The sequence below is a fragment of the Dendropsophus ebraccatus genome, chromosome 1 (genome assembly GCF_027789765.1).
Source record: "Dendropsophus ebraccatus isolate aDenEbr1 chromosome 1, aDenEbr1.pat, whole genome shotgun sequence".
NCBI classification, from domain to species: Eukaryota; Metazoa; Chordata; class Amphibia; order Anura; family Hylidae; genus Dendropsophus; species Dendropsophus ebraccatus.
Window position 1 is genome coordinate 230060848 of NC_091454.1, and position 72089 is coordinate 230132936.

The window sequence follows — 72089 nt, forward strand, 5'->3', positions numbered from 1 at the left end:
AGACTTGATCTTGGTATACAATATCAGAGCACAGAGAAGGCAGCTGCCATGTTTGATTTATGACACCACCTCCGGCACATAATCCATCTTCACAGCTTCTTATTACAGTGCACTGAGCCTTGGACTTACTCATCATTATTAAGTGACTGTAAATGTCCCACAAGCTGATTAACATGACAGAAGGAAGGAGCCCGGATCAGCCTGACTAATAGAGACAACTATTACAGCAACTAATGCTTCTCCATAGTCTGACTACAGTGAGGCGTCCCACTAGGACACAGTCACTGCTACCAGTGACCACTTATATTATACTAGTTATAGGAGCAGTGTTATAGTAGTTATATCCCTGTATATAGGAGCAGTATTATAGTAGTTATATCCCTGTATATAGGAGCAGTATTATAGTAGTATATTCCTGTATATAGGAGCAGTATTATAGTAGTTATATCCCTGTATATAGGAGCAGTATTATAGTAGTTATATTACTGTATATAGGAGCAGTATTATAGTAGTATATTCCTGTATATAGGGAGCAGTGTTATAGTAGTTATATCCTTGTATATAGGAGCAGTGTTATAGTAGTTATATCCCTGTATATAGGAGCAGTATTATAGTAGTATATTCCTGTATATAGGAGCAGTATTATAGTAGTTATATTCCTGTATATAGGAGCAGTATTATAGTAGTATATTCCTGTATATAGGAGCAGTATTATAGTAGTATATACCTGTATATAGGAGCAGTATTATAGTAGTATATTCCTGTATATAGGAGCAGTATTATAGTAGTATATACCTGTATATAGGAGCAGTATTATAGTAGTATATACCTGTATATAGGAGCAGTATTATAGTAGTATATTCCTGTATATAGGAGCAGTATTATAGTAGTTATATTCTTGTATATAGGAGCAGTATTATAGTAGTTAAATTCCTGTATATAGGGGCAGTATTATAGTAGTTATATCCCTGTATATAGGGGGCAGTATTATAGTAGTTATATCCCTGTATATAGGGGGCAGTATTATAGTAGTTATATTCCTGTATATAGGAGCAGTATTATAGTAGTTATATTCCTGTATATAGGGGCAGTATTATAGTAGTTATATTCCTGTATATAGGAGCAGTATTATAGTAGTATATTCCTGTATATAGGAGCAGTATTATAGTAGTTATATTCCTGTATATAGGGGCAGTATTATAGTAGTTATATTCCTGTATATAGGAGCAGTATTATAGTAGTTATATTCCTGTATATAGGGGCAGTATTATAGTAGTTATATTCCTGTATATAGGAGCAGTATTATAGTAGTTATATTCCTGTATATAGGGGCAGTATTATAGTAGTTATACGAACTTGAGAGAATGGAACGGCTGCACATCCCATCTATGGCTGATACTAATGCCGCTAGGCCTATATTAAAAATCAACACTAGAGTGTCTGTATATGAATTGATCAAGCCATATTGCCCCGTGTACCACCGCGCAGGTCCTCTGGTCCACACGGGTCCCTACGCTAACTCCACACCGTGTCGGTCAGCGACCGCCAACCCCGCAAAGCGTGCACGTGCAGGGAAGGGAGGCCATGGAACGGCCCTGCAACCCCAATGTCACAGGACCAGACCCAAAAAGCCCCACCAAAACCCAGCCAGCACCACCGGCGGGGAAGGCTGACCCCACGAGGTACATGGGGCAGTATGGCTTGATCAATTCATACACAAAATTCTGATGTGTTTTTTATTTAGCCAAGCGGCACTAGTATCAGCCATAGGTGTGAGGTGCAGCACTCTGTTTCTTCCCTGAACCGCATTTTGTTTCTCTCTTTTCTCCGTGTTTTGCACTCCTCCTGGTGAGACCCACATGACCGCAATTAGCAGGAGACACCTGAGTGCACATGGTTTTAATCCCTCCTGTTTTTTCCCATTCTGTTTGCTGCAGCTATGGTGAGTGTAATATCTTATCCAGACTTGTGCTGCTTGGGGGCGACCTTCTCCGCCGGCGGTGCTGGCCGGGTTCTGGTGTGGTGTTTTTGGGTCTGGTCCTGTGGCATGGGGGTCGCAGGGCCGTCCCATGGCCTCCCTTCCCTGACTGTGCACGCCTGCGGGGTTGGTGGCCACTGACTGGCACGGTGTGGACTTAGTGTAGGGACCCATGTGTATCAGATACCGGCACCAGGTACATGGGGCAGTATGGCTTGATCAATTCATACACAAAATTCTGATGTGTTTTTTATTTAGCCTAGGGGCACTAGTATCAGCCATAGGTGTGAGGTGCAGCGCTCTGTTTCTTCCCTGAACCGCATTATAGTAGTTATATTCCTGTATATAGGGGCAGTATTATAGTATATTCCTGTATATAGGGGCAGTATTATAGTAGTTATATCCCTGTATATAGGAGCAGTGTTATTGTAGTTATATTCCTGTATATAGGGAGCAGTATTATAGTAGTATATTCCTGTATATAGAAGCAGTATTATAGTGAGTATATTCCTGTATATAGGAGCAGTATTATAGTAGTTGTATTCCTGTATATAGGAGCAGTATTATAAGTGTTATATTCTTGTATATAGGAGGCAGTATTATAGTAGTTATATCCCTGTATATAGGAGCAGTATTATAGTAGTTATATCCCTGTATAGGAGCAGTATTATAGTAGTTATATTCTTGTATATAGGAGCAGTATTATAGTAGTTATATCCCTGTATATAGGAGCAGTATTATAGTAGTATATTCCTGTATATAGGAGCAGTATTATAGTAGTTATACGGTTCAGGGAAGAAAAAGAGTGCTGCACCTCACACCTATGGCTGATACTTGTACCTCTCGGCTGCATTAACAACATCAGAATTCTGTATGTGAATTGATCAAGCCACACTGCCCCATGTACCGCGTGCAGGTATCTGATACACATGGGTCCCTACACTAAGTCCACACTGTGCCGGTCAGCGACCACCACCCCCGCAGGCGTGCACAGTCAGGGAAGGGAGGCCATGGAATGGCCCTGCAACCCCCATGCCACTTATAGTAGTTATATCCCTGTATATAGGAGCAGTATTATAGTAGTTATATCCCTGTATATAGGAGCAGTATTATAGTAGTTATATCCCTGTATATAGGAGCAGTATTATAGTATTTATATTCCTGTATATAGGGGCAGTAGTATAGTAGTATATTCCTGTATATAGGGAGTAGTATTATAGTAGTTATATTCTTGTATATAGGAGCAGTATTATAGTAGTTATATTCCTGTATATAGGAGCAGTATTATAGTAGTATATTCCTGTATCTAGGAGCAGTATTATAGTAGTATATCCCTGTATATAGGAGCAGTATTATAGTAGTTATGCGGTTCAGGGAAGAAACAGAGTGCTGCACCTCACACCTATGGCTGATACTAGTGCCGCTAGGCTAAATAAAAAACACATCAGAATTTAGTGTATGAATTGATCAAGCCATACTGCCCCATGTACCTCGTGCCGGTATCTGATACACATGGGTCCCTACACTAAGTCCACACCGTGCCAGTCAGTGGCCACCAACCCCGCAGGCGTGCACAGTCAGGGAACGGGGGCCATGGGACGGCCCTGCGACCCCCATGCCACAGGACCAGACCCAAAAACACCACACCAGAACCCGGCCAGCACCGCCGGCGGAGAAGGTCGCCCCCAAGCAGCACAAGTCTGGATAAGGAATTACACTCACCATAGCTGCAGCAAACAGAATGGGAAAAAACAGGAGGGATTAAAACCATGTGCACTCAGGTGTCTCCTGCTAATTGCGGTCATGTGGGTCTCACCAGGAGGAGTGCAAAACACGGAGAAAAGAGAGAAACAAAATGCGGTTCAGGGAAGAAACAGAGTGCTGCACCTCACACCTATGGCTGATACTAGTGCCGCTAGGCTAAATAAAAAACACATCAGAATTTTGTGTATGAATTGATCAAGCCATACTGCCCCATGTACCTCGTGCCGGTATCTGATACACATGGGAGTCCACACTGTGCCAGTCAGTGGCCACCAACCCCGCAGGCGTGCACAGTCAGGGAACGGGGGCTGGGTTTTGGTGGGGCTTTTTGGGTCTGGTCCTGTGACATTGGGGTTGCAGGGCCGTTCCATGGCCTCCCTTCCCTGCATGTGCACGCTTTGCGGGGTTGGGGGTCGCTGACCGACACGGTGTGGAGTTAGCGTAGGGACCCGTGTGGACCAGAGGACCTGCGCGGTGGTACATGGGGCAATATGGCTTGATCAATTCATATACAGACACTCTGGTGTTGATTTTTAATATAGGCCTAGCGGCATTAGTATCAGCCATAGATGGGATGTGCAGCCGTTCCATTCTCTCCAGTTCGTATTATAGTAGTTATATTTCTGTATATAGGAGCAGTATTATAGTAGTTATATTCCTGTATATAGGGGGCAGTATTACAGTATATTCCTGTATATAGGGGCAGTATTATAGTAGTTATATCCCTGTATATAGGGAGCAGTATTATAGTATATTCCTGTATATAGGAGCAGTATAATAGTAGTTATATTCCTGTATATAGGAGCAGTATTATAGTAGGTATGTAGTAGTAGGACCCATGTGTATCAGATACCGGCACGAGGTACATGGGGCAGTATGGCTTGATCAATTCATACACAAAATTCTGATGTGTTTTTTATTTAGCCAAGCGGCACTAGTATCAGCCATAGGTGTGAGGTGCAGCACTCTGTTTCTTCCCTGAACCGCATTTTGTTTCTCTCTTTTCTCCGTGTTTTGCACTCCTCCTGGTGAGACCCACATGACCGCAATTAGCAGGAGACACCTGAGTGCACATGGTTTTAATCCCTCCTGTTTTTTTCCCATTCTGTTTGCTGCAGCTATGGTGAGTGTAATATCTTATCCAGACTTGTGCTGTTTGGGGGCGACCTTCTCCGCCGGCGGTGCTGGCCGGGTTCTGGTGTGGTGTTTTTGGGTCTGGTCCTGTGGCATGGGGGTCGCAGGGCCGTCCCATGGCCCCCGTTCCCTGGCTGTGCGCGCCTGCGGGGTTGGTAGCCACTGACTGGCACGGTGTGGACTTAGTGTAGGGACCCATGTGTATCAGATACCGGCACGAGGTACATGGGGCAGTATGGCTTGATCAATTCATACACAAAATTCTGATGTGTTTTTTATTTAGCCTAGGGGCACTAGTATCAGCCATAGGTGTGAGGTGCAGCGCTCTGTTTCTTCCCTGAACCGCATTATAGTAGGTATATTCCTGTATATAGGAGCAGTATTATAGTAGTTATATTCCTGTGTATAGGGGCAGTATTATAGTAGTTACAGTATATTCCTGTATATAGGAGCAGTATTATAGTAGGTATACACAGTCCAATAAAAATGGGAGCGAACACCAATGTTCATATGTGGTTTCTAAGACTATACGGGTTAGGACTGTAGATAGAGGATGTATAGGCGAAGAATACCGCTAGGTGGTGCATCAAGCTAACAGCCACATATGCCAATTCCAGTCCAATAGAAAAAAGAGCTAGCACTCACCATCTGCTGAAAACATAGTCCAGTTTATTTGGGGTTCACTTCAGCATGTGTACGGGGGAGGGGGGTGAAGGCAGGTGCGTCAAGGCGACAGGCCTTATAGTAGTTATATTCCTTTATATAGGAGCAGTATTATAGTAGTTATATTCCTGTATATAGGGGGCAGTATTATAGTAGTTATATTCCTGTATATAGGAGCAGTATTATAGTAGTTATATCCCTGTATATAGGAGCAGTATTATAGTAGTTATATTCCTGTATATAGGAGCAGTATTATAGTAGTTATATTCCTGTATATAGGAGCAGTATTATAAGTGTTATATTCTTGTATATAGGGGGCAGCATTATAGTAGTTATATTCTTGTATATAGGAGCAGTACTATAGTAGTTATATTCTTGTATATAGGCAGGGGCGTATTAACTTTACTATAGGCCCCGGGCTGTGCACCAAGCCTGGGCCCCCCACCCCACTGTAACTATGGTAACACTAGCGGGGTGTTCATGCACTGGGCACTCCGCTGAGAGTAGCGGTAGATGGTAGTACCAGGTAGGATCCCGGGCAGCTGCCTGCCAGATGTTAGGCCATGGTTATGGCACGAGGGGATGCAGCTAACCAGCAGGACCCTGACCAAGCGGAGCCTGAGCAATTCTTCGTTGTCCTTAGTCAGGGCACCAATAATTACACCAATGCCAAGGTTCAGAAACAACGGTAGTATATTTATTATAACGGTGGTAACTAGTAGCAACAGTCTCTCCGGATGCAACCGGGTATAAGGCAGACTTGAATAAGGCAGAGTAATGGGTGATGCTGCAATAGGCTGTGATGATAGCGTACTGAATGATGGGAGTAGTAGTGATACTGAAGTTGATATGCTGGGCGGAATGAAACTGAGATAAATACTTGCTGTTGATGATTAGAGAAGATGATGAGAGGAATGACTGAAGAACGGCACCCAGATCTTGTGGTTAGGATGAGAATCTTGAGGACTTGAGAATAGAACACAGCTAGGAACACTTCTTGTGGAACTGGAGCAGCAGAGCACACGTATCTCTCTCCTGACAGGGGAGAGAGGACACACACACAACCTGTCCCCCCTGAAGGTGGAAGACAGGACTGAGGCAGACAGGAAGTCACATGATATTCCCAGCCAAAGCTCGATGGCCATTGGGGTTACCATGGAAGCAGGGGCAGTCACGTGACACCAAGCCATTGCATCATCACACCATTAGGCATATAGGACTAAATATACATGAGAAGTACCATACTTGAACACTGGGGGGCAACATAATACCCTTAGGCACTGATAACTGAATATGCATACAAGAAATGAATGGAATAGCAGACCTGAACACAGAGAGGTGACACGATACACACAGTTTGCAGTGGACCATAGCTTTCCAGAACAGAACTGGCTACAATAAAGGTGCAGAGATAAAGTGACAAATAAATACTCTGTTCTGGGACACTGCATTCATAGTACAGGATAGTCAATGCCATGATTCCCCGATTTGTGCAAAATTGAGGTAAAAAAGCAGTGATTCTTTGCAAATCATGGCAGAACTGTAGCCAAGGACAACACACCACTGAAAGTATAAGTCTATTTGGGTGGCCATGGGCCGCCCAGGAGCTCAGGAAAGGACCTATTATAATCCGCCACTATATATAGGAGCAGTATTATAGTTTGGAGGGCAGACTGAGCACTTGTCAGTTCCCTATTCTTCTTTGCAGCCTATTTTACAAGTATTGCTGTGCACCGAGCGACATTACAGAGAGGAGTAGACTTCAGTAGTAAGGGTCATGAGTATCTCCCTTATTCCTTCTATCACAAAGCATACTGGATTTTGGATTTTAGTGTCCATCTCTGACATCAATCACTCTTTACATTTTCCAGTTTTTCCTGTTCCTCCTACTTCCCTATAAAATGACTGGAAAACAAACTATTAAAACCTGAGATGTCAGCGGAACATTGTACTACACGTAAGAGGTAAAGCTAAGAATGTGCCATGTACAGTAAATGCATCATGACTGGCATCACCCCACGGCTGACGTGTGCTTACCAACCTTATAAAGCTTTGCCATTTCTACCATCCAGGTGACCTATATTCTTTGTATCACTATAATATATTCATTCATTTATTTCATTTAGGTTTATACAATCCGGCTGAGAGGGATTCTTCACAGCCAGTAGAGAAAAGGTTCTTCATGGTAAGAGCAGTCACACACAGAAGAAACTCTCTCTGTACTTGATGTGTGTTATCTGATTGTAATCTGGTGCTGTGTAACCGCAGTCCTTTCGTCTTGTGAGTATGTGAGTATGCCTTGTGATATGATCAGTGATGGGCATGTCACTAAATAAAGGGACAGATTAGCATTCATAACCTACATAAGAAACCATCTTCTCGCTGGGCAGCTGGATGTTGGTAATGCGCCAGTCACTGAGTCACCGCTGAAATGTTGATCTCAACAAGTCTCTAAGTCAGAGATCTTAAAGGAGAATTAACAATGACTCATTACATTCTCTAGTTACCATGTAGAAGACATTTTAAAAATGTGAAAAAACATTGAGTGGGAGAAAAAAACAAACGGTTTCTGCCCCTTGCAATATTGCAACAATTTAAACAGACTATAACCAAGGAAAGTCTTCTGCCTCAGGTAGGTTAGTTCCATCCCTCTACTTATGACTGGTGAGTTGCATTGCTCTTCGTCTAGAAGAGTCTTCAGTCTCTGATTTGTGAGTTGCATTCCTCTTCACCTCAGCAAGTGAAAGAAAAAAAGTGTTGGATTCCTATTGGCGCCAAACCCTCATTCGAAAACCAGCCAGGTGTCTCCAACGTCCCAGAGATATGGCCCACGGCTTCTGAAGTCAAGTCACACTTTATTGATATGCTACCAATAAAGTGTGACTTGGCTTCAGAAGCCGTGAGCCATTTCTCTGGGACGTTGGAGACACCTGGCTGGTTTTCGAATGAGGGTTTAGTGCCAATAGGAATCCACCACTTTTTTCTTTCACTTGCTGAAGTTCCTTCCCTCCAATCCCCATCTGGGGATTGGAAGGTGGCCAGCAGCAACCCTGCTATATATAACTACATGCGCACATTAGAGTTGTGCCTATCTGTGTACGACCCATCCAGGTGAGCGTGCATGAGCACAGTTTTCATCTATATGTTGTTTTATTGACCTGCACAAGCAGCGCCATTGTATCCTTTTCTATTCACATTCCTCTGTCTCTGTCTCTCTGTCTCTTATCCTAGGAAAGTTCTTCTGCCTCTGATAGCCAAGTTCCAATTCCCTCAGCCTAGAAAAGCCTTCTGCCTCAGATCGGTGAGATTTACTAACCTCAGTGTAGGATAACTTCTGCCTCAGATAGGTACGTTTCATTCTCCTTAGTCTAGAACAGTCCTATTCTTCAAATGGGTTTCATTCCGCCTATCTTAAGAGAGTACTCTTGTTGCGTTCCATTCCATTAGCCTAGCAAAGTCTTCTGCCTCCATTGCCCTTAATCTAGGACAGTCCTCTTTTTCAGATAGTTGAGTTCCAATCCATAAGCCTAGGAGAGTCTTCTGTCTCAGGTGAGCTCCATTCCCCTTAGCCTAGGGGAGTCGTCTTCTTCAGATAGGTGAGCTTTATTCATTTTAGGGCTCTATAACACAAAGTGATAAACTGCTGAATCAGGCTGATTCGGCAGATTATCTTATCGCTCTTTGAGATAGCGATCAGCCGGAGAGTCGATCATTGACTGACCATTCACAGTTAAACTTGCTTAAAAATCATTGGCCGTGCATCGCTATGTTAGTAGTAAACGTCTGACGACAAAGTTTATACTTACCTATTCTGCTAGATCGACACTCACCAACTCCTGCACATGGCTCAATTACCGTGCAGCAAGGGCTATATATATATATATATGTTATTAGTAATGTCTGTTCAGCCTTTGCTTTTTACATGAAAAATAATAAAGTTTATACTTACCTATTCTCCCCCGTTGTTTCGCCTGTATTCCCCGCTGATGCTTCTGGCCCAGTCTCTTCAGTCACAGCGCACTCAGCCAATAACTGCTTGCGGCATTTTCCCATCTCGGCTACCAACTGGCTGAGTAGCCTGTCACTGAAGAGATGAGGCCAGAAACATCAACGGTGAGCGGGGAACACAGGTGAAAGGCTGCAGGACAAGTAAGGCCCTTAACCTAGGATAGTCCTCTGTCTTAAATGGATGAGTTCCATTCCCCTTAGCCTAGGAAAGTCTTCTGCCACAGATAGGTGAGCTCCATTCCCTTTAGCCTAAGAGAGTCTTCTGCCACCAATAGATGAGCTGTATTTCTCTTAGCCAAGGAAAGTCTTCAGTCTAAGGTAGGTGAGCTCCACTGTCCTATATATACAGTGCTAGACAAAAGTATTGGCACCTCTGCAATCCTGCCAGATAATACTCAATTTCTTCCAGAAAATGATTGCAATCTCAAATGCTTTGGTAATAATATCATTTATTTTGCTTGCAATGAAAAAAACACAAAAGAGAAAAAAAAAAGGGAATCATTGATCATTTTACACAAAACTCCAAAAATGGGCCAGACAAAAGTATTGATTATCTTAAGTATCTGCTGCCGTCGCTCCGTTGAATAGGAGCAGCGGCAGCAGACGCTGCTATATCCTATGGGCTGTCCGGACGATCAGCGATCACCCGGGCAGCCCCCCCAGCAGCTCCCCGCCGCCCCTCCCGTACTCACCAGCTCGCTGACGCCGCGTTGAATAGCGGCGGCAGCGAGCGGGGAACGAGGAGCAAACGAGCGCTAATAGCGCTCGTTTGCTCCTCCAAACGACTCGTGTAATAGGGGCATAATACTTGGTAGCAATGAGTTTCTTACAATGCTCTGTTGGAATTTTAGACCATTCTTCTTAGGCAAATTGCTTGTGGTCCCTGAGATTTGAAGGGCGCCTTCTCCAAACGGCCATTGTGAGATCTCTCCACAGGTGTTCTATGGGATTCAGGTCTGGACTCGTTGCTAGCCACTTTAGAACTTTAGAAGTCTCCAGTGCTTTCTCTCAAACCATTTTCTAGTGTTTTTTGAAGTGTGTTTTGGGTCATTGTCCTGCTGGAAGAGCCATGACCTCTGAGGGAGACCCAGCTTTCTCACACTGGGGCCTACATTATGCTGCAAAATTTGTTGGTAGTCTTCAGACTTCATAATGCCATGCACACAGTCATCAGTCCAGTGCCAGAGGCAGCAAAGCCACCCCAAACCATCAGGGATCCTCCGCCATGTCTGACTGTAGGGATCGTGTTCTTTTCTTTGAAGGCCTCTTTTTTTCCTGTAAAATCTATGTTGATAAGGGCGGGTTTGCGCTACCTGATTACAAAATTTATTTTCTCTCTATAATCCTCCATCAAATTTGTAAGAATAAAAACTCTCCTCTTGGAAGGTTTGGGATGGAATGTGATGGAAGTAAGTCACTAGATCTTTTAGAACTCAAGTAGACAGTGGGCCGAAATTAAAAATTTGGACAAACTCGCGGGACAACCTCGATATTCATTGAAAGCACAAGCAGCATATGTGTAACTTTCAGAGTGGCGTGCAGTGTATGATAAATCCCCACAATGGTGCCCCATATAGAACTCAGCCCCCCCAAATGTGTATATATATAATAGTGCCCCATGCTATAGTCAGCCTGTGCCCTGAATGCCGCTGATCTCCTAGGGACAGGGGCACTGGGCACTGTTGGTCTTCTTGCTGCTATGTCTCTGGCCATGTCTCCGGTGCAGCTGCTCGCACTTTATCTCCTGCACGGAGCTTTGCCTCACGTGCCAGGAGGAGAGGAGGAGGAGAAGCCGGATCTTCCTGCGGCCTGAACCTGTCACCCCTTGACGGCTCCCGAACTTGCGCTACCCCTGGATCCGGCCCCTGTACTTACGCCATCCTGGCAGTCCCGCTCCTGATGCAGATTCTGCTGAGGAGATACGACCGGCCGCTCATCTGCACGGACGGCAGTTTCTCCGCGGCGGGATCGACATCAGGAGCGGGACCGGCAGGATGGCATAAGTACAGGGGCCGGATCATCCAGGGGTAGAGCGAGTTCGGGAGCCATCTAGGGGTACAGGTTCCCCTAGAAGACCGCCCATATTATAATCTGTTACAGTGTCCTATCGGCGGGCCAGCTCTAGGGAATCAACTGATTCCCTAGGCGGGCCAAAAATAATGGCACCGTGGGCCAGAGTTTGACATATCTGTTTTAGAATATGTTGATGCATGTAGAATGTTGCGGGAAACACTCAGATATTGCCAAAGAGAGATTATGGGAAAGAGTTTGGGATTACACTAAGCGAATTCTTGATGTAAAAGGGTAGCACTACTATTACACCTATATGGTACAATCACGAACTACCTGAATTTAAAAAAAATTTAAAATAACACAGTTTGGATAAGAAGAGGTATAAATAAACTTAGTCCGATCTTCACGCAAGGTAAATTGAGACCCTATTTAGAGTTATAGAGGGAATTTTTGTGAAGTGAATCATAAAAGTTTTACTATGCACAAATGTCACATGCGACACAATGCACTGCAGATAAGGGGAGATTAATGGTCCACTCTCATAAACTATTTGACAATTTAAGTAAGGTTAAAGGTAAAAGACGGGGCGAATTAAGGGACATTTATAATTCCTTTAAGGGAACGCTTATGAGTTGCCAAGGGGAAAAAAGAGATTGTTATGGGAAAAAGAGATTGGAATTATATCACAGGAAAAGTGGGACAGTGTTCTGTCCAGTTGGGAGCTGGGATCAAACAAATGCCACCAACTAGTTCAGCTGAAAATAATTCATAGACTACATTACTCCCAAGAGATTATCAGTAGAATGGGTCGAAATACAGAAGTTGGATGCCCACTCTGCGGGTTGGTACGAGCGAACTATACGCATATGTTCTGGACCTATTCCCATATCCAGTCTTATTGGCAAGAAATTACAAGTTATATAACGAATAGACTGGGAACGGTAATATAACGCCTTTTATATCATTCTTGGTTGTACACTTCAACTGGAAGGAGGGAAGCAGATTATTGCTAAATTACTGTTTTTGGCTAGACTACTAATTTTGAAGGGTTGGCTGAGGAGAGTGCCACCCACCAAAGAGAGCTGGCTGAACTCCATAGCAAGGATTCGAATCTTGGAAAAGATGTATTGTGGAAACAATCAAAAACAGGGGGAAAAGGTTCGCAACTATATGGCGAAAATGGTGTGAAACGGAAACTGCGGGGCTTTAATGACAGCGCTGTCTGACTCCGGAGATATACCCTAGATGTTGGGGATTATCTGAATAAGTTTGGTCTAGCAACAGCTAATTATTCATTATAATATTATTATTGTTAATGATTTTTTTTTTTCTTTTTCCTCTCTCGCTCTTGGGGAAATGGGAGGGGGGGTGTGTGTGAAGGAGGTAGTGGGTGAGTCAAGGGATGTGACAATGTTATGATAAGAAGTTTTTTAATCTTTTGTAATATTGACATTGTTCCTATATACTGTCATATAGCCTTCCCTTCATGAATGTTCCAATGTGCGTCGTATTTTTTAATCATCTGAAAAATAAAAGACTTAAAATTAAAAAAAAAAATTTGGAAGGCTGGTAGACGCTGCATGGCTATGTTAGTGTATTGTCTGTCTGCCTCTACCTTCTTCTGTATTAAGGGTCTTCAGAAGTGCTTTGTAGTTGCATTGGGGTAATTTAGATAAGTCATGCCTTGTTTCAGAAGTAAGATTAGTTTATGTATGGGGAGACATGTTGGGATAGTGGTGGATCAAGGTAACAAGTCCTGGTTATTTCAAGTGTCACTTAAAAAAAACTTTTAATTGGAGGGTGGGGTGGAGGTGTCTGGGTGTTCAGATTTCTACTGTTCCTCGGACAGAGTAGGGTGAAGAAGGAGATGAACATTTGTATAATGCAGACCATGGGCCAACGCACGTGACCATGGATGCCAAAGGGTCCAGAGACTTTCTTTTTTTTGACATGCCAATTTTTTTTCTTTTCTTTAAAAGTTGTAACTCTTTAATACTAATGGCCCTATTTCACGGGCCGTCTAGAAGAGCAAATGAGCGCTCTCAGCGCTCGTTTGCTCCTCGTTCCCCGCTCGCTGCCGCCGCTATTCAACGCGGCTGCAGCGAGCGGGTGAGTGCGGGAGGGGCGGCGGGGACCTGCGGGGGGGGCTGCCCGGGTGATCACTGATCGTCCGGGCAGCCCATAGGATACAGCAGCATCTGCTGCCGATGCTCCTATTCAACGGAGCGACGGCAGCAGATCGTTGCTGTATCAGTCGCTTGTTTTTCAACATGTTGAAAAACAAGCGACTGCAACGATCAGCCGACATGAACGATGTCGGCTGATCAGTGCACTCTATTCCACGGGACGATTATCGTCCGTAGCGGCCGATATCGGCCGAATACGGACTATAATCGTTAATTGGAATAGGGCCTTGACGTTCCATTACATGGCTATTTTCACACACAGCAGCTTAAAAAGAGGCCTTTAACACTGCTCTTTAAAAAAAATTTTTAAAAAACCTCTATGTTGATGCATTTTTCCAAAAAGCTCTACTTTTGTCTTATCTGACCAGAGAACATTCTTCTAAAAAATTTTTGGCTTTCTCAGGTAAGTTTTGGCAAACTCCAGCCTGGCTTTTTTATGTCTCTGGGTCAGAAGTGGGGTTTTCCTGGGTATCCTACCATAAAATCCCTTTTCATTCAGACGGCGACGGATAGTACGGGGTGACACTGTTGTACCCTCGAACTGCAGGACAGCTAGAACTTTGGATGTCAGTCGAGATTCTTTAGCCGCCATCCGCACAATCTTTCGTTGAAATCTCTTGTCAATTTTTCTTTACAGTCCACATCTCGGGAGGTTAGCCACAGTGCCCATATCTCGGGAGGTTAGCCTCAGTGCCCACATCTCGGGAGGTTAGCCTCAGTGCCCACATCTAGGAAGGTTAGCCACAGTGCCCACATCTAGGGAGGTTAGCCACAGTGCCCACATCTAGGGAGGTTAGCCACAGTGCCCACATCTAGGAAGGTTAGCCACAGTGCCCACATCTAGGGAGGTTAGCCTCAGTGCCCACATCTAGGGAGGTTAGCCACAGTGCCCACATCTAGAGAGGTTAGCCTCAGTGCCCACATCTCGGGAGGTTAGCCTCAGTGCCCACATCTAGGAAGGTTAGCCACAGTGCCCACATCTAGGGAGGTTAGCCACAGTGCCCACATCTAGGAAGGTTAGCCACAGTGCCCACATCTAGGGAGGTTAGCCTCAGTGCCCACATCTAGGGAGGTTAGCCACAGTGCCCACATCTAGGGAGGTTAGCCACAGTGCCCACATCTAGGGAGGTTAGCCACAGTGCCCACATCTAGGGAGGTTAGCCACAGTGCCCACATCTAGGAAGGTTATCCACAGTGCCCACATCTAGGGAGGTTAGCCACAGTGCCCACATCTAGGAAGGTTATCCACAGTGCCCACATCTAGGAAGGTTAGCCACAGTGCCCACATCTCGGGAGGTTAGCCACAGTGCCCACATCTCGGGAGGTTAGCCACAGTGCCCACATCTCGGGAGGTTAGCCACAGTGCCCACATCTCGGGAGGTTAGCCACAGTGCCCACATCTAGGGAGGTTAGCCACAGTGCCCACATCTAGGAAGGTTAGCCACAGTGCCCACATCTAGGGAGGTTAGCCACAGTGCCCACATCTAGGGAGGTTAGCCACAGTGCCCACATCTAGGAAGGTTAGCCACAGTGCCCACATCTAGGGAGGTTAGCCACAGTGCCCACATCTAGGAAGGTTAGCCACAGTGCCCACATCTCGGGAGGTTAGCCACAGTGCCCACATCTAGGAAGGTTAGCCACAGTGCCCACATCTAGGGAGGTTAGCCACAGTGCCCACATCTAGGGAGGTTAGCCACAGTGCCATGGGCTTTTAACTTCTTAATGACACTGTGCACGGTAGACACAGGAACATTCAGCTCTTTGGAGATGGACTTGCAGCCTTGAGATTGCTCATGCTTCCTCACAATTTTGCTTCTCATTCCTCAGCCAGTTCTTTTGTCTTCTTTCTTTTCTCCATGCTCAATGTCCTACACACAAGGACACAGGACAAAGGTTGAATCCACTTTAAATCCATTTCAACTGGCTGCAAGTGTGATTAAGGGCCCTATTACACCAACAGATTTGACAGATTTTTTTTTAAGCCAAAGCCAGGAATGGATTTGAAAAGTGGAGAAATCTCAGTCTTTCCTTTATGACCTATTCTCTGTTTATAGTCTGTTCCTGGATTTGTCTCAAAGAAATCTGTCAGTGTAATAGGGCCCTTAGTATTGCCACCACCTGTTATGTGGCCCAGGTAAGCAACAGGTGCTGTTAATTACACAAATTAGAGAAGCATCACATGATTTTTCTCAGGGTGCCAATACTTTTGTCCACCCCCTTTGTTATGTTTGGTGTGGAATTATATCCAATTTGGCTTTTTGACAAATCTTTTTGTGTTTTTCCATTGAAGACAAATTAAATGAAGAGATTAATACCAAAGCATTTGTGATTGCAATAATTTTCTGTAAGAAAATGAATATTATCTGACAGAATTGCAGGGCTGCCCATACTTTTGGCCAGCACTGTAGTAGAGTCTACTGCATCAGATAGGTTCAATTTCTCTTGGCCTAAGAGAGTCTTCTGCCTCCGATAGGTAAGTTCCACTCCCCTTTGTCTAGGAGAGTCTTCTGCTTCAGATAGGCGAGTTCCATTCCCAATGATAACAGATGACAGAGGAAAGTATGAACAGGCTTCAAAGACAATCAACATTATATTGTCAAAAATCACAAATACTCTGACAACTACTGTGATCTCCATAAGGCAAAGCCCATAGTAATTGTCATATTGTAGCCCATCAATATTACATGAGTTGACTCAAGCAGCATGCAATGGATATTGCTGACATCAACCACTCATGGTGCAGGGTGTAAAGCGTGAGGAGCAAACCCTTGTGGAAGAGTTCTACAATGTCAACAATAGCTGAACGTGAGGAAGTAGGATGTGATGTCATACATTATCACGACTGGATGTCACATGCACTGTTGATGTGACAGATATAAGGCGTAACAAGAATGCAGCATTACAGGTTTCCTTTGTGAAACAATAAAAAAACTGGAGTAATTTAGTCTCATTATTTGACGGAGTGACTTACATTTCATCTAACTCTTTATTATTGTTATTTTCTGTAGGTTCCTTAGTCAGCTCCATATAATGGTAGTGATTAGGTGATCGTTTTGAGTCAGAGAACCAATAAACCAGAAAATGAACCTTGTCTGGTCTTTACTGGTGAATCCAATAGCAATGACATCCCGAACAGTGGCCTATCTCTATATGGAGGCCATTAAATCAAGTACAAAAAGGAACAAATGAGAGACCCCTTTCTTCTCTTGATCCTTCCATATACACATTTGACTTGACCAAGTTTTCATGTTTTGTGAATGGAGACAAGGTAGAAAGCCTCTGTCTCGGAAAGGTAGGTCCTCTTCCCTTTAGGAGAGTCTTTAGTCTCAGATGCGTTACAATTCCCTTAGCCCAGGAGTTTTCTGCCATGGATAGGCAGGCTCCATTTCCCTAACCCTAGGAGAGTTTTGTGCCTAAGATGAGCTCCATTCCCCTTAGCCCAGGAAAGTCTTTTGCCACAGATAGGTGAGATCCATTTCTTCTGCCTGTGATAGACCAGTTCAATTTCCTTAGCCTAGGAAAGCCTTCTGCCTCAGATAGTTGAGCTCCATTCTTCTAATAGTAGTTGATAGTATATTTGTCTAGTCATCTCTTCTCCACCATTATTGACCCTTTTGAATTAGCAAAGTGTCCTTGTGCTGTCTATGAATGGAATAAAGTGGGCGATTTACAATAGCTGAATGTTAAACCTGCCACACCATCTAACCATTTATGCGTATGGAGGCCTCACAAACACTCTGACAACCACTGTGATCTCCATAAGGCAAAGCCCATGGTGTTTGTCATATTCCAGCCCATCAATATTACCTGAGTTGACTCAAGCAGCATGCAATGGATATCGCTGACATCAACCACTCCATGGTGCAGGGAGTAAAGCGTCAGGAGCGAATCCTTGTGGAAGAGTTCTACAACGTCAACAATGGCTGAAAGTGAGGTAGTAGCACTTGATGTCATCCATTATCACGATCGGATGTCACATGCCCTGCTGATGTGACAGATATGAGGCGTAAAAAGAATGGTGCATTACAGGTTTCCTGGAGTAATTTGGTCTCATTATGTGATGGAGTGACTTCCCGTCCATTTTATCTACCACTTTATTATTATTTTCTGTAGGTTCCTTAACTCCATATGATGGGATAAAACCGATCAACCAGGAAAATAACCTTACCTAACCTTGTCTGGTCTGCCACAGACATGTACAACCATATTCGCCTTCACTGGTGAATCTTATAGCAAGGACATCCCGGACTGTGCCCATTTATATATGGAGACCATTAAACCAAGTACAAAAAGGAACAAATGAGGCTGAGGAACCCCATTCTTCTCTTAATCCTTCCATATACACATACATTTAACCAAGTTTTCATGTTTTGTGAATGGGGGGGGGGGGGGGGGGGGGGGCAGAAAAAGCCTAAGTAACCGAAAACAAAAGGATCAGCTATTGAAATTCAAGATGGTTGATCCTCTATTCTCCAGAAAAATGTAAAATATAAAACTTTTTGACTTTTTATCTTTGGGCCCTGACACAGATTATTCTCCTGTCTTCTCAGCGACCAGTTTACCTTTTCTGACTCCTGTCATACAGCTAGATGACTTGTTCAGCTTTAAAAGATTTATAGCAATGTTGCGAACACCCAGGAAACTGAGACTTTACTCATCCGCACCTCAGGCAAAATATTTGAAATAATTAAAATGTCTCAGCCGTTTCTGTCCATTAAAACAAGGAGGGGGCGTTGTAAAATTTACTAATTCTGCTTTAAAAATAGCAGTGGTTCCTATGGTTCCTCCTCAATTTAGCAAACAAGTGACAATTCTATTACTATAACAGAGTGGGGCAATATGGCCGGTTTGACCCCCATGGTGCCCATAACCCCCACCAACGTGGTATCAGGGAAGCTGTTCATATTTAAACAGATACATCGGGATGGGGGGGCTTTGGGGACTGGCCATACAAACTTTATTATTGATTTAATCTAGTTATATGTGGCAAAATAAATAGGGGGAGATTTATCAAAGGGTGTAAAATTTAGACTAGTGCAAACTGCCCACAGCAACCAATCATAGCTCCTCTTTCCTTTCACCAGAGCTGGAAGCTGAGCTGTGATTGGCTGCTGTGGGCAGTTTGCACCAGTCTAAATTTTACACCCTTTGGTAAATCTCCCCCATAAAGTGCAAATAGTGGTGGTGAGTTTAGCTGTGGGTCAGGCGTCATCACAGTGCGATCTAGCCTTGCCGGACCGCACACCGCTACCTGGCCTTGCCTTCCGGTGCCTCATCCCTCCAGGGTCCCCTGGGACGACAACATCATCACCAGACCTGCACTTCCAGGCAGGTGCAGCCTTGCCAATATACCCATATCCATAGCTCCAGTTACCAGCCGCCACACAGACTCCTAGATAAAGGTGTCACCAACGAAACGTTGGATATTTTGTCTGTGATTGCCAATGTTCCTAATAAATTGTGCACAAGAGCACCTGCATTGAAAACTTTAGACCATTCTGTCATTATTCTCAAAAATAATCCAGTGGATTACTATTGACTCCAGAGTTATCCCCAGATATTTTTTCCAAAACACTATATTTTTCTCTACTGTACATTCTGAATGTGTAAACCATTTATATACTGTATGATACTGACATGAAGATGTCATTAGGAACCCTCTATTCTTTCCCCCTAAAGACTCCTCTGCCCCTCTAACGACATATCTTTCCTCTTCCAGTTTCATCTGTCCCTCTTCAGAACCCTCTATCTCCTTTGGACACCTCTGTTCTTCTCCTGATACCTTTGACCTTCTCCAGACACCATTGCATTCTGTAGACCTCTTTGTCCTCCACTAGACTCCTCTATCCCATTTCAGACTTCTCAGCCTTCCCCAAGTTTTTCCCCAGACACCTTTGTTATTGCCAGACCACTGTTCCCCTCTCTAGATCCTTCTCATCCAGAGGTTTCTGCCTCTTTTGGACATCTCTGTTAACTTAAGACTTTTCTGTCCTGTCAAGACATCACTCATCCTTCCAGACTCCTTTCCTCCTTTCCTTCCGACTCTTCTCCATCCAAAAACCTCTGTCCTCTTCTATAGACCCTCTGCCACTTCAGACTCTTATGTTCCTACCAAAACTTCCTTGTCCGCTTCAGATCCTGTTTCTCCTCCAAAGCTTTGTCCTACCTCCAAACTCCTCTATGTCTTCAAGACTTTTCAACACCTTCTGTTCTTCTCCATCCAGACAACTCTATACCCTTCTTCAGAACCCACTGTTTCGTCCAAATCCTCCTGTCCCCTGCACTGCTCTCTCCAGACTCCTCTGTACTCTGGACAATCCACTACTTTGCATCTACACTACTCCATACCCTTCTCCGAACTTGTTTTCAGACTTCTCTGTTATCCCCCCCCCCCCCCAATCATCCCTTGTGTCCTCCTTGGACTACTCTGTACTTCTCCAAATCCCATTGTTTCCATCTCCAGTCTCCTCTGTGCTTTCCAGACCATTCTGTTTTCCTCAACAAGTCCCACTGTTCCCTCCAGATCCTTCTGTTCCCTCTAAGATACATTTCCCCCCTTCAGATGCTTCCATACATTCTAAACTATTTTGTTCCTTTATGACTTCTCTCTCCAGACCTCTGTACCTTCTATTCTCTTCTGTCCTCTTTAGAACCTTGTGTCCCATTCAAACTTCTCAGACCCCATCGCCATGTTCTCTCCAGACTTGTTTTCAATCCATATCCATTTATTCCTTTCTTTAGACCCCTTTGTTCAATTTAAATTCCACTGTCCCCCCTAAATCCTGTGTCCATTCCTTGAGACTCTTCTGTCCTTTTCCAAGCCCTGTTGTACCCTTCAGACCCCTATATCCTCTCCAGACTTCTCTATCCCTCTCCAAACTCATCTGTCATCCTAGCAATGCTCCATACAATAACTGAAAACAATAATATTTAGTATTGGATAAACTAATAACGTTTACTAAAATATAGAGGTATTTATAGTTATTGTGATAACGTATAAATACAGTACAAAAAAAACAAGAATAATGAAAAAGCTGCTGGATCGGAGGAGGTGCTGGATCCGAGAAGATGTCATTAATTCTACCAGTCTCTCCCGGTGTAGCCAGGTATTCCCCCTTCGCTGGACGTTCCTCCCGTAGTTAGAGCAGAGAGGGGAGTATTCGTGGAACATCCGATGTGCAAATTCTGGTATGAGACGAGGACTATTGAAACATAAATGTAGCATAGTAAGTCTCTGTATTGTTTTGCCAATTAACGCAACTCCTAGAAGCGTTTCAGAATAATACTCTATTCTTTCCTCAGTAATGAGTTGCAAATAAAGAAAACAAAAAAAAAAACAACAACTCATTACTGAGGAAAGAATAGAGTATTATTCTGAAACGCTTCTAGGAGTTGCGTTAATTGGCAAAACAATACAGAGACTTACTATGCTACATTTATGTTTCAATAGTCCTCGTCTCATACCCGAATTTGCACATCGGATGTTCCACGAATACTCCCCTCTCTGCTCTAACTACGGGAGGAACGCCCAGCGAAGGGGGAATACCTGGCTACACCGGGAGAGACTGGTAGAATTAATGACATCTCCTCGGACCCAGCAGCTCCCGACACAAGAACCGTGCTGCATATCTCAAAGAGAGCTCCCGCTGAGACATCTACTAACAGGGGAAGCTGCAACTCCATCCATATGCTCCTCACCTTCTACGGCCGTAGATACTGTGAACAAATAGCTATGGGACTGGTGAGAGGTGGACGTCCACCAGCTTTATATCCTATTTATTTATACAAATTCTAGTGGTAACGGAGATAAACATCTTCAACCATTATAATACGTACCACAATATATATATATATATATATATATATATATATATATATATATATATATAGAGGACCAACATCTAAATCATCTAAATCATTATAAGCACGGTAGGCCCTACTATCGGCGACTTGCAAGGGCCCTGCAACGCCGCCAAAGGATAAAACTATGTACTTTGCATGAATATCTTAAAAACGACATTCGGGTATTTCCTATGATACCCATGTTTTTAAGACACGCTTGTTTTTAACCATATTTTTATTTTCTTTTTCATTATTCTCGTTTTTTTTTGTATTGTATTTATATTTTATCACAATAACTATAAATATTTATTTATTTTAGTAAACATTATTAGTTTATCCAATACTAAATATCATTATTGTTTTCAGTTATTGTATGGAGCATTGGTAGAGAGCCTACTATTAATACACACAATTACTGGTTATTTGGTGCCAACCAACTAGTGCACTCGCAATACACCTATACCACCATTTACACTATTAGGTAGAGTTCTTACTATCCCAGACAATTCATCTGTCATCCTACAGACTCCTCTGGTTGAGAACTTTTCATTCTAAAAGACTGGGCCCTCCTCATTACATCTTCCAGCTATACGGAGGTTTGAGGCTAGTAGGGCCTAGAATACATCATTGGAAGAGCTTTATGTCTTATAAGACACACAGACAAAAGTTTTAAAGGGCAAGCCTGGAATTGTTTTGTGTCTGTGTCATTCCAGAACAAGGGATGCAGCCAGTCTCACCCTGAGTCTCCGTCACACGCCCTGTGCACTCTGAGCATCTATTATCGTCTATTATCACTGCGTTATAAACCTCATTTCACAAAAGACGGATAATCCTGTTTTATGTGGTTTGAAGTTCTGTGTCCAGGATCGTCCCCACTGTCGCCGTCATCATCACCACTAATGAAACCTTGTCACCTCCTTGACGACTCATTCCAGGAGAAGAGATGGATCTGAGGAACCTGAGCGAATGCACAGTGCCTATACTGCTGTGGGGAGGACGGTGGTGCGTACATGTAAGTCATACCCAGGAGGTCTCCAGCTAATATATATGCTGGACAGAAGGGCTTAGAGGGGTCAGCAAAGTACCAGAGGGGCACACACCTCCAGAGGAGGCCAGGGCCAGGAGCTGATGGGGCTCACATATAGCTCCGGCCCCCCTGGACAGTCCCCTTAGGTAAAGATTCTTCTTTGTTACAGTGCAGAATCAGAAAACTCTAGACTTACTCTAATATTGTAAATATGGAAAGCATTATATAACTATATATAACTATGTGGAGTAGTGTAATAGAGAGGTATTGGCCAGCCTATAAATCCCCTAGATCCCTGTCCTGCCTATAGCTCCTTTCTATCCCTGTCCTGCTTATAGATTCCCTGTATCTCTGTCCTGCCTATAGATCTCTGTATCCCTGTCCGCCCTATAGACCTCTGTATCTCTGTCCTCCCTATAGATCTCTGTATCCCTGTCCGCCCTATAGACCTCTGTATCTCTGTCCTCCCTATAGATCTCTGTATCTCTGTCCTCCCTATAGATCTCTGTATCCCTCTCCTCCCTATAGATCTCTGTATCTCTGTCCTCCCTATAGATCTCTGTATCCCTCTCCTCCCTATAGACCTCTGTATCCCTGTCCTGCCTATACACCACTGTATCTCTGTCCTCCCTATAGACCTCTGTATCCCTCTCCTCCCTATAGATCTCTGTATCCCTGTCCTGCCTATATACCTCTGTATCCCTGCCCTCCCTATATACCTCTGTATCTCTCTCCTCCCTATATACCTCTGTATCCCTGTCCTCCCTATAGATCTCTGTATCCCTCTCCTCCCTATAGATCTCTGTATCCCTGTCCTCCCTATAGATCTCTGTATCCCTCTCCTCCCTATAGATCTCTGTATCTCTGTCCTCCCTATAGATCTCTGTATCTCTGTCCTCCCTATATACCTCTGTATCCCTGTCCTCCCTATAGATCTCTGTATCCCTCTCCTCCCTATAGATCTCTGTATCCCTGTCCTGCCTATATACCTCTGTATCCCTGTCCTCCCTATATACCTCTGTATCCCTCTCCTCCCTATATACCTCTGTATCCCTGTCCTCCCTATATACCTCTGTATCCCTGTCCTCCCTATAGATCTCTGTATCCCTCACCTCCCTATATACCTCTGTATCCCTGTCCTCCCTATATACCTCTGTATCCCTGTCCTCCCTATAGATCTCTGTATCCCTCTCCTCCCTATATACCTCTGTATCCCTCTCCTCCCTATATACCTCTGTATCCCTCTCCTCCCTATATACCTCTGTATCCCTCTCCTCCCTATAGATCTCTGTATCTCTGTCCTCCCTATAGATCTCTGTATCCCTCACCTCCCTATATACCTCTGTATCCCTGTCCTCCCTATATACCTCTGTATCCCTATCCCTCTCCTCCCTATAGATCTCTGTATCTCTGTCCTCCCTATAGATCTCTGTATCCATCTCCTCCCCATAGATCTCTGTATCCCTCTCCTCCCTATATACCTCTGTATCCCTCTCCTCCCTATATACCTCTGTATCCCTGTCCTCCCTATATACCTCTGTATCCCTCTCCTCCCTATAGATCTCTGTATCTCTGTCCTCCCTATAGATCTCTGTATCTCTCTCCTCCCTATAGATCTCTGTATCCCTCTCCCTCTCCTCCCTATATACCTCTGTATCCCTGTCCTCCCTATATACCTCTGTATCCCTGTCCTCCCTATAGATCTCTGTATCCCTGTCCTCCCTATATACCTCTGTATCCCTGTCCTCCCTATATACCTCTGTATCCCTGTCCTCCCTATAGATCTCTGTATCCCTGTCCTCCCTATATACCTCTGTATCCCTGTCCTCCCTATATACCTCTGTATCCCTCTCCTCCCTATATACCTCTGTATCCCTGTCCTCCCTATATACCTCTGTATCCCTCTCCTCCCTATATACCTCTGTATCCCTCTCCTCCCTATAGATCTCTGTATCCCTCTCCTCCCTATAGATCTCTGTATCCCTGTCCTCCCTATAGATCTCTGTATCCCTCTCCTCCCTATATACCTCTGTATCCCTGTCCTCCCTATAGATCTCTGTATCCCTGTCCTCCCTATATACCTCTGTATCCCTCTCCTCCCTATATACCTCTGTATCCCTGCCCTCCCTATATACCTCTGTATCCCTGTCCTCCCTATATACCTCTGTATCCCTGTCCTCCCTATATACCTCTGTATCTCTGTCCTCCCTATATACCTCTGTATCCCTCTCCTCCCTATATACCTCTGTATCCCTCTCCTCCCTATAGATCTCTGTATCCCTGTCCTCCCTATAGATCTCTGTATCCCTCTCCTCCCTATAGATCTCTGTATCTCTGTCCTCCCCATAGACCTCTGTATCCCTGTCCTCCCTATATACCTCTGTATCCCTCTCCTCCCTATATACCTCTGTATCCCTGTCCTCCCTATATATCTCTGTATCCCTGTCCTCCCTATAGATCTCTGTATCCCTCTCCCTCTCCTCCCTATATACCTCTGTATCCCTGTCCTGCCTATATACCTCTGTATCCCTGTCCTCCCTATAGATCTCTGTATCCCTGTCCTCCCTATATACCTCTGTATCCCTGTCCTCCCTATATACCTCTGTATCCCTGTCCTCCCTATATACCTCTGTATCCCTGCCCTCCCTATAGATCTCTGTATCCCTCTCCTCCCTATATACCTCTGTATCCCTCTCCTCCCTATATACCTCTGTATCCCTGCCCTCCCTATATACCTCTGTATCCCTCTCCTCCCTATATACCTCTGTATCCCTCTCCTCCCTATATACCTCTGTATCCCTCTCCTCCCTATAGATCTCTGTATCCCTGTCCTCCCTATAGATCTCTGTATCCCTCTCCTCCCTATAGATCTCTGTATCCCTCTCCTCCCTATAGACCTCTGTATCCCTCTCCTCCCTATAGACCTCTGTATCCCTGTCCTCCCTATATACCTCTGTATCCCTCTCCTCCCTATAGACCTCTGTATCCCTCTCCTCCCTATAGATCTCTGTATCCCTGTCCTCCCTATATACCTCTGTATCCCTGTCCTCCCTATAGATCTCTGTATCCCTGTCCTCCCTATAGACCTCTGTATCCCTCTCCTCCCTATATACCTCTGTATCCCTGTCCTCCCTATAGATCTCTGTATCCCTCTCCTCCCTATATACCTCTGTATCTCTCTCCTCCCTATAGATCTCTGTATCCCTGTCCTCCCTATATACCTCTGTATCCCTCTCCTCCCTATAGATCTCTGTATCCCTCTCCTCCCTATAGATCTCTGTATCCCTGTCCTCCCTATATACCTCTGTATCCCTGTCCTGCCTATATACCTCTGTATCCCTGTCCTCCCTATAGACCTCTGTATCCCTCTCCTCCCTATATACCTCTGTATCCCTCTCCTCCCTATAGATCTCTGTATCCCTCTCCTCCCTATAGATCTCTGTATCCCTGTCCTCCCTATATACCTCTGTATCCCTCTCCTCCCTATAGATCTCTGTATCCCTCTCCTCCCTATATACCTCTGTATCCCTGTCCTCCCTATAGATCTCTGTATCCCTCTCCTCCCTATATACCTCTGTATCCCTGTCCTCCCTATATACCTCTGTATCCCTGTCCTCCCTATAGATGTCTGTATCTCTGTCCTCCCTATATACCTCTGTATCCCTGTCCTCCCTATATACCTCTGTATCTCTGTCCTCCCTATATACCTCTGTATCCCTGCCCTCCCTATATACCTCTGTATCTCTCTCCTCCCTATATACCTCTGTATCCCTCTCCTCCCTATATACCTCTGTATCCCTCTCCTCCCTATATACCTCTGTATCCCTCTCCTCCCTATATACCTCTGTATCCCTCTCCTCCCTATATACCTCTGTATCCCTGTCCTCCCTATATACCTCTGTATCCCTGTCCTCCCTATATACCTCTGTATCCCTCTCCTCCCTATATACCTCTGTATCCCTGTCCTCCCTATATACCTCTGTATCCCTCTCCTCCCTATATACCTCTGTATCCCTGTCCTCCCTATATACCTCTGTATCCCTCTCCTCCCTATATACCTCTGTATCCCTGTCCTCCCTATATACCTCTGTATCCCTCTCCTCCCTATATACCTCTGTATCCCTGTCCTCCCTATAGATCTCTGTATCTCTGTCCTCCCTATATACCTCTGTATCCCTCTCCTCCCTATATACCTCTGTATCCCTGCCTATATGTCTGTGAGTTCTATCCTTCTGTATATGACTTTTTGCCATTCTGGCTGTGTATACCCTTTTCATCTCGTATACATTATCGCCATATACTGACCCCATCACATGTGTAATCGCTGCTGTAATATACATATTTCCTATGACTATATTCCACGGCTCTGTAGATTGACACTATAGAGCAGGGATAAGATATCTGATACATGTCGATGTCATGTATGTTAAGGCCGGTGATGTCATAGATGCACACCCAGTATCCAGCAGTGATGTCACCCTTATTATAGTATGAATATACATATGCACTACATTAGGTACACCATGCATCTCTATGCTTGAAGCATTGTCCAGTTACTTACAGACGGTCTAACTTTACTCTGCAGTGTATCGTAAGACGACGACGTCCTCTCATTGCCATCCTATCGCTCACCCTTTCCTGCACCCTCTCTCTTCTGGCATTGATTATAGTGGAAGAAGAGCCAATCTGGGAGCTTCCAGACTTACAGGACCCCTTTCCCGCCAACCTCAGCGCCCCCCCATCACTACGCCGCTCTGCAACTTTGTACGACACAAACTTTAGCTTTGTCCTGGACTTGTCTGAATATAATAAGACTTACCCGGCTCTTCAGAACTACAGATGCCGCGCTGTTATCGGGCTGCTAGGATACTGCCAAGTACACCACCCCCTCATCCTGATGGCCATCAAATCCCACGCATCAGCCAAGAAGCGCAGAGACGCCCTCAGAAAGACTTGGGCCAAAGAGCAAATGATTGGCGGCTACACCTTCAAGCCGGTTTTTTTAATGGCAAATTCCGGAAAGAAGAGACAGATGATAAGGCTGATAAAAGAAGCCTCGTTTTTCAAGGACATACTTCTGTGGGATTTCGGTGAGAGCCACCACAACTTATCCTTAAAAGAAAGGTGTTTCCTCGAGTGGTTGTATTATCGGTGTGCAGAGGTGAAATACATATTTAAAGGTAAGCTCCAGTAATATAAGCAAATGGGACTGGGACCTCCGGTGTTCAGCTCTGAGCTGTGGGAAAACCTGGCAGTAAGTGTTCAGCTTCCTTACAGCACCAGAAATTAAAGGACAAGTCTGGAAGGGGCAAAACTTTTCTAACAGCAGGTGCAGGGGGCAACATAAAAAAGGTACACCAACTGAGCTCTCCCCGTACCTCTCCAGCCATGGATGGCTGCTCCGGGATTTCCACCAGAGCCAATGTCCCAACCCGGCTGATGGACTGGCCGCTCTGCAAGTCAGTGACTGGGGCGGGATGCTGCTGCAGTGACTGATTGGCTGAGCGGACTGTCCTTTCAGCTGGGGTCACGCTGCTCATTGCGGGCACGGGGTTTACATGGGTTTATATTGCAACGTGTGCACTTCTACCATACCATACCAGTGGAAGCACACACTTCACGCTGGAAAAGTGATGGTCAGAAAAAGTAACCGTCCTTTAACAATCATCGGCTGATCATTGTCTTTTAACATGTTTAAAAATCATCATCCGCCGGCCATGCATCAATGAACGGCCAACAGCTGATGCTAGGGTAAAAAAATACTAAAGATTATACACACTTGTCCAGGCTCCCCAGGTGTCCTGCTGCATTTTTCCTGTGTTCTCCGCTCACCACAGCCACCTCTGGTACTTCCCAACCCGTCTCTGAAGTGACAGGCTGGTCAGCCAATCATCTGACGTGGAGTTGATTCGTCTTTGCCAGTGATTGAAGTGACAGGCCGATCAGCCAGAGACGGGATAAGAAGTCCCTGAGATGGCTGCAGTGGGCGGAGAATACAGGAACAAGGCTGGAGGACACTGGGGTAGCCTGGACAAGTAAGTATATCTCTTTATTACTGCACGGACATTACTAATGATATACAGCTCTGCCAGATATAGGTTCATTGCATGGTTAGAGTGTGGGGTCAGACTGTCTAATACGGCCCTAAGCCCTGTCAAACACTGTTAATGTTACAAGAAACTGATAATAATAGTTTTACATATTATAGTTCTACATATACCACTGGCAAGTGTTTATGTGCACAGTGCAAGTGGTGTTTATGTGCACAGCAATAATGCAGAAACAGATTGTTTGCTGTTGTGGTACCACAACGGTGATCCCAAACCTCCCCACAAGATGTGCAAAAAAGTATACAAGATTGAACCTGGCGCCGCAATCAGCTATGTGAACACTTATGTCTTACAATATAATGATCCCCAGCGATGCCTATTGCATCGCTAAAGCGCGTTGGCCTCTCCTGAGATTCTGTAGTGCTAGTGACGTCAAGAAACACACGGGACAACGCTGATACTGGTGGAAGCATTGGCGCTGGCCGGGGCAGGCCTGGCTCACAGTAAGGATTCCACTGGAAACACCTCTAACTACATATGTTGGAATTGCTCCTATGGTTGGAGAAGCTATTCGGCATATATGCAGTTTCCCTAACCTTCTGTGAGCAAACCTTGGCATTTTATAGATCATTTGGCTATGTTCATACATAGTAAGAGTACCGGCCGGATTATCTTTAGTGCAGAGTTGCATTTTTCCACCTACAGACCCACATGAGCCCTTATTTTTTGCGTCACTAATTGTACTTTGCAATGACGGCTGAACTTTTGCATAAAGTACACTGCGAAACCAGAAAAAAATTCAAAGTGTGGTGAAATTGAACAAAAAAAATATAACACATTTCTTTTATTTGGGGGGACTGTGTTTTTAAGCCATTCGCCCTGGGGTAAAACTGACTTGTTATATATGTTCCTCAAGACGTTACGATTACAACGATATATAACATGTATAACTTATATTGTATCTGATGGCCTGTAAAAAATTCAAACCATTGTAAACAAATATATGTTCCTTAAAATCGCTCCATTCCCAGGCTTATAGCGCTTTTATCCTTTGGTCTATGGGGCTGTGTCAGGTCTCAGTTTTTGCGCCATGATGTGTCCTTTCTATCGGTACCTTGATTGCGCATATACGACTTTTTGATCGCTTTTTATTACATTTTTTCTGGATTTGATGCGACCAAAAATGCGCAATTTTGCACTTTGGGATTTTTTCGCGCTGACGCTGTTTACCGTGCGAGATCAGGAATGTGATTAATTAATAGTTCGGGCGATTACGCACGCGGCGATAGCAAACATGTTTATTTATTTATTTACTTTTATTTAAAACCAGGGAAAAGGGGGGTGATTCATACTTTTATTAGGGGAGGGGGCTTTTTACTAATAACAATACTTTTTTTTTTACACATATACTAGAAGCCCCCCTGGGGTTGGGGTTATTCCCCCTGGGGTTAGGGTTATTCCCCCCTGGGGTTAGGGTTATTCCCCCCTGGGGTTAAGGTTATTCCCCCCTGCGGTTAGGGTTATTCCCCCTGGGGTTAGGAATATTCCCCCCTGCGGTTAGGGTTATTCCCCCCTGGGGTTAGGGTTATTCCCCCTGGGGTTAGGGTTATTCCCCCCTGGGGTTAAGGTTATTCCCCCCTGGGGTTAGGGTTATTCCCCCTGGGGTTAGGAATATTCCCCCTTGCGGTTAGGGTTATTCCCCCCTGGGGGACTTCTAGTATATACACTCTGATCTCTCATTGAGATCTTTGCTGTATACTTATACAGCAAAGATCAATGAGATCGGCACTCGTTTACTTTCGGCTGCTGCAGCTGAAAACAAACGAGTGCCGAGCCGGGGCCGGCGCCATCTTGGAGAGGTTCCCGCCTGGCAGCAGGTACGGAGATCGCTCCTCCGGGACAACGTCCCGGAGGAGTGATCTCACCCACTAGACACCAGGGAAGTGCTGCGTCTGGTAATCGGATGCAGCTGTCATGTTTGACAGCTAGCTGCATCTGATTACTGTATTAGCAGGCACGGCGATCGGACCGTGCCCGCTAATACCTGCGGTCCCGGACTAAAAGGGGCACCCGGAACCGTGGCGGTTCATAGCGGGGTTGCCGCGCGGCCCCGCTCTGAACACCTCTTACGGGCTCATGACGTACGGGTACGTCATGCGTCCTTAAGAGGTTAAAAAAAAAACCAATAAGTAGCATTACAATAAGAATGAGGACAGTAATAAGGTCAAAAGTGTCTTTTCTTATAGAAAGCAGAGTAGTGTAGTCACCGGAGACAAAACCATCTGAAACATGAGATCCTTCCGCATGAGATGCAAAGTAACAGCTCATATCTTAAATCTGCTGGCTGAAATCCTCGGCATTCCGGTTCATTGATAAGAACTTTCTCAGGGTGTTTTAAGACTTATTTAACAACATGTTGCAAGGAATAAAATCACAAACTATAGTAATTTATTCCAGTAGCAACTATCAGATCAGAAACACACAAAAACATAATGAGTTACTATTTGCAAACAGCGTAACCACGATAAGGTGGACTCATATCGAGGAAGACCCTACACTGTAATGGCCTCTCCGTGGCGTGTAATACGACTATGCTCTGGGCATGCAAGATGCATCTAATACCTGCAAAAATAATTGCACCACCTGGGTGGGACCACATAGAGGCAGCCACTCCCCCAACTGGAACACAGAAAAAATTGGTCAGTTCTCCTAGAACACCGTTCACACTAGGCAGGAGCACGTTGCCTAGATCAGAAGCTGAATGAAGATCTATCTGCTCCCCGAGCCCATCCCTCTAGAAGACTATAGGGCTCAGGCTAAAACAGTGGGGATCTCTTATTCTACCAGCTATGGATGTATTCCAAGAAAAATCCTTCCTCTTGTGGGCAAAGATTTTGTAAAGATTAGTTTAAGGGTCCTATTGACTAAGTGATTTTTAACAATGAATGGTTAATGATTGCAAATGAGATAGTTTATCGTTAACCTGAAACCGTTCACCATATTACATTAAAGGATAGTCATTAGTTGTGATTATTACTACAAACGTTTAATCCATCTGATCCCAGCAAATGACGTGGAATAATGCTACGTTTAAACAGAGCGATAATTCGTCCAATCGATTTTTAAGCAACGATTTGGCTTTTATAACGATCAGCGTTTAGACGGACAGATAAATCGTTAGAAAAATCGTTATTGCAATTGTTTTTAAGATCGCTTAAGCCCCTCCCACACATAGGATGAATCTTTGAAAGACTGTTTACATGAAGTGATCTGCAAATTTTTAGCGAACGACCAACCATGATTTGAGAACATGTTGAAAGATCACAATGAACAATTTCTCACCCGTCGCTCGATCCGATTATCGCTCAAATGCGATCGTTATCACAACAAAAAAATCGAAGCATAATCGTTCCAGGTAAATGCACCATTACACTGAATGATAAGCTGAGGATTGTCGAATTAACGAACGATTAGCAAAAGGTTAACAATGATTTTGGTGTCAGCACCAAATGAACGATAAATGATTTTTCGTTGGTCATTTGATCATTGCTGCATTTACACAAAACGATTTCAATTCAAATGGTATATTGATAATTCGCACAATAATCGTCCCGAGTAATAGGGCCCTAAAGGGGTTGTCCTATAAAGGAGATTGCAATTGAACTGAGAACGCCTGACCACCTTAGTAAGTCACAACCAAGAAGAGCAGGTTATCAAAACACTGCAGACACAAGGGGGAGTAGTCAGTCTATATCTCTCATACAGAATATTTTCAGAAATGCTGATACATTCAAAATATCCCAAATGGCGGACCGCCATGGACTATAAAGTAATTTATTCCACAGACATGTTCGGATGAGTGCGCAATTTCTTTCATAGATGTGTGTACAAGGGCGCAATTTATTGCAGGACAAGTTCCATTTTTTAGTGGCGCCATGTAATAAAAATTTTTAAGAGGTATAGAATGTAAAAACTTTGGCATCATTGTTTATTGGGTTTCATTTTTATGGTGTTCACAGAGCCGTATAAATAGGAAGCTAATATTATCCTGCAGGACTATGGACAGAAATAGAGTTACTATAATAAGGCTTCCTACGGACAGGAATAGTACTATTGGTTAGTGCATCCTATGGACAGGAATAGGGTCACTATTATCGTCCCAGACGGCATGGTGGAAGGGACTAGCTTGAAGAAGGTTCATCGGTTAGCAGAGTTGCTATTGGCTTAGGTCCTCTTCCTCCTATAACAATGTAGAATGCAGAATGAAGACGTTACAGATCGTGTGAAGTCGTTTCGGTTTCCTTCCCGCAGTTCCAACAAAACAATATGAATTTACACTATAACTGACAAATATGTTAAACGTGAAAAACGTGTCTAAAACCATGTGCAAAAATAGCCGATGCAGATCAGGTTGTGTGACTGACTTCCTTAGAGGTCTCGTTCCTAGGAAACAGACGTGTGCAGGAAGTTAACCCATAGTGACTCGTGACGGGTAAAGTGATGGAAGCTCCCAGGGAGTTAGAGCTCCGAGGCTCCTAAAAAGCCACAACATATAATACTCTTCTCCATACATTCAAACAAAATAAGAAAGGTAAATTACAGTGGAAGGAAAACTTCTCTATTTTTGAAAGAGTCCGGCCCTCTGTTTGAGGTGGCAACTGGGACAGGAGGATCTTGCAGAAGGAAATAGAGTGGATTTATAGGTTCTGCTCAAGAACCCTTGATGGCTTGAATGAACATCTCACCTTCACATGCTTTATTGAAATGTAGTGGTCCTTGCATTTTTTACACTACCCACCATGTACCTTAGGGGAGTGGTATTTTAAAGCCCTCTATTGCTGCTTTAACTATACGTTTTTCATAGGTTTTTGTATTTTGTACTGGCTAGGATAGGTACGATATAGTATTGTCCCAAAATATTCTTTACATTGTTGGGCAATTACAGTACACATAGGTGCCCGTTTTCTTGATGTCCAATAAGACAGCCTGTGCCAACAGTGTTTGGTATAATATATATATATATATATATGTAGACTAGGGTATTCTAGGGACCTATAGGGAAAGGTTCCAGACGGGATTGCCCTTTTTAGGGCAAGTGCTCCGTATTTTGGTTAGGACAACTAGGGAATTCTAGGGTGTAATAGAAGCCCTGTATCAATATTGGACTTTTGTCTTAATTTTGGTCGGAGGACAATATCCATACAGAGGGACCATGTAGAGCCTTCTTAGCTCTATCATCTTTCCCTACATTTTTCTGCTCCCCCTCTTTGTCTATCCCATAACACTAATCTCCTAATATGCCACTTGTGTATGGGATGTGATTGTTCCTACTCCATACTTACCTATCCTGGTCCAGCCGTTCTGTGTACTTCTGTGATGTCCAACTGTTCCAATTGTCATCTGGGATTTTTATTATTTTTCAATATACAACTAAGGGTATTTTTCTAATCAGGTGCCAACCGGGCGATGTCACCCACTATCATCAAATATATAATGATGTGGGTGTCAAAGCGGTCTTGGTAATGTTGCATCTTGTGGATGTATCGTATTGGCAACTGAGAATCTTTTAGCAATTCATCTAACTACAACATACAGCTCTAGGCTGGGTTCACACTACGTATATTTCAGGCAGTATTTGGTCCTCTTGTCAGGTCCTCATAGCAACCAAAACCAGGAGTGGATTGAAAACACAGAAAGGCTCTGTTCACACAATGTTAAAACTGAGTGGATGGCCGTCATATAATGGTAAATAATGGCCATTATTTCAATATAACAGCCGTTGTTTTAAAATAACAGCAAATATTTGCCATTAAATGGCGGCCATCCACTCAGTTACAACATTATGTAAACAGATCCTTTCTGTGTTTTCAATCCACACCTGGTTTTGGTTGCTATACAGCCTCAAATATACGTAGTGTGAACCCAGCCTTACTGTGTTAGATGTAGTTGGACATGTGCACTGGGCCGCTGGCCGGCCATCTTTGTGTTATGCATTCCAACCTGGAAAGCCTGAGCTACGGCTCCCCCAACGGTGATCTATATAGACCAGGGATTGGGAACCTTTGGCCCTCCAGCTGTTGCAAAATTCCCATCATGCCTGGACAACCGAATCTAAAGCTCTGGCTGTCCAGGCATGATGGGAATTCTAGTTGTGCAATAGCTGAAGGGCCGAAGGCTGCCCATTCCTGATATAGACTGAGGGGTGAGAATTATGTTATGGAGGGCGTGTTAGGTTTTCCGATTACCAGTATCTACCTATACCACAGCCCTGGATATAGTAGGACCACAGCCTGTCGCCACTTGCGATATGCGTTTTACACTGGACTGCATGAGGTCGGCGCGCGTGCGTGGATAATACCCTAGCTTGGGGTACACTGCCAACGCAAGAGGGGTGGCCCGGGAGGCATTGGCGCGAACAGCTGATCCTTTAAAGACACAAGGTGAGAGTATCGGCGTTCTCTTTGTATCTTCTTTTATCTATTAGGACATGGGAATCCGTGAGTGGCTCGCGCGAGCCTGGGCATCTTTCTTTATACAACATGTTATCATTGCTGACATTGCTCAGAATAACCCAATTGTTTGTGCTGTTTTGGTACCAAGGTGCACAGCACTATAGTGTGTTTTTTTATCATTATTGTTCTTATGACCCCTTATGTACTTGTGAGAGCAAGGTCCCCCGCCCCGTTTGTTCATAGGGTATATTTCTCTTACAAGTATGTATTTAGGTGTATTATTTCCTCGACAAGTGGTTTCCTATATGCTATGGGTGAGGTGGTTCTCAGCTATCATGCTCTGGCTTGAATATTGTGGGTCTCCTGAAGAGCCCAAACTGGTAGGTGAAACGCGTTGAGACCCTGCTACCAGATGTGTGGATGTCACCACCTCACATAATCTCCTCTCCATACATCTCTACCCTAATCTCCTGATACCTCCTCACATACTGTCCTCTCCTCTCCTCTCCATACATCTCTACCCTAATCTCCTGATACCTCCTCACATACTGTCCTCTCCTCTCCATACATCTCTACCCTAATCTCCTGATACCTCCTCACATACTGTCCTCTCCTCTCCATACATCTCTACCCTAATCTCCTGATACCTCCTCACATACTGTCCTCTCCTCTCCATACATCTCTACCCTAATCTCCTGATACCTCCTCACATACTGTCCTCTCCATACATCTCTACCCTAATCTCCTGATACCTCCTCACATACTGTCCTGTCCTCTCCATACATCTCTACCCTAATCTCCTGATACCTCCTCACATACTGTCCTGTCCTCTCCATACATCTCTACCCTAATCTCCTGATACCTCCTCACATACTGTCCTCTCCTCTCCATACATCTCTACCCTAATCTCCTGATACCTCCTCACATACTGTCCTGTCCTCTCCATACATCTCTACCCTAATCTCCTGATACCTCCTCACATACTGTCCTGTCCTCTCCATACATCTCTACCCTAATCTCCTGATACCTCCTCACATACTGTCCTGTCCATACATCTCTACCCTAATCTCCTGATACCTCCTCACATACTGTCCTCTCCTCTCCATACATCTCTACCCTAATCTCCTGATACCTCCTCACATACTGTCCTCTCCTCTCCATACATCTCTACCCTAATCTCCTGATACCTCCTCACATACTGTCCTCTCCATACATCTCTACCCTAATCTCCTGATACCTCCTCACATACTGTCCTCTCCTCTCCATACATCTCTACCCTAATCTCCTGATATCTCCTCACATACTGTCCTGTCCATACATCTCTACCCTAATCTCCTGATACCTCCTCACATACTGTCCTCTCCTCTCCATACATCTCTACCCTAATCTCCTGATACCTCCTCACATACTGTCCTCTCCTCTCCATACATCTCTACCCTAATCTCTTGATACCTCCTCACATACTGTCCTCTCCTCTCCATACATCTCTACCCTAATCTCCTGATACCTCCTCACATACTGTCCTGTCCTCTCCATACATCTCTACCCTAATCTCCTGATACCTCCTCACATACTGTCCTCTCCTCTCCATACATCTCTACCCTAATCTCCTGATACCTCCTCACATACTGTCCTCTCCTCTCCATACATCTCTACCCTAATCTCCTGATACCTCCTCACATACTGTCCTCCCCATACATCTCTACCCTAATCTCCTGATACCTCCTCACGTACTGTCCTCTCCATACATCTCTACCCTAATCTCCTGATACCTCCTCACATACTGTCCTGTCCTCTCCATACATCTCTACCCTAATCTCCTGATACCTCCTCACATACTGTCCTCTCCATACATCTCTATCCTAATCTCCTGATACCTCCTCACATACTGTCCTGTCCATACATCTCTACCCTAATCTCCTGATACCTCCTCACATACTGTCCTCTCCATACATCTCTACCCTAATCTCCTGATACCTCCTCACATACTGTCCTCTCCATACATCTCTATCCTAATCTCCTGATACCTCCTCACATACTGTCCTGTCCATACATCTCTACCCTAATCTCCTGATACCTCCTCACATACTGTCCTGTCCTCTCCATACATCTCTACCCTAATCTCCTGATACCTCCTCACATACTGTCCTCCCCATACATCTCTACCCTAATCTCCTGATACCTCCTCACATACTGTCCTCTCCATGCATCTCTACCCTAATCTCCTGATACCTCCTCACATACTGTCCTGTCCTCTCCATACATCTCTACCCTAATCTCCTGATACCTCCTCACATACTGTCCTCTCCTCTCCATACATCTCTACCCTAATCTCCTGATACCTCCTCACATACTGTCCTCTCCTCTCCATACATTTCTACCCTAATCTCCTGATACCTCCTCACATACTGTCCTCTCTATACATCTCTACCCTAATCTCCTGATACCTCCTCACATACTGTCCTCTCCATACATCTCTACCGTAATCTCCTGATACCTCCTCACATACTGTCCTCTCCTCTCCATACATCTCTACCCTAATCTCCTGATACCTCCTCACATACTGTCCTGTCCTCTCCATACATCTCTACCCTAATCTCCTGATATCTCCTCACATACTGTCCTGTCCTCTCCATACATCTCTACCCTAATCTCCTGATACCTCCTCACATACTGTCCTGTCCATACATCTCTACCCTAATCTCCTGATACCTCCTCACATACTGTCCTCTCCATACATCCCTACCCTAATCTCCTGATACATCCTCACATACTGTCCTGTCCTCTCCATACATCTCTACCCTAATCTCCTGATACCTCCTCACATACTATCCTCTCCATACATCTCTACCCTAATCTCCTGATACCTCCTCACATACTGTCCTCTCCATACTTCTTTACCCTAATCTCCTGATACCTCCTCACATACTGTCCTCTCCTCTCCATACATCTCTACCCTGATCTCCTGATACCTCCTCTCATACTACATCCACATGGTAAGGGTGGGTTCACACTGAGGAATCCACGCATAAAAGTTCCAGCGGAATCCGTCGCACGATCCCCGCTTGCACGCATTTCCACCCTGCCATAAACTCCATTCTATGGTTGGACGAATTGCGCCGTCCGCCAAAAGAATTAACATGTCAATTCTTTCAGTGGACGGTGGAATCTGCCTGTGGATAGAATGGAGTCTATGGCACAGGCAGAGATGCAAGCGGGCATGAGCAACGGGAACTTCTGTGCGGATTCCTTAGTGTGAACCCATCATTGCAGTACTGTGAAAGTGACGGCATGTGTAGAAAGCAGGCAGACCACACAGTTAACTATAACAACAATTCTTCTTTAACTTCTTAACTTCCAAATCTTAGTAGAACAATGCCATGTCCGTCCTGACTGGTAACACACAAATTGTCTCGCTTGGGTAAAGCTATGCCCAAATGTTAGCTTAGCAGTCACTGAGTATTACTTCAAAAAATAATGCTCCATTGAAACCCTTGAATGGAATAAGACATCGAGCTTTGGTGAATTGACCATTTCTCCACAACCAAGGTAATCTTCATTCATAGCATTTATCAATTTTAGGATGTAAATAGACATGAGCGAACCTTGGGCATGCTCGAGTCCATCCGAACCTGAACGATCGGCATTTGATTAGCGGTGGCTGTTGATGTTGGATAAAGCTCTAAGGATGTCTGGAAAACATGGATACAGTCAATGACTATATCCATGATTTCCACATAGCCTTAGGGCTTTATCCAACTTCAGCAGCCGCCGCTAATCAAATGCCGATCATTCAGGTTCAGATGGACTCCAGCATGCTCGAGGTTTGCTCATCTCCAGATACAAAATTTCTCATATACTCGATCTGCTAGATCTCATTCGCACATTGTTTGATGGAGTTTTGTGGCGGGCGTCTAAACTTTTCCAACACCGTATTTAAGGAAGACTTGTTGCTTTGTGATGCCTCTAGGAGCTTTGCTTTTTCTACCTCATACATGGTGCCAAAAGTTGCAAACATATCACCAATGTGTGCGATTGTCAGAAGTGTTGGTGTTTCTGTTTAAAACTCATATAGCCATTGTTGTTTTCTTTCAAACATATTCTCGCACACATTTTCAGAAAGAGTCTAAAATGGTCTTGTGTTGCTCCAAAACTAAGCGTGCCTTCATCATTTTATTTGACTCTATCGACGTCCACACGTTGGCTTTAGCAATCATTTGACTTCTTTCATCTTTACAGACAATATAATGCCTCCATAATTCCATTTGGATTACCACTTATGTGTATACGTTTTTTGTGCCACTGTATAGAGTCCCTAAACTTCTCAGTCTCTTCCCTCAGCCACAAGTCGGCAGTTAAAGGAATATTCCACCCTGAATTGCTGTAACTTTTAATACGTTGCTGCCGAGGTGTAGAACATAACAAATAGCTTTTTATTACAGTTTGTGCTCCCCCGGTATCCTCCTATGTCATCTTCAGTCTCCCACTGAATGATCCTGCCTCCGCTTCCGATACTGACTCACCTGGCAGTGATAGTCCACTTGGCGCTGTCCCATCTCAGTTAGTGATTGGCTGAGCAGGCTGTTAGAAGTTAATACTAAGTGGAAGACCCCTTTAAAGTGACCCACAGTTGTAGTAGGCAATAATCCTCCTAGAGGAGCACAGGCTGCTTGATTGAATGGCTCTCAGTGGTTTACTAGTGTTACTTGATGTTCCACAGCTTTTATTCAGTTTCGAGCTACAGGGTGTAGGCTGAAAACTTTAGCGTCTCTTAATTGACCAGGCCGAGCCAAAAGCTTATCAGGTCCTGAATTCTTCTCAAGCGAAAGAAGGCTCTGCATTTTCCTCTAGTCTTTCTCTGCACTGACTTCTCAATACTGACTAGACCTCTCTAATCTAAACAGCACATCCTCATCCCAGCTAGGGAAGGGGTTGGTGGCCAAGCAGACCTTCTTCTTAGAACCTTCATTCTATATGGGCGTATAGTATAATACCCTTGGATATTTGCCATTTCACAGTTTAATCACGAACATAAAATAAGCCTTGCTTCTTTAATAGACATTTACAGGGAGAAAGTAGTGCAACACAACTATAAGAAGCAACAAGGTAATATATTTGGAATGTAACTAACTGCTGAGAACCCACATAGTAGGACACAAACACTTTGTAGATCACTGTGGTTTATCACTTAGTAGTCTGACAGCTTAACCATATACACTACGGTTCAAAAGTTTGGGGTCACAGTGAAATGTCCTTATTTTTGAAGGAAAAGCACTGTACTTTTCAATGAAGATAACTTTAAACTAGTCCTAACTTTAACCCCTTAAGGTCCAAGCCAATTTTCGTTTTTGCGCTTTTGCTTTTTTCATTTTATGTTTAAAAGTCCATAGCGCTTGCATTTTTTCACCTAGAGACTTATATGAGTGCTTATTTTTTGCGAAACCAATTGTACTTTGCAATTACAGGCATAATTTTTCCATAAAATATGTTGTGAAACCGGAAAAAAAAATCATTTGCGCTGTCAAATTGAAAAAAAAACGAATTTGTTTTGATTTCGGGGAGATTTGCATTTACGCCGTTTGCCCTATGGTAAAACTGACTTGTTATGCATGTTCCTCAAGTCGTTACGATTACTATGATATATAACATGTATAACTTATATTGTATCTGATGGCCTGTAAAAAATTCAAACCATTGTTAACAAATATATGTCACTTAAAATCGCTCCATTCCCAGGCTTATAGCGCTTTTATCCTTTGGTCTATGGGGCTGTGTCAGGTGTCAGTTTTTGCGCCATGATGTGTTCTTTCTATCGGTACCTTGATTGCGCATATACGACTTTTTGATCGCTTTTTATTACATTTTTTCTGGATTTGATGCGACCAAAAATGCGCAATTTTGCACTTTGGAATTTTTTTGCGCTGACGCCGTTTACCGTGCGAGATCAGGAATGTGATTAATTAATAGTTCGGGCGATTACGCGCGCGGCGATACTAAATATGTTTATTTATTTATTTATTTATTAATTTATATTTATAAAATGGGAAAAGGGGGGTGATTTGGACTTTTATTAGGGGAGGGGATTTTTTATTAATAAAAACACTTTTTTACTTTTTTTTTTACATGGACTAGAAGCCCCCCTGGGGGGCTTGTATATACACAGCAATGATCTCTCATAGAGATCAATGCTGTGTATATACACAGCAAAGATCGATTAGATCGGTCATAGATTACTATGGCCTGCTGCAGGCCATAGCAATCTATTGCCGAGCCGGGATCAGCGTCATTCCGACGCTGAAGCCCGGCACGGCCAGAAGAACGGATCTCCCCCCCACGATCGCATCGTGGGGGGGAGATCCGACCCACTAGACACCAGGGATGTGATGTCTAAAGCCCTTCAATGCAGCTGTCAGGTTTGACAGCTGCATTGAAGTGCTTAATTAGCCGGCGCGGCAACGGGACCCGCGCCGGCTAACAGAGGCACTGCCCGGCTGCACGTGTCAGCCGGGATCAGCGCCGTTCAGAGCGTGGTCCCGGCGGGACCCCGCTCTGAACACTCCCCGCGGCGCCATGACGTATTAGATACGTCATGGGTCGCTAAGGGGTTAAACAAATCCACTCTATCCATTGCTAATGTGGTAAATGACTACTCTAGCTGTAAATGTCTGGTTTTTGGTGCAATATCTACATAGGTGTATAGAGGCCCATTTCCAGCAACTATCACTCCAGTCTTCTAATGGTACAATGTGTTTGCTCATTGGCTCAGAAGGCTAATTGATGATTAGAAAACCATTGTGCAATCATGTTCACACATCTGAAAACAGTCTAGCTCGTTACAGAAGCTACAAAACTGACCTTCCTTTGAGCAGATTGTGTTTCTGGAGCATCACATTTGTGGGGTCAATTAAACGCTCAAAATGGCCATAAAAAGAGAACTTTCATCTAAAACTCGACAGTCTATTCTTGTTCTTAGAAATGAAGGCTATTCCATGCCAGAAATTGCTAAGAAATTGAAGATTTCCTACAACGGTGTGTACTACTCCCTTCAGAGGACAGCACAAACAGGCTCTAACCAGAGTAGAAAAAGAAGTGGGAGGCCGTGTTACACAACTAAGCAAGAAGATAAGCACATTAGAGTCTCTAGTTTGAGAAACAGACGCCTCACAGGTCCCCAACTGGCATCTTCATTAAATAGTACCCGCAAAACACCAGTGTCACCATCTACAGGGAAGAGGCGGCTGCCGGATTTTGGGCTTCAGGGCAGAGTGGCAAAGAAAAAGCCATATCTGAGACTGGCCAATAAAAGAAAAAGATTAAGATGGGCAAAAGAACACAGAGATTGGACAGAGGAAGACTGGAAAAAAGTGTTGTGGACGGATGAATCCAAGTTTGGATGACAAAGAAGAACGTTTGTGAGACGCAGAAGAAATGAGAAGATGCTGGAAGAATGCCCGACGCCATCTGTTATACATGGTGGAGGTCATGTGATGGTCTGGGGTTGGTGCTGGTAAGGTGGGAGATTTGTACAGGGTAAAAGGGATTGTGAATAAGGAAGGCCATCACTCTGCACCGCCATGCCATACCCAGTGGGCAGCGCTTGGTTGGAGCCAATTTCATCCTACAACAGGACAATGACCCTAAACACCTCCAAATTGTGCAAGAACTATTTCCAGCAGAAGCGGCAGCTGGTATTCTATCATAGGTAATGGAGTGGCCAGCGCAGTCACCAGATCACCACCCCATTGTGGGAGCAGCTGGAGCGTATTGGTACGCCAGAAGTGCCCATCCAACCAATTCAACTTGTGGGAGCTGCTTCTAGAAGCGTGGGGGGCAATTTCTCCAGCTTACCCCAACAGATTAATAGCTAGAATGCCAAAGGTGTGCAATGCTGGAATTGCTGCAAAAGGAGGATTCTGGGACGGAAGCAAAGTGTGATGGAAGAACAATGTTATTTCACATACAAATCAGTATTTCTAACCTTCTCAATGTCTTGTCTCTATTTTCTATTCATTTCATAACGTATGGTGGTAAAAAAGTGTGACTTTTCATGGAAAACACAAAATTATTTGGGTGACCCCAAACTTTTGAACGGTAGTATATATGTACAGGAATGTCACCATTTGATTAGCCCCCAAACGGCTGTTTCCACATTTTCAATCATACACCAATAGTAATAGGTATCACAATGCCTATACACCTTTAATAACAGACAGCTTAACCCCTTAACGACATCGGGCGTACCCATACGCCCCCGTTGCCTGGGCTTTAACGCAAACGGGCGTATGGGTACGCCCGATGTTTCCCCGATCGCTGCGTGTTCACACACAGCGGTCGGGGAAGATGGCCTGCTATAATGTATAGCAGGCCATCTTAGCTTCACGGCACGGGGGGTGGTTAACACCCCCCGTGCTTACGATCGCCGCTATAGGCTGATCAATTCAGATCAGCCAATAGCGGCGATCGGAACCTTTCCGGGTCATCGGTGACCCGATGACCCGGAAAAAAATGGCGGTCGGTGCTGTCCGAGGACGGCACCGACCGCCATTACTGTAAAAAGTAATGTTGATCGCCGTGCCACCGGCCCGATCGCCGTGAACGGCCGGCCGGCCGTTCACGGCGATCGGGCCGGTGGCACGGCGATCAGAGTCCCACAAAATAGTAAATACCTGCCCTGGACCCCTCAGCTAGAGAGCCGAGGGGTCCAGAGCAGGTATTTGTACATTACTCACCTGTCCCGGGCTCCTGATCGGCGTCTTCCGGGTTCGCGGCGTCCTCCGTCATTCCGTTCGGTCTTCGGGTCTTTCCGGCGGTCCTCGTCGTCTTCTTTCGGCTATTTTCGGCTCCAGCCTCGTCATTTTCCGGATTTTGCGCTCTGCTGCCCCCTAGCGGCTGATATGTGTAATACACTTATCAGCAGCTACAGGGATATTCAGAATATAAAAAAAAATTATTTTTTTTTCCCAAATTTTTTTTTTTCTATTTTCCGCACCCTATCGCCGCTGAGTGTTGATCAGCATCGCACGAAAGTGCGCTGCTAATCAGCAACTCCTCCTTTTTGGCGTAGGGTGTTTTTTTTCTATATTCTACTGCCACGGTCTGCTTATAAGTGCCGCACATAAGTGCGGCATTTATCAGCAACTCCTTTGTTGGCGTAGGTTTTTTTTTATACTTACTGTAAAAAAAACACGTAAAAAACACTACATTACACCACACTACATTGAATAAAGTTTGACACTACACCACTACATACCCCATATACCAATCCCCATATAAAGATGGCCCCCAGGGTGTTTTCGGCGTCAGAGGGATACGTTATTATTGCCTCCGACACCGAAACAGCCAGTGAGGATGAATGGGGGGGATCCTTCTTTCCTCCATTCATCCTCATCATCCAGTGACGTGTCTGGGGGTAGCGTAGCGTACGCTGCCCCCCAGACACGTCTTTTCCGCCAGTACCGTCCCAATAAGAGATGGCGGTATGGTGTGAAATTCTACAAACTCTGTGAGAGTACCTCAGGGTACACTTACAGATTTCGGGTACGTGCAAACTGCGGAATGGCGAAGGATAACCCTTTGTGCATTCCGCAGCTGGCACCCGCCGGCGGACTGATGCGGGCGCATGTCTCTATCCGTGTCATAGACTCCATTCTATGCACGGGCGGAATCCGTCGTCCATCCAAAGAATGAACACGTTGGACGGAGAGCGGAATCCGCCCGTGCATAGAATGGAGTCTATGACACGTGTGGAGACGTGCGCCCGCATCAGTCCGCCGGCGGGTGCCAGCTGTGGAATGCACGAAGGGTTATCTGTCGCGATTCCGCAGTGTGCATGTACCCTTAGAGTGTATGAAGGAAGGGACACCCGAATCCAGCCCCCAGATGCCCCCAGATGCCCCCTCCCCCCCCATCCTCGGAGTTAATGGGGAGATCGTCCGGGAACTGATCTTCCCACTGCTGGATAAAGGTCACCACCTGTACGGGGATAACTTTTATACCAGCACCCCCTCTTCCGGTCCCTCGCTGCCCTGTAGCTTGCGGCACGATCCGTAAATATCAGAAGTAGTAATAGCGCCCTAATATTTAGCAGCCATGGAGCGGACCCAGCGCTTCTGGATATGAAGGACCCCGTATCGCACCAGGACAACATTCTCCAGGTGACGTCCCCCACACTGGAGAACAGGAGACCCCAGAAGAAGTGCAGAGTGTGGGGTAACAGGGGGATCAGGAAGGACACCATTTTCCAGTGTGACACCTGTCCTGATCGCCCCGACCTCTGCATACTGGATCGCTCCAAGGCGCACCACACGTCACTGGGGTTCTACATTATCTAAATTCTGTCCCTTATTCCTATTTCAGGGGTCACGTTGATTCAGGGATTATTCTGATCGCCATTATGGATTCGGGAAGGAATTTTTCCCCTGTGATGAGGCTACTGTCGTCTGCATTACGAGGGTTTTTTGCCTTCCTCTGGATCAACACAGGTTGAATTTGATGGACACCTGTCATTTCCAACCTTATAAACTAATAATTGGCCTAATACTCCCAAATAAATTAGAATTGTCCCTTTTTCCCCAGCTAAATAGGTATGGCCGCCATTCCCATTAGAGGATGCCATGATGCAATTACAAAGCCTCTGTGCAGCCAGGACAGTAGAAACCCCCCACAAGTGACCCCATTCTGGAAACTACACCCCATAAGGAATCTAACAAGGGGGGCAGCGGGGATATGGCCCCCTGGTGACGGCCACATTTGGGACGTGAAAATGAAAAAAATTGTATTTTTTATTTTCTCGGCACATGTTCTACGTAAGTGCCCGTCACCAGTGGGGTCCATATGCTCACTGCACCCCTTGTTAGATTCCTTATGGGGTGTAGTTTCCAGAATGGGGTCACTTGTCGGGGGTTTCTACTGACCTGGCAGCACAGGAGCTTTGTAATTGCGACATGGCCTCCATCCTCCATTCCAGCCTCTAAATGGCGCTCTGTCCCTTTGGTGACTTGCCCTGTGCCCATATGGCACATTATGCCCACATGTGGGGTATTTTCGTACTCAGGGGACACTACCCTACACGTTTTGTGTTCATTTTCTTTTTTAACCCCTTGTGGAAATGGAAAAAAATCAAGGCTAGACCAACATTTAGTGTAATTTTTGTAAAATTTTTACTCTAAATTATTAATCTTGTCATGTTTTTTCATTTTCACAAGGGGTTAAAAGATAAAAAAAAACATTTAATGTGTAGAGCAATTTCCCCTGAGTACGGAAATACCCCACATGTGGACATAAAGCGCCATGCGGGTGCAGGGTAAGCCTCCGAAGGGAAGAAGCGCCATTTGGTTTTTGAAGGCTGGATTTGGATGGAATGGATTTCGAGGGGCCATGTTGCATTCAAAAGGCCCCTGTGTTGCCAAGACAGTTGAAACCCCCCACAAGTGACCCCATTATGGAAACTGCACCCCTCAAGGAATGTAACAAGGGGTGTAGTGAGCATATGGACCCCACTGGTGACGGACACAAATGTGGAACAATGTGGCGTGAAAATGAAATATTACATTTTTTACACTATAATGTTGGTCTAGCCTTGAATTTATTATTTTCACAAGGGGTTAAAAGAGGAGAAAAAAAACAAAATGTGTAGCGCAATTTCCCCCGAGTCCGTAAATACCCCACATGTGGACATAAAGCGCCATGCGGGTGCAGGGTAAGCCTCCGAAGGGAAGGAGCGCCATTTGGTTTTTGAAGGCTGGATTTGGATGGAATGGATTTCGAGGGGCCATGTTGCATTCAAAAGGCCCCTGTGTTGCCAAGACAGTTGAAACCCCCCACAAGTGACCCCATTATGGAAACTGCACCCCTCAAGGAATGTAACAAGGGGTGTAGTGAGCATATGGACCCCACTGGTGACGGGCACAAATGTGGAACAATGTGGCGTGAAAATGAAATATTACATTTTTTACACTATAATGTTGGTTTAGCCTTGAATTTATCATTTTCACAAGGGGTTAAAAGAGAAAAAAACACACAATATGTGTAGAGCAATTTCCCCCGAGTCCGTAAATACCCCACATGTGGACATAAAGCGCCATGTGGGTGCAGGGCAAGCCTCCGAAGGGAAGGAGCGCCATTTGGATTTTGGAGGTTGGATTTGGCTAGAATGGATGATGAACGCCATGTCGCATTTACAGAGCCCTCGTGCTGCCAAAACACTGGAAACCCCCCACAAGTGACCCCATTCTGGAAACTGCACCCCTCAGGGAATCTAACAAGGGGTGCAGTGAGGATATGGACCCCTTGATGACGGACACATTTGTGCCATGAAAGTGAAAAAATGAAATTTTTCCCTTTCACGTCACATTGTTCCACATTTGTGCCCGTCACCAGTGGGGTCCATATGCTCACTGCCCCCCTTGTTAGATTCCTTGAGGGGTGTAGTTTCCAGAATGGAATCACTTGTGGGGGGTTTCCAGTGTCTTGGCAGCACGAGGGCTCTGTAAATGCGACATGGCCCTTGAAATCCTTTTCAGTGAAATCCAGCTTCCAAAAGCCAATTGGCGCTCCTTCCCTTTGGAGGCTCGTCCTGCGCCCCCTTGGCACTTTATTGCCACATGTGGGGTATTTCTGTACTCGGGAGAAACTGCGCTACACATTTTTTGTCTTTTTTTGCCTCTTATCCCTTTAAGAAAATGAAAAATTGAAGGCTAGAACAACGTTTTAGTGTAAAAAATAATTTTTTCTTTTTTCACGCCATATTGTTCGGAAAATCTGTGAAGCACCTGTGGGGTCCAGATGCTCACCGCACCCCTTGTTACATTCCTTGAGGGGTGTAGTTTTCTAAATGGTGTCCCTTTAGGGGTGTTTTTTAGGTTTTGGCACCCCAGAGCCTCTGCCAACCTGAAGTGGTACAGTCAGAAATGACCAAATATAACGGAGGCATTGAAATTCACTAGGCGCTCCCTTATATCTGAGGCTTGTGGTTGCGTCAAATAGCGCAATAGGGTCACATATGGGGTATTTCTATAAACTGCAGAAACGGGGCAATAATTATTGGGGTGCATTTCTCTGGTAATAGGTTTATAATTATGAAAAATATTGGATTACAATAAAATCTCTGCACAGAAAATTAAAATTTTCAAATTCCTTACACACTTCGCTTTTATTTCTGTGACTCCCCTAAAGGGTTAAAACACTTTCTGGATGTGCTTTTGCAGAGTTTGGGGGGTGCAGTTTCTGAAATGGGGTGCTTTGTGGGGCTTTCTAACATACAGGCCCCTCAAATACACTTTAAACCTGAACAGGTCCCTAAAAATATCTGATTTTGAAATTTTACTGAAAATTTGGAAATTTGCTGCTAATGTTTTAAGCTTCCTATCGTCTAAAAAAAATGAAAGATAGTTTAATAAATGCCGCCAACATAAAGTAGACATGTTGCTAATGCTATTTAATATATAATTTATGTGGTATAACCACTTTCTGTATACGCAAAAAAGTTTCAAAGTTGGAAAAATGCATTTTTTCACATTTTTTCACATTATTTGGGTTTTTTTCATAAAGATTTGTTATGAGTATCGACTCCAATTTACCAGAAATGTAAAGTACAATATGTCACGAGAAAACAATCTCAGAATCAGCCGGATAGGTAAAAGCATCCCGAAGGTATTAATGACTAAAGTGACACTGGTCATATTCATAAAATTTGTCTCTGTCATTAAGGCCATTTCAGGCTCTGTCCTTAAGGGGTTAAAGGGGTAGTGCGGCGCTTAGAAATTATTCACAGAATAACACACATTACAAAGTTATACAACTTTCTAATGTATGTTATGTCTGTGAATCGCCCCCTTCCCTGTGTCCCCCCACCCCCGCATGTGTACCCGGAAGTGTGGTGCATTATACATACTGGTCACGTGCCAACCCCCTTCCCTGATCTTCTGTGCCATGACGTCATCTTCTGCCGGCCGAAGCTCTCCGATCGTCCCGAGTGCCGGACGCCTTCTGCCACGTCATCAGATGCTCAGCCCCGATTGGCTAAGCACAGTTATGCTCAGCCAATCGCGGCTGAGCATCTGATGACGCGGCAGAGGACGGCCGGCACTCGGGACGATCGGAGAGCTTCGGCCGGCTGAAGATGACGTTGTGGCACAAGATGGCGGACGGGCGCGACACGGATCAGGTAATGTATAATGCACCAACACTTCCGGGTACATGTGCGGGGGTGGGGGGACACAGGGAAGGGGGCGATTTACAGACATAACATATATTACAAAGTTGTATAACTTTGTAATGTGTGTTATTCTGTGAATAATTTCTTAGCGCCGCACTACCCCTTTAAGTTTTCTGTCCCACTTGAATGTTCCTGTGTCCTCTATGGTGAGGGGTAATCCGCACTCAGTCGTCTCTGGCGGTAGCTTAGCTCTCTGAGAACAATCGTGTTGGGCAGTGAAATGCTATCACAATCAACCCTCGGTGGTAGAGGGGACTCCCATACACTTTATACAGATAGCTAAACCCGCCTTCACACGAACGGGCTCGCAGCGAGATTCTCGCTGTGAGCCCGGCAGGTCCTGGCAGTTCCCATACACTACATACTTGGTGCGGTCTAAACGACCGCAGCGAGTATGTAATTCTGCCGCCCTTAACCCCTTCTGCTCCCTCCCGGCTCCCCCGCTGTAAGCATACTTTACCTGTCCTTGCTGCACGGGTCCGGCGTCCTGCTCTCCCGTCCGGCCAATCAGTGTGTTGCCCAGCCGCAGCCACTGATTGGCCGGACGGGAGAGCAGGACGCCGGACCCGTGCAGCGACGACAGGTAAAGTATGCTTACAGCGGGGGAGCCGGGCGGTAGCAGAAGGGGTTAAGGGCGGCAGAATTACATACTCGCTGCAGCAAGTATGTAGTGTATGGGAACTGCCAGGACCTGCCGGGCTCGCAGCGAGAATCTCGCTGTGAGCCCGTTCGTGTGAATATACCCTTAAGCATACCATGTTTGAGCTTGTGAGCTGTAAACCTTCCCAGACCCCTCATCTCTACTCCAGAGTGATGGCTCCAGCGAACAGTACACATACATTAATGGCTCTGGCCCTTAATTAAAACAAAGAAACAAAAAAAAAAACTGTAAATGTGTGAACACAGAGGTATGCTGTTGTATATTAGGATTATTCACTGTTGTTTTCTGATCTCTGCAGGTGACGATGATGAGTTTGTTAATCCCTATGCCCTGGCAGCCTACATTTCCTCCTCTCACCCAGCTCATCGACTTAAGATACATGGGCAGCTACAAGTTCATCCACCTCCTGATCGCTGGGGAAAGTATGCTGTGCCGCTATCTATCTACCCACACAAGTACTACCCTCCATTTGTGTCTGGTGGGGGCTTCCTTATTCCCGGTGAGTTAGTTCCCTCTCTGCACTGGTCTGCATCCATCATCCCTGTCTTCCCTCTGGATGACGTCTTCATTGGATTCCTGGCACTGGCTACCAAGGTCCAGTTTCACCATGATTCACGATTCTTCTCCTTTGGTTTAAAAAATGATGACGTCTGTAAATATCTGGATGTCCTGGTTGTCCATGGTCTCACACCTCAACGGATGCTGGAAGTATGGGAAGCCCTACCGTACCTCAAACCCTGCCCTCCAGAAGAGGGCAAAAAGGAATAGAGGGAAGAGCCAGAGACTGCAACTACCTCGTCCACTACCTCCAACCATCTCATCTGCACTCAGCCATGTCACCCTGAGGGAAGATGGGCTGTATCACCCAGCAGGGGGCGGGCTCATAGCTCCTATCTGCATCACCCTGCAGGGGCGGGCTCATAGCTCCTTATATCTGTATCACCCTGCAGGGGGCGGGCTCATAGCTCCTCCTATCTGTATCACCCTGCAGAGGGTGGGCTCCTAGCTCCTTCTATGGGTATCACCCTGCAGGGGGCGGGCTCCTAGCTGCTCCTATCGGTATCACCCTGCAGGGGGCGGGCTCATAGCTTCTCCAATCTGTATCACCCTTCAGGGGGCAGGCTCACAGCTCCATCTGTCTGTCTCACCCTGCAGGGGGCGGGGCAGGCACTTAGACCCTGCCAGGGCCAGCTTGTATGCTCCTCCTATCTGTATCACCCTGCAGGGGGCGGGCTCATAGCTACTATCTGTATCACCCTGCAGGGGGCGGGCTCATAGCTAATAATAATAATAATAATAATAATAATTGTTATTTATATAGCGCCAACAGATTCCGCAGCACTTTATAATTCTGGAGGTACATACATAGACAAAAATAGACATTACAGAGATACATATAATTATCAGCCATACATGAGGAGTGAGGGCCCTGCTCGCATGCATGAGCTTACATACTATTAGAAGGGGGTGCGAGACAAAATGGGAAAAAGGGCTTCATTTTTCTTCATTGTGCTCCTCCTATCTATATCTCCCTGCAGGGGGCGGGCTCATAGCTCCTATCTGTACCACCCTGCAGGGGGCGGGCTCATAGCTCCTCCTATCTGTATCACCCTGCAGGGGGTGGGCTCATAGCTCCTCCTATCTATATCTCCCTGCAGGGGGCGGGCTCATAGCTCCTATCTGTACCACCCTGCAGGGGGCGGGCTCATAGCTCCTATCTGTATCACCCTGCAGGGGGCGGACTCATAGCTCCTCCTATCTGTATCACCCTGCAGGGGGCGGGCTCATAGCTCCTCCTATCTGTATCACCTTGCAGGGGGTGGGCTCATTGCTCCTCCTATCTGTATCACCCTGCAGGGGGCGGGCTCATTGCTCCTATCTGTATCACCCTGCAGGGGGCGGGCTCATGGTTCATACAATTTGTATAACCCTGGTGATACTAAGCTCCCCTCAGTGTCATGGCCAGCAGACTTCTCAGTCATGAAGAATTTGCACTTTTATTACACATATATTTGGGGTGTATGTGTAACTTATTGATTTGTACAATGAATATATATATATATATTTTTATGCAGAGATGATTGATCATTGTTATTGATTTCTATTTATTGACATTGTAATAAACGTCTGTCACAGTGAATTCCTATGCATTGTATTACAGATCTATAAACATCTCTGCCTGTATTCCCTGATCTATACAAGTCTGTCAGTGGCGCCAATGTGGGCAGAGTCAGGATGCAGCAGCACAGAGTATTTCAGGAGAAGAGTGTGGACAGATCTTATTGAAACTCATGGGGGGCATCTATCAAAGTGTGCCCCAGGTGCACACCATGGAATAGGTGCAGATATTGGCCTTTTCCGTCGTGTACACCCCTTAAACCATGCTCGTTTGATGGGCAGGGGGGGGGGGACGACGACTCAAGGTGAGGAGGAGGCGTGACCTCCTAACGTGCCTGATTTATCTTAATTTAGGGTTTGTCGCCCATAGTGTGAGAGGACTGTGCAGATCTTATCTTGTTGGATGTCATAGTGTTACATAGAAATTAAAGCTGGGGCCTAGCAGCACAGAGTATTTCAGGAGAGGAGTGTGCAGGTCTTGTTCGAGGTCATTGTGCTACATAGGGAAGGGAGCTGGGTGCTTAGCAGCACAGAGTATTTCAGGAGTGGAGAGTGCAGATCTTGTAGGAGATCATAGTTTTATATAGTGAACGGAGCTGCGTGCACAGAGTATGTGACAGATTAGTGTGTTGGCACATCGGTCACACTAGTAGTAGTGGGGGTGACTGAGGAGGAACTGGGAGCGACTGAGGGGCAACTGGGGCAGCTCGGGGCAACTGGGCACATACCCCTCCTCCTTCACTCACCCTGGCCCATGTGTTCCCCTCCCGACTACACATGAAGGTCCTCGGTCTCTGGAGGAGGCCGCAGGGACTTCAGAATAGGGTGATCGCATCACTGCGGGTCCTTGAGCCGTACTGCAGGATCGGAGATCTGCAGTACGGCTCACGGACCCGCAGCTATGCGATCACCGTATTCTGAAGTCCCTACAGTCTCCTCCAGAGATCGGGACTTCCATGTACGGCCAGGACGCTATGTGTAAGGAGCGAGTCAGCGACGGCTCTGCTAGCTTAAGCGGCACAGCAGACCTCACAGCCCCTTTCCGGACCACCTGCCGCCACCGCACACCTCACAGCCCTTCTCTAGAACGCCAGCTGCAGCAGACCTCTTGGCCTTTCTCCGAACTGCCTGCCTCTGCCGCACACCTCACAGCCCCTCTCCGGACCGCCCGCTGCCACCGCACACCTCACGGCCCTTCTCTACACCGCCAGCTGCCGCACACCTCATGGCCTCTCTCTGGACTGCCTGCCGCCACCACACACCTCACGGGCCCTCTCCGGACCGCCCACCGCCACCACACACCTCACGGACCTTCTCCAGACCGCCAGCTCCGGACCGCATACCTCGCCGCTTACACAGCATTGCCCACAATGATTTTTTGTGAAAGTTGAATTTGCAAAAATCAAATCGATTCTAATATTCTGGGTGAATTAATTTAAATAATCTCCCATTCCTAACTGTGCATTACCAGAGAAGCCTCAGCCAGCAGGGGGAGCTCATCACCAAAAGAAGCTGAGAAAGATCATCAGATCCAATGCAGCTGTGAGAAGGAAGTGGCCGCGATGCACATAACTAAAGAAGTGGTACTGTGCCGTGTGCATACATACAAGACAAGAGAAATGGTACTGTGTTGGGTATGTACATACAGTGAAGTAACACTGTGCTGTGTATGTTCATACAGGGTAAGAGAAGTGGCACTGTGCTGTGTATGTACATACAGGGTAAGAGAAGTGGCACTGTGCTGTGTATGTACATAAAGGAGAAGAGAAGTGGCACTGTGCTGTGTATGTACATGCAGGGTAAGAGAAGTGGCACTGTGCTGTGTATGTACATACAGGGTAAGAGAAGTGGCACTGTGCTGTGTAAATACATACAGGGTAAGAGAAGTGGCACTGTGCTGTGTATGTACATACAGGGTAAGAGAAGTGGCACTGTGCTGTGTATGTACATACAGGGTAAGAGAAGTGGCACTGTGCTGTGTATGTACATACAGGGTAAGAGAAGTGGCACTGTGCTGTGTATGTACATACAGGGTAAGAGAAGTGGCACTGTGCTGTGTATGTACATACAGGGTAAGAGAAGTGGCATTGTGCTGTGTATGTACATACAGGGTAAGAGAAGTGGCACTGTGCTGTGTATGTACATACAGGGTAAGAGAAGTGGCACTGTGCTGTGTATGTACATACAGGGTAAGAAAAGTGGCACTGTGCTGTGTATGTACATAAAGCAGAAGAGAAGTGGTACTATGCTGTGTATGTACATACAGGGTAAGAAAAGTGGCACTGTGCTGTGTATGTACATACAGGGTAAGAGAAGTGGCACTGTGCTGTGTATGTACATACAGGGTAAGAGAAGTGGCACTGTGCTGTGTATGTACATACAGGGTAAGAGAAGTGGCACTGTGCTGTGTATGTACATACAGGGTAAGAGAAGTGGCACTGTGCTGTGTATGTACATAAAGCAGAAGAGAAGTGGTACTATGCTGTGTATGTACATACAGGGTAAGAAAAGTGGCACTGTGCTGTGTATGTACATAAAGCAGAAGAGAAGTGGCACTGTGCTGTGTATGTACATACAGGGTAAGAGAAGTGGCACTGTGCTGTGTATGTGCATACAGGGTAAGAGAAGTGACACTGTGCTGTGTAAGAGAAGTGGCACTGTGCTGTGTATGTACATACAGGGTAAGAGAAGTGGCACTGTGCTGTGTATGTACATACAGGGTAAGAGAAGTGGCACTGTGCTGTGTATGTACATACAGGGTAAGAGAAGTGGCACTGTGCTGTGTATGTACATAAAGCAGAAGAGAAGTGGTACTATGCTGTGTATGTACATACAGGGTAAGAAAAAGTGGCACTGTGCTGTGTATGTACATAAAGCAGAAGAGAAGTGGCACTGTGCTGTGTATGTACATACAGGGTAAGAGAAGTGGCACTGTGCTGTGTATGTACATAAAGGAGAAGAGAAGTGGCACTGTGCTGTGTATGTACATACAGGGTAAGAGAAGTGGCACTGTGCTGTGTATGTACATACAGGGTAAGAGAAGTGGCACTGTGCTGTGTATGTACATACAGGGTAAGAGAAGTGGCACTGTGCTGTGTATGTACATACAGGGTAAGAGAAGTGGCACTGTGCTGTGTATGTACATACAGGGTAAGAGAAGTGGCACTGTGCTGTGTATGTACATACAGGGTAAGAGAAGTGGCACTGTGCTGTGTATGTACATACAGGGTAAGAGAAGTGGCACTGTGCTGTGTATGTACATACAGGGTAAGAGAAGTGGCACTGTGCTGTGTATGTACATACAGGGTAAGAGAAGTGGCACTGTGCTGTGTATGTACATACAGGGTAAGAGAAGTGGCACTGTGCTGTGTATGTACATACAGGGTAAGAGAAGTGGCACTGTGCTGTGTATGTACATAAAGCAGAAGAGAAGTGGTACTATGCTGTGTATGTACATACAGGGTAAGAAAAGTGGCACTGTGCTGTGTATGTACATAAAGCAGAAGAGAAGTGGCACTGTGCTGTGTATGTACATACAGGGTAAGAGAAGTGGCACTGTGCTGTGTATGTGCATACAGGGTAAGAGAAGTGACACTGTGCTGTGTAAGAGAAGTGGCACTGTGCTGTGTATGTACATACAGGGTAAGAGAAGTGGCACTGTGCTGTGTATGTACATACAGGGTAAGAGAAGTGGCACTGTGCTGTGTATGTACATACAGGGTAAGAGAAGTGGCACTGTGCTGTGTATGTACATAAAGCAGAAGAGAAGTGGTACTATGCTGTGTATGTACATACAGGGTAAGAAAAGTGGCACTGTGCTGTGTATGTACATAAAGCAGAAGAGAAGTGGCACTGTGCTGTGTATGTACATACAGTGGCGGTCTTTGGCACCAAGCACCCCAAGCGATCACTTGGAGCCCCCAACATCCAGGGGGCCCCCACGCCCCGCTCTTGTGCTCAAGACCGCTGGACAGGGCCGCTGCCTCGCTCGCTGCTGCCATCTGAACTGTAACTATGAGCACTCAAAATGAGCGCTCATAGTTACATGCAGCAGCACTGACAGGGCGGGAGACATTGGCTCCCCTCCTGTCAGTCACTCTTGTGGCCGCAGGAAGGGTTTTCCCTGCGGTCACAAGTGGCCGCTTTGTCCTTGTGGTGCCGGCGCTCCAGTGACATCACTGGAGCATCGGCGCCAGGACAAGGGGAGAGCGGCCTCTTGTGATCGCACGGAAAACCCTTCCTAAGGCCACAAGAGTGAAGAGAAGAGGAGACGCCCGGACCCAGGTGAGTATAAGTGTTTGTTTTATTGTGTTATATACTATATGGGAGGGGGAGCACACAGGGGTCTGTTTAACTGGGGGAGCGCACATCGGGGGTCTATATAAATGGGGGGAGCACACGGGGGTATATAACAGCGGGAGCACACAGGGGGGCTATAGACTACTGGGGCTTCACAGAGGGGTCTATATACAACTTGGAGAGCACACAGGAGGTCTATATCCAAGTGGGAGAGCACACAGGGGGGCTATATACTACTGGGGGAACACACAGGGGTCTATTTACTACTGGGGGAAGCAAACAAGGGGTATATACTAATGGGGGCAGGACACAAGGGGTATATACTATTGGGGGCAGCACACAAGGAGTATATATTACTGGCGGTAGCGCACAAGGGGTATATACTACTGGGGCAACACACAGCGGTCTATTGTTTTGGAACGAATGTCGAGGGGGGGGGGGCCCAGACATAACTTCGCTTGGGGCCCCAGAAATGCCAAGACCGCCCCTGTGTACATAAAGCAGAAGAGAAGTGGTACTGTGCTATGTATGCACATAAAGGAGAAGAGAAGTGGCACTGTGCTGTGTATGTACATAAAGGAGAAGAGAAGTGGCACTGTGCTGTGTATGTACATAAAGGAGAAGAAAAGTGGCACTGTGCTGTGTATGTACATAAAGGAGAAGAAAAGTGGTACTGTGCTGTGTATGTACATAAAGGAGAAGAAAAGTGGCACTGTGCTGTGTATGTACATAAAGGAGAAGAAAAGTGGTACTGTGCTGTGTATGTACATAAAGGAGAAGAAAAGTGGCACTGTGCTGTGTATGTACATAAAGGAGAAGAAAAGTGGTACTGTGCTGTGTATGTACATAAAGGAGAAGAAAAGTGGTACTGTGCTGTGTATGTACATAAAGGAGAAGAAAAGTGGCACTGTGCTGTGTATGTACATAAAGGAGAAGAAAAGTGGTACTGTGCTGTGTATGTACATACAGGATAAGAAAGGTGGCACAGTGTTATGTTCCTGCATACAGGATAAGAAGTGGTACTGTGCCATGTGTATGCATACAGGATAAGAGAAGTGGTGCTGTGTATGTACATACTGGATAAGAAAAGTGGTACTGTGCTGAGGGCCGGGACAAGGTGTTTTGGAGTCCTAGGCAGAGAAGGCAAATAGCGCCCCCGGCATAAAAAAAAGACATATGTTCACATAGGGGGGGGGGGGGAGATTTATGAAACATGGTGTAAAGTGAACCTGGCTCAGGTGCCCCTAGCAACCAATCAGATTCCACCTTTCATTTTCCTAAGAGTCTGTGAGGAATGAAAAATGGAATCCGATTGGCTGATAGGGGAAACTGAGCCAGTTTCACTTTACACCATGTCTGATAAATCTCCCTCATAGTGTATAGCCCCCGCATATCACCACCCCATAGTGACTAAATATAACCACTTCACAATGGAAAATTTATATCTTGAACACACTGCTTAATGACTGAACAATACAAGTACCACTGTACAGAGTTCAGCATTACCCCCCACCCCCAAACACAAACACACTGACAGTTTAGTGATCAGGGTGCAGTTACATCCAGCGACTCACAGGCGACGTCTTCTCTCCATCCGGCTCCATCGTGAAGAATTCTGTTAGCCATGACTTGTCCCCGCAGCATCTATCGGACAGACATTCTAGGCTCCACAACCTACCAACACTCTCCTCACTTCTATACCATATCTCATCCATAGTGCCCCAGCTTCAACAGTTCCCCCCATCTGACACTTACACAGTAACTAGCCCCTTCTCTTCTCTATGCTGTAAATACTTCCATTTTACCCTGACACTTTATGAGATCCCTTCTACACCTCCACACTATTAAATGCCCCCCATGTCTCCTTATTGAGTCATAATCCCCCATCATGTGCCCCCATGTAGTCATAATCCCCATCCTGTCTCCTCATGTAGTTATAACCCCCCCCCATCCTGTGCCCAGTGGTTGTCATAATCCCTCCCGTAGTTCCCCTGCTGTGTCCCCATAATCCCCCTGTAGTTCCCCTGCTGTGTCCCCATAATCCCCCTGTAGTCCCCCTGCTGTGTCCCACTCCTCTATCCTCATAATCCCCCTGTAGTCCCCCTCCTCTTTCCTCAAAATCCCCCTATAATTCTCCTGCTGTGTCCCCATAATCCCCCTGCTGTGTCCCCCTCCTCTGTCCTCATAATCCCCCTGTAGTTCTCCTCCTCTGTCCTCATAATCCCCCTGTAGTTCCCCTGCTATGTCCCCCTTCTCTTTACTCATAATCCCCCTGTAGTCCCCCTGCTGTGTCCCCCTTCTCTGTCCTCATAATCCCTCTGTAGTTCCCCTGCTGTGTCCCCCTCCTGTCTTCATAATCCCCCTGTAGTCCCCCTCCTCTGTCCTCATAATCCCCCTGTAGTCCCCCCTGCTTTATCCCCCTTCTCTTTCCTCATAATCCCCCTGTAGTCCCCCTGCTGTGCCCCCCTCCTCTGTCTTCATAATCTCCCTGTAGTTCCCCTGCTGTGTCCCCCTTCTCTGTCCTCATAATCCCTCTGTAGTTCCCCTGATGTGTCCCTCCTCCTCTGTCTTCATAATCCCCCTGTAGTCCCCCCTGCTTTATCCCCCTCCTCTGTCCTCATAATCCCCCTGTTGTCCCCATCCTCTGTCCTCATAATCCCCCTGCAGTTCCCCTGCTGTGTCCCCCTCCTCTGTCCTCATAATCCCCCTGTAGTTCCCCTGCTGTGTCCCCCTGTAGTCCCTCTCCTCTGTCCTCATAATCCCCCTCCAATGTCCCCCTGTGTCCCCAATTTCCTGGATAAGTAAAAAACAAGCCAGCTACTCACCTCACCAATGGCTCCCACGCTGCTGTGGCTTCCTGGATGCTTTCTGGTCAGGCTGCTCACAGACCTCATGTAGCAGCCTGACCAGGAAGACATCACTGACTGCTCCAGATCACTTCTAGATCGCAGCACTAACACAGCCTGCAATCTAGAAGTGAAAGGACACAGACACAGCTGACAGCAGGGGCCTCCATACAGTGCAGGAGCAGGGAGTCCGGTGTCAGACTGGAGTCCCTGCTTCTGCACATATTCCTGGAATATGCATACAGGAGCAGAGACATCAGTCTCTGCTCCTGTGGTGAGTGGCCATGCATTTAATATAATGCAAGGCCACTCACTGTATGGACACTCACTGCGCCCCATATCATTCACCACCAGATGGCGTCCTAGGCCATCGCCTACCCCTGCCTATCCTTTGTCCCGGCCCTGACTTGCTGTCTACAAGTGCAGGGAGGGCATACAAAGGACTGTGCAGCTGTTACTGTATGACCACACAGTTCTCTCTATGATTAAAGAGCTGAGAGCAGGGAGGGGATAAAGAGGACTGTGCAGCTGTAACTACACGACTGCACAGTTCTCTCCATGATCATAGAGATGAATGCAGGGAGGTAATGGAGAGGACTGTGCAGCTGTCACTTTATGTCAACACCATGCTCTTGGTAGGTGCAGTAATACACACACGTAAACTAAAAGTAGTCCAATATACAGTTTGCAAACTAAAATGGGAATCAGCAATAAACATATTTACACAGCATAAATAGCATTTGGAGAGAAAGCGCATCTACAAATATCGCAATCTGTACAGCGGCAGAAGTGTCACTGATTGCTGCCGTCCTCTTCCGTGCAGAGCATTCCCTAAAATCCCGGGGATCAGGCAGACGTGTTCAGTATTACTCCAGGTCTTCCCACGCACAGGACCTTACGCCGTCCCTCTTTCACAGAGATACGGCAGTGATATTATTACTGATCTGTTTGCTTTGGCCGGCAGCCTGGCTTTTCAAAAGGACGGCAGGTCAGACCTTGGCGGGGTGAGAGGCCAGATCTTGGCACACACCTCTCACACTCTGCACGTCTCTGGAAACCCTGACAAGCCCAAAGTGCTTAGACCTCTGACTGCCGCGACCTCTGACTCCCTGAGCAAACAAGACTCCCAGGCTCCAGAGTGCTAGAACAAACATCCAGCTGGCCAGCTCCATCGGGACCCAGGGCACTGAGTCCAGGGAGCCAAAACCATCACAGAAATAACATTTGTAGAACTCTGGGTACTGGTGAGAAAATCTCCAGTGGTTAGAAAGAAAGGACAGACTGAATGAACAGTCACTACCAAAAATCACATATGGTAAAAGTTTGGGATGACTATTGACTACCGATAATCATGTATGATAACTCTCCAGGATGACTACCGATAATCACGTATGGTAACTCTCCAGGATGACTACCGATAATCATGTATGATAACTCTCCAGGATGACTACCGATAATCACGTATGGTAACTCTCCAGGATGACTACCGATAATCACGTATGGTAACTCTCCAGGATGACTACCGATAATCAGGTATGGTAACTCTCCAGGATGACTACCAATAATCAGGTATGGTAACTCTCCAGGATGACTACCGATAATCAGGTATGGTAACTCTCCAGGATGACTACCGATAATCAGGTATGGTAACTCTCCAGGATGACTACCGATAATCAGGTATGGTAACTCTCCAGGATGACTACCGATAATCAGGTATGGTAACTCTCCAGGATGACTACCGATAGTTACGTATGGTAACTCTCCAGGATGACTACCGATAACACTGGCCAACAGTGAAAAAGTTTCTGAAATGAAAATAGCTGGTTTGTAATAATTTTAGCAACCTAAAAATGAATATGTTACTTAAAAGTCATTTTTAGCTCTTGTTTCTGAGATACAGGTCATATATGATTATGCAGGAATTATCAGGGAAATTTTTAATTCGTGACCTACTTAGGGATGGAAACTTTGACGAGATCCTACAAGGCAATGAGAAGGTGGCATGGCAAGCCTTCAGAAATGTTGTACGTGGCTTCTTGGGAAACAGACGAGTTGATAACTATGTTGATATTGTGAATAACCTTCTTACGAAGTATCATAAATTAGGCTGCGTTCACACTACGTATATTTCAGTCAGTATTGCAACCAAAACCAGGAGTGGATTAAAAACACAGAAAGGATCTGTTCACACAATGGTGAAATTGAGTGGATGGCCGCCATATAACAGTAAATAACGGCCATTATTTCAATATAACGGCCGTTGTTCTAAAATAACAGCAAATATTTGCTATTAAATGGCGGCCATCCACTCAATTTCAACATTGTGTGAACAGATCCTTTCTGTGTTTTTAATCCACTCCTGGTTTTGGTTGCAATATGAGGACCACAATACTGACTGAAATATACTGACTGAAATATACATATACTGACTTAAATATACGTAGTGTGAACGCAGCCTCATGAGGCTGCAACAGGTCATTGAAAATACACTTTCTTGACTCTCATCTGGATTTCTTTCCGGACAATTGTGGTGCAGTAAGCGATGAGCATGGTGAGCGATTCCACCAAGATATTTTAAATATGGAACGAAGATATCAGGGCAAGTGGAATGCTTCCATGCTTGCAGACTACTGTTGGACATTAATCAGACATGTACCAGAAGTATACTTCAATAAACAAGCAAAAAGAAAGCGTTCTCATGAATAGGTCTTGTCTGAACTGTTGTGTTCAATTAATGTATTGTGTTCTTGCTATTTTGTGCTATTTTAAACATTCTCTGTGAAATATTTCAAGTTTGAACATGACATTTGTGTGCAATTTATACTCTTGTAATGAATGCTTCTCGCTACCTACAGCACATACTTCCATGGCATGTATCTAAAAAACGAGAGCTAATTAAACAATTCTGTGGGTATATTTGAGTTTCTCGACCCAAAATTAGTAATATTTGCATATTTTCATTAAAGAAACATAAAAAAAGTTGTTTTTTGTTGGCCTGTGCAATCAGGTATGGTAACTCTCCAGGATGACTACCGATAATCAGGTATGGTAACTCTCCAGGATGACTACCGATAATCAGGTATGGTAACTCTCCAGGATGACTACCAATAATCATGTATGATAACTCTCCAGGATGACTACCGATAATCAGGTATGGTAACTCTCCAGGATAACTACCAATAATTATGTACGATAACTCTCCAGGATGACTACCGATAATCAGGTATGGTAACTCTCCAGGATGACTACCAATAATTATGTATGATAACTCTCCAGGATGACTACCAATAATCAGGTATGGTAACTCTCCAGGATGACTACCGATAATCAGGTATGGTAACTCTCCAGGATGACTACCAATAATCAGGTATGGTAACTCTCCAGGATGACTACCGATAATCAGGTATGGTAACTCTCCAGGATGACTACCAATAATCAGGTATGGTAACTCTCCAGGATGACTACCGATAATCAGGTATGGTAACTCTCCAGGATGACTACCGATAATCAGGTATGGTAACTCTCCAGGATGACTACCGATAATCAGATATGATAACTCTTCAGGATGACTACCGATAATCAGGTATGGTAACTCTCCAGGATGACTACCGATAATCAGGTATGGTAACTCTCCAGGATTACTACCAATAATCAGATATGATAACTCTCCAGGATGACTACTGATAATCAGATATGATAACTCTCCAGGATGACTACCGATAATCATGTGGGGTAACTCTCTGGGATGAACATCAATAATTACATACAGTAATGCCGTGTTTACACAAAGCGATAATTCGCCCAATCATTTAATGATTTTAAAAAGATTTGGTTTTTATAAAAATCAGTGTTTAGGGGGGCGTGTCTAGCCATGCTGCTGTGAGGACGTGTCCTGCAGAGCTCCTCCGGACCCATCCTCAATCCACAGGCATCCTGCACCTTAATCATGGGGAAAACCTCCAGAAAACCCAGGGGAGGCTCCTCCACCCGTGCCTGCTCACCCCAGGGGGAAATTGGCCATTACTTCCTCCGGCCGGAGGCTTCATCCACACAGCAGATGACGGAGCTGCAGGGGAAGGAAGATGGGCGCCGCCATGAGGACCCTGTGCCCATCACTCCCTCACAAGCCCGCCTACGGTCAGTCACCCCATCGACCGCGGCCTGTGCTCCGGAGGATCCGGCTGCCCGCACCCGGCCGCAGCACTGTCACGGGGATCCGACGCAGGCCTCCTGCCCTTCCCCCTCACCTTCTTCTCCATGCTCCGGCGGCCATCTTGCCCGGACGCAGGGCGCGGGAGCTGCGACGCGGGAGCCGCCTGCACCGCCATCAGCCTTGGAGGAGCTGCACCCGGGGCCCCATCAGGTACCTACAAACTGTGCCCAGTGCCCGGCGCTCCCCTCCTCCTGTCCCTCTCCTCACAACAGCCCCCGGCAGGTTAAGGCCCAAGTCCAAGATGGCGCCCCCCTCACTGCCCCAGAAGCGGCTGTCACTCCACCACCTGCTGCAGCACTGAACCCATCGGCACCCTCATGGGTGCAATCAGCCCAGGACTTGGCATGGTTCTCTCCCCCCACCTCTTCCCCCCTCCAGCAGGGAGCCCCCGCACCCCCACTTGCCCTGGCTTCAGTGGGCACACAAGGCGGCCTATCCCCGGCATGGTCTTCAGGATCCTCTTGGGGGGGCTCTCCTGCACGCAGCCAGGCCGCACCTGGTCAAACTGTGGCCCTCGTACATGCCCCGGCATGCTCCTCTCCATCCATGGGACTGTTGCTGGACATTCATTCCTCCATTCCTCCTTCTCTGGCTGGCACACCACCGATATTCAGACAAGCCACAAAGCATCCTTCTCTCTGTACCCAGGAATTACCATTGCATTTGTCCTCCTCCTGCACTTCTGGCCTTGATGATAGTAGACCTGCATCCTTGGCGGATCTTAAGATCCTCACTCAATCTTTACCCACTAGGAGTGACATCTCCATTTTAGCTAAACAATTGGTGGATGAATGCAAGCAAGAGTTTGCGCAGTTTCGCACTGAACTAACGGCGGTCTCCACCAGAGTGGATAACTTGGAGGTATCTCAGGAGACCACATCCACCTCCCTGTCTGCCTTACAGTCCACTGTGAATTTGCATGCTGACCAACTGTTTGTCCTCCAGCAACACATGGACGATATAGAGAACCGCAACCGGAGGAACAACTTGCGTATCCGAGGGCTCCCTGAGTCGATTGCTTCATCAGACCTGTTTGCTGTTCTCTTCAATATTTTCAACGATCTCCTAGAGCAGCCACCTAACACACATATTTAACTGGATAGGGCGCACAGGGCGCTACACCCCCCCAGTCGAGATGATCAGAACCCCAGGGATGTCATCTGTCGGGTTCATTTCTACTCTACTAAGGAAGAAATTCTCCTGAGGGCCCGTAAACGACGTGCTGTGGTGTATAGGGGGGCTCATCTCCTTATTCTGCCTGATCTTTCCCGACACACACTTGCTCAGAGAGCAGCCCTGCGCCCCCTGCTGGATATCCTCAGAGACCGCAATATACCCTTCCGCTGGGGTTATCCTTTTGCACTGATTGTCCGCCTGAATGGCCGCACCCTTACCCTACGGGCCCCTGCTGATGTTCCGGATTTCCTCAGAGACCTCAACATTACTGGCCTCACTCTCCCGGACTGGCCCTCCCTCCTCTCCTCAGCCCGGGGTGCCAAGAGACCCCTCTCACCGAGGGCCCCAGCATCTTCTACTCAGGGACTCCCTCCGAGGCCGCCACGTCACCACGGACCCCGCGGATCTCCGCCTCCTGCACCTCGACCCTCAGAATCATCACGAAATCGAGACGGAACCACCTGAGTTGGAACGCTGCAGAGGCTTCCCTTGGGAGGGCTCTCCGGCGCTCTTATTTCTGACCTAGGGACTGCTGCTGATTGCCATTCTGTTCGTATTGCCCCCTATACATGTCTACATTGCATCCTTCCCCCCTTTTCCTTTTTGTTGTTTGGCCTTCCCTGGGCAGGTTCTGCTTCATGCCTGATACATTCCTCATAATTCTATTCATGTTTCATCATTAGCCATAGTTTTGCCTGTTTGCTTTGACATATTTTCCTCAAGGTCTGCGAGGAGCCTTCTGCACCGCGTATACGGTACTTGTCTGCCTCTCTCCCCCCATAGGCGGGACACTGGACCCGAGTTTCCTCTGGTCTGGTAGCCCTTTAGCTGTGTTTTTTGTTGAGAATACGCTGCAGTTTTACTCCTTACTGCTTGTATATTTGTACTTGTGTTTTGTTTCCCTACTCTCTCACCCCATCCCCTGTTTGTCCCTTTACTAATTGTCTCTATTTTTTTCCAGAGCTGGTTGCCCCTGACGGCCTTTTCTTTAGGGACCCCGCGGTCCTCTCAGTAACGCCCTTAGCCCGCGCGCCATGGCGGACCTTCATGTTGCCTCTTTTAACACGCAGGGACTGAGCACACCCGAGAAGCGGTCGCAGATCCTACATCACTTTCACCGTAGAAAGGTACATGTTCTCTGTTTACAGGAGACACATTTCAAGGTCAACCATGCCCCCACTATCCGTCATAGACATTACACTCAGTGGTTTTTCGCTAACAACCCCGAGGCCAGAACCAAGGGAGTGGCTATTGCCATACATAAGAATTTGCCATGCCAGATCCTTCACTGCATTACCGACCCGGCGGCTAGGTACATTATCATCTCCTTATCCATTAGTGGTCACGTTTTCACTATTATTAATGCCTATGCCCCGAATCACGACCAGGGTTTGATTGAGTTGTCATTGCCTGTGGTCAAGGGGACTGTGATCCTATGCGGTGACCTTAACTTAACTTTGGACCCCTCTATGGATAACTCCTCGGGTCGATCATCTATTTCCTATGCAGCCATAAAGAGGGTCAAACAAGCCTTTTTGTTGCTGCAACTTTATGATGCCTGGAGGCTGTCGCACTCGGCTGACCGGGACTATAGTTTCTATTCTAACCCCCATGGGACTTATAGTCGCATTGACCACATTCTCATACAGCATAGTGCCCTGGCGTGGCTCTCCTCCACCTCTATTGGCAACATTTTATGGTCAGACCATGCCCCTGTCTTCTGCTCCCTCACGCTCCTTTTCCTGTCCAAGCCTCATTGGACCTGGCGTTTTGAATGAGTCCCTCCTCTTGGACATTGTTTGTGTTGCTGACCTTAAACAATCGGTCACACACTTTTGTTCTGATCATGCTGGGGATACTACCTCCCCTGTTATTCAGTGGGAAGCTCTCAAATGTGTCCTCCGAGGTGTCCTCATTAAACACGGTTCCAGACTCAGGAGAGAAAAGGCGGTTTCACTGACAAAAACGCTTGCTAAGGTTTCCTCCCTTGAGCTCGCCCACAAACATGCTCTGTCTCTCCCGATTCTGAGGGACTTACAAACTGCACGCTCTGAGGTTAAACGTCTCTTAGAGGCATCGTGGGGCCGTCTACTGCAGTCTTGTCGTAGTAAATTTTACGAAAATGGCAATAAGTGTGGCCGCATGTTGGCAAGGGCTTTAAGGGACAAATTGACGCAATCGCATATCCCCTGTATTCGGACCACTGCGAATGTAACTACCCATGTCACGCCGGAAATAGCATCCACATTTCATTCCTACTACACTACCCTTTATAATCTTCCTAAACCCCCAGCCCTGGTGCCCGAGCCCTTCTCTCCCCCTCCTATTGCTACTCGGATCTCCGGCGACGCGGCGGCGACCCTGGAGGAGCCGTTCGCACTGCACGAACTAAACTGTGCCATTGCACAACTCCCGGGAGGGAAGAGCCCGGGCCCAGATGGCCTGACTGCCCAATTCTACAAAGTGCTTCAGGAATCCTTAGGCCCCATTATGCTCTCGGCCTTCAACTCCATATCTGACACCGTCCATTTTCCGCAACACACTACTATGGCCCATGTCGCCCTTATTCCTAAACCGGGGAAGGATCCACAGTCCTGTGGGAGCTACAGGCCCATTTCCCTCCTTAATGTGGACCTGAAACTTTATGCCAAGCTACTTGCCAACAGGCTGAACCCACACTTGCCGGCTCTCATCCATGCGGACCAAGTGGGTTTTGTACCAGGGAGGGAAGCCCGAGATAATACTCTCAAAACATTAGACATCATTCATTACGCTCAATCTAACAACATACCCCTGATGGTCCTCTCTTTAGATGCCGAGAAGGCTTTTGATCGAGTCTCGTGGTCCTCCCTGGTACAAACCCTACAACGTGTGGGTATTGGCCCGTTTTTCCTTTCAAAAATTTTAGCCCTTTACAACGCCCCTTCTGCTCAGTTAAAAATCAATGGCACCTTGTCGGCACCCTTTTCTATTTCCAATGGAACGAGACAGGGGTGCCCTCTGTCCCCCCTCCTTTATGTCCTTATCATGGAAACTTTAATGTCCACCATCCGCTCTGACCCAGACATAAGGGGGGTCACCATTGGATCCCACGAGTATAAATGCTCCGCTTTTGCGGATGACCTCTTGCTCTATGTCACAAATCCACGTCTTTCCCTCCCTTCCCTTATGTCTCGGTTGGACCGGTTTGGTGGGTGGTCTAATTTTAAAATTAACCTTACTAAATCTGAAGCCCTTAATGTCTCCTTGGACAGCGCCACGGTGCGCTCTCTTCAGGAGAATTTCCCATTTGCATGGCCCCCTGCAGGCATAACATACTTGGGCATACGCATCCCTCCTAAATTGTCCCAACTCTTTGATGTTAATTTTCTCCCTCTCTTAGGACGTTTCCGAACGGACCTGACAGCCTGGACCAAGAAAGATTTTTCTTGGTTCGGGAGGATTAATGTCCTGAAAATGACCCTTCTTCCTCGATTGCTCTATCTCTTGCAGACCATTCCAGTCCGCATCCGTTTCCTTTTGGAAACAAGTGCAGCATTGCTTTTCTTCCTTCGTCTGGTCCCCTGGCCGTCCCAGAGTCAGACGTGAGGTTCTTTCTCGTCCCAAGGATGCGGGGGGGGGGGGTTGGTCTGCCAGACTGTCGCCTTTATTATTTAGCTTGTGTCCACGTGAGGGTTTTGGACATGTGCCATCATTCTTCCTCCAAGCTTTGGGTACAGCTGGCACAAGCCCAGTGCCCTCGGCCTTTGTCTACGCTCCCATGGACATGGTCCCCTACCTTGGCAGACCGTACACCCCTGTCCTACACCACTCGCCATACCCTTGCCTCTTTGCCAGCCGCCGGGTCTCCTTGTGCTCTGTTGGATAGTCGTGGTCCTATGACCCCCGTCACAGATAACCCTGATTTTCAACCAGGTATGTCCCGGACTTTCTTGGGCTTGCCTAGGGACACCCCTCTCCGATTTTATCACATAGTCAAGCGGGGAGCACTGTTACCCCTTTCCGACATCCTCTCCTCCACACCCCCCTCGTCCAGACACCTGTTTGAGTATGTCCAATTACGGCACTTCTACACAACTACCTCGCGTACCCACGCTCTCCACGCTTCGTTGTCAGATTTTGAGAAGCTGTGTGTGTTGCCTTCCTGCCCCCCACATGCCGTTTCTCTCTCTTATCAATTGTTGCTCTCCTCTAGATTGAATCATCTGCCCTCCTTTTGCTCAGCATGGGAGACAGAGTTGGGGAAAACTTTTACGCCACAACAATGGTCAAAGGCTTTTTATCTTTCTCACAAAGCCACTATGGCATGTAAGACACAGGAGACCAGTTATAAAATTTTGTCCCGTTGGTACCGGGTTCCGGGTGCCCTTCATAACTGGTATCCCCTGGTCCCTGATACTTGCTGGCGTTGTGGGGACATGGGAGGCACCATGACACACATCTGGTGGGGTTGCCCCAAATTGCGGACATTTTGGCACACGATCTTGCGCCTCATTAAGGAAATTACCGGTATCACTATCCCTAATACCCCTGAAGCGACACTGCTTTTCATGTTCCCCACAGCTCAGTCGCGCTTTAAAAAATCTCTGGCACGCCATCTGCTCCAAGCTGCCAAGTCAGTCCTCCCTTGGAAATGGAAATCTGTTGACCCCCCGACCATTGACGAATGGTTTGCGGAAATAGCCCAGACGCATCACATGGAGGACCTCATTGCTATTACCCCGGCGGCGGTGAAGAGGTATACGGCCACTTGGGGTCAATGGCTTGCGTTTATAGATTCTGATTCTTATAGAACCGCCACGGCTTGAACCCCCCTCTTGTATCTAGACTCCTGGAGGGTGCCCCCTCCCCCCCTCTCTCGCCACCAGGGACAACCGCTCTTTAGTGATCCCTCTGTTGTCTTGTTCTATTTTGTCTGGTTTGTCTTGTTTGTTGTTTTCTTACTTCTGTCTCTCTTACTTCTGCAGTGCAATTCACATACAATAGTATACTGTTCTTTGCATTGACTTACACTGAGATCGACCGGAATGCTGCTCCTGTTTTTCTGGTCCGGTTACGGATGTTGATATTTCTACTGTTTTTTGTTACAGTTCACGATTACGATAGCATTCTGTGCATTTACATTATTCTTTGTGTTTACCCCTTTCCCCCCAGAGGGACTTGCCGTCCCGAGTTCCCATTTGTATTGTAAACCTTCTCTTTTTGTCTTTGAAAATAAAAACCTTAAATATAAAAAAAAATCAATAAAAAAAAAATCAGTGTTTAGACGAATAAATCGTTAGAAAATTCATAATAATTTTTAAGATCGCTTAAGCCTATCTTTTACATAGGGTGAATCTTTGAAAGACTTTACACAAAGCGATCTGCGAATTTGTAGCGAACGACGATTTCAGAACATGTTGAAAGATCAAAATGAACATTTTCTCTCTCGTCGCTTGTTTGCTGTGTTTACACGGAACGATTATTGCTCAAATGCGATCGTTATAGCGAAAATTCGAACGATAATCGTTCTGTGTAAACGCAGCATAACTGTGGAACGATTACCAATAATCACATACTGTAACTGTAACACGGAATGATTATCGGCCGTTTTTGGCCAATATCAGTTGTTGCAGCTGGTAATTGGCCTGTGTAATAGAACACAACGATCAGCCAACATGAACGATGTCAATGTCGGCTGATTGTTGTAGTCGTTTGTCTTTGTATAGCGGCGATCTGCTGCCGTCACCTTGTGCAATAGGAGCAGTGGCAGCAGACCGCTACTATCCTCTATGGGCTGCCCGGACGATCAAGCAATCACCCAGTCAGCCGCCCGGCTCTCACCCGCACGCTGGCGCCACATGCAATAGCGGCGGCAGCGAGTGGGGAACGAGGAGCAAACGAGCGCTGAGAGCTCCTCTCAGTCGCCTCCTGTGTAACGGGCTTTACCAAAAATCACTGATGTATGCTGACTCTCCTGGATGACTACAGATAATCGTGTATGGTGACTCTACAGGATAACTATCCATAATTACCAATGGTTACTGTCCAAGATGACTACCAATAATCACATATAGTAACTCTATTGAACGATTACCGATAATCACATATAGAAACAGAGATGGAAGAGATAAATAAACAGGTAATCACAGCAGACTCCAAATCCCATCACACATATTATAGCACACGCCTTACCTCATCACACATATCATATACCCCTCACTCCATCACACATATCATATACTCCTCACACCATCACATATCCCAGCACACATCTTACCTAATCATACATCATATACTCCTCACCCCATGACACATATCATAGCACACGCCTTACCTCATCACACATATCATATACCCCTCACACCATCACACATATCCCAGCACACTCTTTACCCTATCACACATATCCCAGCACACTGCTTACCTCATCACACATATCCCAGCACACTGCTTACCTCATCACACATATCCCAGCACACTGCTTACCTCATCACACATATCCCAGCACACTCTTTACCCTATCACACATATCCCAGCAGACTCCTTACCTCATCACACATATGCCAGCACATTGCTTACCTGATCACACATATCCCAGCACACATCACCTCATATCACACATATCCCAGTACACTCCTTAAAGAGGACCTGTCACCCCCTGTGCCGGGGTGACAGGCTTCAACACCCTGTTAGATCCCCCTATACTTACCTCATCGCGCCGGGTCCCGCTTCCTGATCCGGTCGGGTGACTGAGATTTCAGCGCCCGAAGCCCGGCGCGCGCTTACAGGAGAGTCCGATGCTCATAGAGAATGAATGGAGAGTCCGATGCTCATAGAGAATGAATGGAGAGTCCGATGCTCATAGAGAATGAATGGAGAGTCCGATGCTCATAGAGAATGAATGGAGAGTCCGATGCTCATAGAGAATGAATGGAGAGTCCGATGCTCCGTCATTCTCTATGGTCATCGGACTCTCCTGTGAGCGCGCGCCGGGCTTCGGGCGCTGAAATCTCCGTCACCCGACCGGATCAGGAAGCGGGACCTGGCGCGATGAGGTAGGTATAGGGGGATCTAACAGGGTGTTGGAAGCCTGTCACCCCGGCACAGGGGGTGACAGGTTTCCTTTAACCAGCACACTCCTTACACCATCACACATATCCCAGCACACTCCTTACACCATCACACATATCCCAGCACACTCCTCACCTCATATCACACATATCCCTGCACACTGCTTACCTCATCACACATATCCCAGCACACTCCTCACCTCATATCACACATATTCCTGCACACTGCTTACCTTATCACACATATGCCAGCACATTGCTTACCTGATCACACATATCCCAGCACACTCCTTACATCATCACACATATCCCAGCACACTCCTCACCTCATCACACATATCCCAGCACACTCCTCACCTCATATCACACATATCCCTGCACACTCCTTACCT

The 72089-nt window shown here is 46.1% G+C and overlaps 1 protein-coding gene across 2 annotated transcripts; it reads left to right on the forward strand.

Annotated features, from left to right (window-relative positions):
* Nucleotides 1-8853: 8853 nt before the first annotated feature.
* LOC138769823 (UDP-GlcNAc:betaGal beta-1,3-N-acetylglucosaminyltransferase 7-like) lies at nt 8854-52120 on the forward strand. 2 transcript variants are annotated; one of them, XM_069948624.1, is made up of 4 exons: nt 8854-8886; nt 22302-22600; nt 27286-27795; nt 50292-52120. In XM_069948624.1, exons 2-4 carry the CDS (start codon nt 22555-22557, stop codon nt 50759-50761), a joined length of 1026 nt encoding a protein of 341 aa, XP_069804725.1. In that variant the 5' UTR covers nt 8854-8886; nt 22302-22554; the 3' UTR covers nt 50762-52120. The 2 variants fall into 2 exon arrangements, with proteins under 2 accessions (XP_069804725.1, XP_069804652.1); XM_069948551.1 differs by having other exon boundaries at nt 8855-8886; nt 27201-27795.
* Nucleotides 52121-72089: the final 19969 nt, after the last annotated feature.

Bases quoted from the DNA above. Each gene is read 5' to 3' on its own strand.
- LOC138769823 (XM_069948551.1), top strand. From the start codon at position 22,532: ATGGATCTGAGGAACCTGAGCGAATGCACAGTGCCTATACTGCTGTGG. The intron at 22,601-27,200 runs GTAAGTCATACC...TTTACTCTGCAG, and splicing joins GAGGACGGTGGTGCGTACAT to TGTATCGTAAGACGACGACG. The intron at 27,796-50,291 runs GTAAGCTCCAGT...TGATCTCTGCAG, and splicing joins GGTGAAATACATATTTAAAG to GTGACGATGATGAGTTTGTT.